The sequence below is a fragment of the Tupaia chinensis genome, unplaced genomic scaffold, assembly GCF_000334495.1.
Source record: "Tupaia chinensis unplaced genomic scaffold, TupChi_1.0 Scaffold145685_1, whole genome shotgun sequence".
Classification (NCBI taxonomy): domain Eukaryota; kingdom Metazoa; phylum Chordata; class Mammalia; order Scandentia; family Tupaiidae; genus Tupaia; species Tupaia belangeri.
In genome coordinates this window covers 5,418,538-5,490,626 of record NW_006205542.1, presented here as the reverse complement: position 1 = coordinate 5,490,626, position 72,089 = coordinate 5,418,538, and the positions used below count along the sequence as shown (strand labels likewise).

The 72,089-nt window shown below is 37.9% G+C and overlaps 1 protein-coding gene and 1 pseudogene across 10 annotated transcripts in view; one reads left to right on the top strand and one right to left on the bottom strand.

Moving 5' to 3' along the window:
- MYO6 (myosin VI) overlaps window positions 1-10,476 on the bottom strand; it is a 109,179-nt gene extending 98,703 nt beyond the window's left edge. For all 10 annotated transcript variants that reach the window (XM_027768235.1, XM_006168327.1, XM_027768242.1 and 7 more), the window contains exons 1-2: window positions 10,334-10,476; window positions 1,743-1,812 (exon numbers count right to left, since the gene is read on the bottom strand). In XM_027768235.1, coding sequence (XP_027624036.1) covers window positions 1,743-1,812; window positions 10,334-10,450 — 187 coding nt within the window. In that variant the 5' untranslated portion in view covers window positions 10,451-10,476. The remainder of the gene's footprint in view (window positions 1-1,742; window positions 1,813-10,333) is intronic.
- A 1,906-nt stretch (window positions 10,477-12,382) lies between these two features.
- On the top strand, window positions 12,383-38,798 carry LOC102476491 (polyadenylate-binding protein-interacting protein 1-like; annotated as a pseudogene).
- The last annotated feature ends 33,291 nt before the right edge of the window (window positions 38,799-72,089 follow it).

Here is a 72,089-nt window from a genome sequence, read left to right as displayed (position 1 = left end):
GATTTCTCTCACTTTCTGTCTCTCTGTCTCTCTCTGTCTGTCTGGCGAGCGCACGTACCCTATAGCAAAAACCTCTCAAAAAAACCACATATTATGTTTATAGGGATACATTTATAAGCCCATGAAAACCATTACTTTTAGTACTGCATAACCTAGCAAGTTTTTTTCTTACAAGTTGTGAGCACTTGCCAAAGAGACAAAAAGACAGAGAGGGAAAGAAAGGAAGAAAGCACTCCACCAATGTGGTATGCTTGTGCTTTAACCCCCTTCTCCATTTCTCCATCCTTGTGGGATTTTGACAAGCATGCCCATGTACAGGGCATGTTTTTCTTTTTTTAAAAAATGATTTATTAATTTATCTATTAATGTTTTGTGATTTTCAGACTGCCGAGTCTGGGACTTGAACCGTGGTCAGGTATGTGGAAGTCCAGTGCCTCAACCACCATGCCACCTGCTGGTCCCATGGTGTGTTTTTCAAGACACTGGGTTTGCGACTTGAACTGCTGTCAGCCATGTAGGAATCAGCATCCTTAACCACCAAGCCACTAGACTGCCTTCTCCCCACCCCCAACAAGGAAAGGATTTTCTCTTATTTTAGATATGGCATAGTCTCATTTCTGTTTTTATTTTGTTCGACTGATGTTTAGAAACGTATTATCTCAACAGACAAACTCTCCAGCAATTTCAGAAAAACAGAACACCTCTTTTTTTTCCTCTTGTCTCTTGCACCTAATATTAACAGCTACCATTTATTGAGTCTTTAGAAGTTAGGCACTATGACAAGCATTTTAAATATATGATCTCTAAGCATGCAACATATTATTACTCCCATTTTACATGTAAGAATCACAAAAGAGAGATAAACACACAGCTTCCTCACCGTCAGACTCAGAACTGAGACTTGCCTGACACCGCGACCCCTGGCTCCCCCATTCTCTACCCCACTATTTCATTCTGCCCCCATTTATATGCAGGGATCACACAGACTTATGAAAGGTGAATAAAACCTAAGAAAATCAATAAGAACAAATTTATTCCTTTCTTTTATCTTTGTCTTTGGAGAGTTTTAAATGTTAGAGATCTTTAACAAAACCTATGGCAATGGGATATAATTCTTCAATACTGTTCCCCTCCCCCCCAAAAAAAACCCTGAAATGTGATGGCTGTTTAATCTTCAGAATATAGAATAAACTATGGCTTGTTCACCAGATAAAGGTTTTCTTCATCAAACATGCTAAAATACTTATAAATCAAAGTAATGTTTTTTAATATAACATGTTGAAATAAATTTTTTAATCAGTAATTACTTACAAAAATTTTTAAATGTTACTTGATTCAAACAGTGATGTTAAATGCCTCCTACTGATTCAATTTTCTAAGTTTCTAAACCACATTGATTACTATAAATATCACCTGACTTTAAATAAGTTCAAAATAACTTAAAACTATTAACAAGAGCCCTTTCATTCAAGCTTCACGGTAAATTATTACCATTCCCCACGTTTACTCAACTGAAATAACACTAAAAAGACCAAATTTAAGAGACTCTTGTACCACAGTGAGAGCATGAGACAGTAATGAATTCAGCACTTGTGAGGCCCTCTATTTACATGGACCATCATGTCAAAAGGCCACATTTTTCTGGAGCAGTACTCTGCACTAGTAATATTGCCACTAATTTATTTTTTGAAAAGACACTTTCCTGTTCTATGCTAAAAACTGTTTTTTAACCTGATACTTACAGTTATCTTCCACATCTTTTTTACTGTCCTCTTCTGCAGGGAAAACTTGGTTTATGAGAGCCAAAAATGTCTAACAAAGAAAACAAAAGCTCATTAAAATTTAGAGTTATAAATAGCAAACCGTAAGTAAAAAAGGAGCTTAACTGGTTGCACATACTATAATAATGGCAACAATATGCTCTTCATTAAAATATAAATCTGACCTATTTAATAGGTCACTAACCCATAAAAGAGGTAATAATAATTCTACTCAAAAATATTATCCACTATTTCTGTAGACATGAAATAAATAATGGAAATCAATAAATAAGCATCCTAGGCTCTAACACCTAGAGTGTAGCATATTAATATTAAATTTATACATATGCCATTTAACAACTTATTTAAGAAATAAAATTTTTATTGTTTATCTATACAGCAATTTTGTTCCTTTTAAAAAGGAAAAATAGTCCATCAAATATACCCACAAGAGAGACTATTATTTAAATAATGCTACTGTTTGAATAAAATGTATTTGACAAAAATTCCTGTACAAAAAAAGTGTCAGAAATATAAATAGTATCCAAAATATTTGGTCTATAAAATTATAAGTATCCATGAAATAAGTCTGCATTTATTTTATCACCTAAACACTGTGGTAGACACTGTAGAACTAAGATAGCATCTTGTAAGAAAGAACAAATCATCTCAAATTACATCTAAAGAGAATTAAATGTTAATGCATGCCATTCTAACAGTTATACATAAATTTATACTTCTGAAACAATTACAATTACCCTTGTGGTTGAAGTTTCCAACTATATCAAATAAAATAGCAAGGAAAAATTATTTAACTATTTTAAAATAATATTTGCACAGATATGCGAGAGTATAAAACAAGGTGAACTGCAGGTGGTATGGTGATTAAGGTGCTGGACTTCCACATGGCCAGCCGTGGTTCAAGTCTTGGACCTGGCAACTTGAAACTCACAGTGGGTGTGTGTAATGTATGTTCCAAGTCCCAAGAGCAGAATGAAAGAGAGAGGGGACTGCAGCAACCCCGGGAGGTGATTTCTCACTTTCTGTCTGTCTCCAGTGAGCACACATGCCCTACAGCAAAAATCTTTCCTAAGAAAAAGAAACGATCAAAAAAATCCAGTGGGGGGGGCAGGTGGTATAGTGGTTAAGGGCGCAGAACTCCCACATGTCCAACCATGGTTCAAGTCCTGGACGTGGCGGCCTCTTCTCGCCCTTTCTCTCTTTTTTTCTCTCCTCCCTCTCTCTCTCTCTCTCTCTCTCTCTCTCTCCCTGTCCCTCTTTGTTCAAATTTAAATAAATAAAGTTAAATAAAATAATTCTTAAAAAAAAAGAAGGGACAAGCATATGGCGTAACGGTTGCATCACTGGACTCCCACTTAGCCAACCATAATGCGAGTCCCGTACCTAGCATCTTAAAAACTCACACTGTGCATGAGTGCATGTGTGCCCAAGATCTAGAGAAGAGAATGGAGGAGAAGGGATTGCAGCATGGTCATCATCCCTTGGGGGGGGGGGGGGATTTCTCGCTTTCTGTCTGTCTCTGTCTCTCTGGCAAGTGCAAGGACCCTATAGCAAAAAATCCTCTTAAAAAAAATAAAAGGAGTACAAGACAAAGCTACCTCTGTAATCTACAGAGTAAAGCCAGGTTGCTGGCACTACCTTAGTTCACAACCATACCCAACTTAAAAAATTGCTATACTCTAAATTAAACTCTGAAAAAAAGTTACTGTGGAAGTTAATTATTTAGAACCCAGTACACATGTTCCTAATATAAAATAGTCTGGAGGATATACCAGGAAAAGTAAACTAAGCCATAGTGTGCATTAAGTATATCAATGGTAATATAAAGCAACTCACAACTTACAACAATGAATTTATAATAAAATGCATTCAAAAGTAACTGCTAATGTCATAGACCTATGGACACACTTTTCACAGCTGCAGCAACAAAGGTAATGGCTCCAAGACTCCAGGGATTGGTTCTAGCCATTGGTTCATAGCTTTGGGAAGTTGGAAGAGGATACGGGTGTGAGGGCAGGACCACAAGAAAAAGCTGCCAGAATGAGAGAGATTATGAGCAGACGGCAAGTCTAGTCTTGAGTCCTGAAAAATGGTTTCTCTCCTTTCTTCTTCATGCCCTAAATTATTACCAATTCCCATCTTTTTCTCCTTTTCTAGAGAAAATTTATTTTACAAGATAACTATTTTCTCTTAAGAGAAGGAGGTTTTAAAAAAAAATAAAAGTTTTTTTTGCACTAGGGCACATGTGCTTATGGATAGACAGAGAGACAGAAACCAAGAAATCACCCAGCCCCCTCAGGGGGATGATGGCCACACTGCAATCCCCTCTCCTCCATTCTGTTCTTAGAACTTGGAGCATGCATGCACACACACCCAGCGTAAGCTTTAAGCTCCCGGGTCTAGGACTCCAACCACGATCAATTATGTGGGAGTCCAGCAACACAACCATCTGCTGGTCCTGAGAAGGAAGTTTTTTCTCATATCAAAAGAAGATCACGCAACACAACACACATTGATCACCCAGCATTAAACACCTACACACATCAAATACACTGTATCAGGTTCCAATGACAAAACAAACAAAATAGCACCTATATTTAAGAACATTACAGTGTAGCAGGGAAGAGGAAACAAATGTGAACAATTATCTCCAACAAAGATTGCAGAGAGCTAAGAATTTCAACCACCCCTGGAAGGAAAAAGTGATGAACAGTCAATTCTATTGTGTAGGAAGACAGATTATTTGGGGAAAAACTCCATAAAGAAGGTGACTTCAATCTGGGAGTCTCAAAAGATAAGTATTTGTTGAGCAAAAGGCTATGGAGAATGGCATGCCAGCCCAAAAGAGTCCTGTGAGCTAAGATAGCACCCAACACCTCCTGGTTCATGGTGAGGACTCAATACTACAGAAGGATGGAAAAGAAACAGAAACAAACACATGAGAATAAATACATGGCATGGGACCAGCAGATGGTGCAATGGCTATATCACTGGACTCCCAGGTAGTCAATTGTGGTTTGAGTCCCAGACTCAGTGACTTAAACCTCAAGCTGGGAATCTGTACATACATGACCAAAATCCCGAGGAGAATGGAGAAGAAGGGACTGTGGAATGGCCATACCCCCTGGCGGGCTGACTTCTTGCTTTCTGTCTCTCTGTGTTTCTGCTGAGCACACACCCTATAACAAAAGTCTCTCTGGGGAAAAAAAAAGAAGAAGAAATACATGGCAGGAGTATGAGGAGGAGACTTGTTATGCTGCACAATGTAAAACCAGCAAAATAGACAAGGAAAGGAAAACGAAGACGCTTTTATGCTACACTTAGAGTTTCAGCTTAAAGGCCAGTCTGGTGCAAAAACAAAACATGAAATCAATTTAGAGGGTCGAGACAACATTTTTTGGTTTTGTTTTGAGAGAGTTTTTGTTTGTTTGTTTGTTTTTGTTTGTGTTTGTTTTTTTAATTATAAGGCACAAGAGCTCCCCAGAGAGACAGAAAGCAAGAAATCAACCCCTGGGGGCGATGACCACATGCAATGTCTTCCCCTCTACTCTCCTCTCAGGATTTTGGGCACACATGCATAAAAACCCAATGAGTTTTAAGCCTGCAGTCCAGAACTCAAACCCCAGTCAGTCACATAGAGTCCAGCAATGTAACCATCATGCCATCTGCTGGTCCCCCAAGATAGTGGGGTTTTTTTGTCGTTGTTTTGTTTTTATGGAGAGGTTTTTGATATAGGGCGCATGCGCTCGCCAGACAGACAGAGAGAGACATAGAGACAGAAAGCGAGAAATCACCCCCCAGAGGGGATGGTCACACCGCAATCACTTCTGCTCCATTCTCCTCTCAGGATCTTGGGCACGCACGCACACGCGCCCGGCGTGAGTTTTAAGCCACCGGGACTCAAACCACAGTCGACTACGTGGGAGTCCAGCGACATAGCCATTATGCTAACTGCTGGTCCCCCCCAAGACAGTGTTTTCAACAGAATAAAAGATATTAGAAAATATCTGTATAGCATGTTCTAAGGATGATTTATTAGACCACCTCTATCTCACCTGAATATTCACTCATCCAAACACACACATCACATACTTGTTAATATGTAAAATCTATTTCTTATAAATTTACACATGCACAACATACATATCTGACACAATGTAAAATTATTTCTTACTATGAGACACAACAAAAACACAAAAAACCAGGTGTACTTGACTAGTCTATTGTTTTATGCACATAATTCTTCAATATTTAAAGGCTGATGATCTCCAGACCATTAATTATTGAAACAAATGATTTCTTCTTTTATAGGACTCTTTTAACTAACTATCTAGCTATAATAACACCTTACGATTTATTAAGATCCTAATCAGAAAGTAGGGAGGAAAAATTAAGATTAAAAGTAAACCTGAAAATTTTTTAATTCTCTAAGAATTTTTCTGTGGAATGAAAAGTGGACTTTAGTTTACAGAATTATCTACAGATATGTAAAATTTACATGACTTCAAGACTTCATTAAGTCTACATGACTTCAAAAAAGAGAAAGAAATCACAGTATCAGTAACATAAAAGAGACATGTTTCTAGGAAACTACAACAATAAAATAGACACAAGGAGATATAGCTGGGAAAAAAGGTGCATAAAATATACTTGCAACTCGAGAACAGCAAATGGCATAGTGGTTATGTTGCTAGACTTCCACCTGGCCAAGGACAGTTCAAGTCCCAGGCATAGAGGCTTGAAACACACCAGACACATGTGCATACATGCCCAAAATTCCGAAAGGAAGATGGAGTAGAAGGAACTGCAGTGTGGCGTACCCCCAGTGCAGGCATAATTTCTCACTCTTGCCTTTTTTCTCTCTCTGTTGCTTTCACAAGCACACATACCCTACAGCAAAAATCTCTCTGAAAAAAATAAATAAATACTTGCAACTCAATGATGTCACAAGTGGATACACTTTGCTTGTCTGCTTGCTTGCAAGGCATTTTTTTAAAAAAGGAATTATCATTTGGGACCAGCAGTTAGCATAATGGCTATGTCGCTGGACTCCCATGTAGTCGACTGCAGTTCGCGTCCCGGACCTGGTGGCTTAAAACTGACGCCGAGCGTGTGTGCGTGCGTGCCAAAATTCTGAGAGAAGAGTGGAGGAGAAGGGATTGCGGTGTGGCCATCCCCCCTGGGGGGTGATTTCTCGCTTTCTGTCTCTCTGTCTTTGGCTGGCTGGCAATCGCATGCACCCTGTAGCGAAAATCTCTCCAAGAAAAAAGAAAAGCATTATTATTTAATTTAATTTATTATTATTATCATTTTTAATTTGACCAGACAGAGAAAGAAAGGGAAAGCGAAAAAGCAAGCTGCCAGGTCCAGGACTAAAACTATGGTTGGTCATGTAGGAATCCAGTGCCTTCAACCACCACTCTGCCTGTCAGCCCCAATGATAAGCATGTTTTAATGTTATATTTTTAACAGTGTACGTGTGTGTGTGTGTACTGAAACTTTACTTTTTAATTTGCATGCACACTCACTGGAGAGAGAGAGAGGAGAGAGAAAGTGAGAAAGCACCCCCTCCAGGGAATGGCCACACAATAATCCTTTCTCCACTGTTCTCACAGGATTTTTGGCTAGCACACACACACATACCTAGTGTGATTTTCAAGCTAACAGGTTCAGAACTTGAACCATTCAGTTGGCTGTGTGAAATCCAGCTGCCTTAAATATCACATCACCTGGCTAGTCCCAAAATTTCTGTTTTACATACTATTTTATAATATATGTTTTTATGCTACTGTTTGAAATGTGTTTCATATTAAGTATCCCTATTGTTTTAAAATTCCATTAGCCTTAAAATTTTTAAAGGAAATGCCCATCTTTATTCGTATTTCAACACTATATAAAATAAAATGCAATCCTATTTATATTGTTATTTTTGTCATGATTTTGGAATCACTAGTTTGGATGGTATTAATTCTAGGAAATAACAGTGAATGTTATGTTCAGTTATGTTAAAGTTCTACAAATACTCTGTTTATCTGTACTCAGTTTAAATGTAGAAATTTATAAATTAAATTTTGCTAATTTTGTTGTTCAAATGCTTTATATATGAACACAAAATTTTTTACTGGGGCCAGCAGGTGGCATAGAGGTTAAAGTGCTGGACTCCCACATGGCTGACCATATTTCAAGTCCTAGACCCAGCGGCCTGAATATCACACTGGTGCATGTGCACACATGCCCAAAATCCCAAGAGGAGAATGGAAAAGGGATTACACTGTAGTTATTCCCCTGGGGTGGGGTCGGTGATTTCTCACTTTTCTTCTCTATCTCCTTTTCTCTCTGGCTAGTGCACATGCCCTATGGCTAAAACCTAAAGAAAAAAGATAGGACTATGGGGCTGGCAGGTGGCATGGTAGTTATGGGCGCTGGATTCCTAAATGATCTACCGCAGTTCAAGTCCCAGACCTGGCAGCTTGCTTTCTCACTTTCTCAGTCTTTCTCTCTCCCTCTCCCTCTCCTTCTCCCTTTCCCTCTCTGGTCAAATTAAAATAAATAAATAAAGTTAAATAAAATAATTCTTAAAAAAAAAAAAGATAGGGTTAAATGAGCAAGCTAAAGTTTCTCATTAAAATACTCAAAAAAAAATTTTTTTTATTTACTTGTCCTATTACTTTCTGAGAAAGGGGCATTACAATCTATTTCTATAATTATTTATTTCAAATTTTCTTTTTTTAATTATTACATTTTTCTTTGTAAATTCAAATTTTACATTGTAAGCTCAGGACTGCGATAACTTTTTAGTTGATTGTTCTTTTTATTATTACTAATTTTAATCCCCAACAAAGCACTGTCTTTTAAAAATTTTTACATGATTCTATACATGCACCTAATACTAATAAGGCTCAGTTCAAAGCACACTGAAATATTTAGAATACCAAAAGGCATATCCCCATAAATCAAGTTTCCTCTATGCCTGAACTCAATTATTTTTGTCACTTGTGACTATAATAGAATATATACAACTGAATATACCTAGGAAATATATGTTTTCCTTTTGTTTTGGCCTTTTGATTTACTATGCTTACAAAATGTGTTAAGCAAAAATCAAAAACTTCAAATAAATAAAGTAACTGAGCTTATATTTTTAAATTCTTTCATTTTTTTAACATGTACTGCATTCTAAGTACAAATAGGTGCCTGCTAATAAGAGGAAAAACTAGAAATACTTTGTCTTTCCTTTCCTGAGGGTATCTTTAATTGGCCTCCTCTAACATGGCACATTATATATTATGCATTTCAGTTCCTGGGTTGTTTACAGTAACAGAATAGTTTTCTCTGTGAAAAGACCTCATGAGAGATCCACCTTGTTTTTCTAAGGTTCCCAGTAGGATGGCAGTCACATGGCATTAGTTAACCATGTATCAGTAGAATATAAATTATTCATGAACATTTGCACAGTCTTAAAGTAAACAGAAATGACATCCACAAATTTAATTTTGTCAGAACTGTTTAACAGGAATATTTATTGAACTGAAAATTGTGAAACTCTCTATAAAAATAGATTCTACCAGTCCCCAGAGGTATTTATAATGAATGCATTTTCTTTACGCATTCCTAACTCCTGGTCACTTTTTCCTCACACTTCTTTTTGGTAATATGGCTTAATCTATGTTTAAACATAAAAGAAAATAAATACCATGTGTACAGAATTAAATTTTTTTTTTATTTTATAAACTTTATTATCACAAAAATAGTACTAGATGGGTAGTTTTAAGGCTTAAGTATTTTTCATTAACAGAAGTATATTTACCCAAATCCCATGTTAATAAGTTTAAAAAAATAAAATTTTAAAAAAAGACTTAGCAAGGGACCAGCAGTTGGTATAATGGCTATGTCACTGGACTCTTATGTAGTCAATCACGGTTCAAGTCCCGGACCTAGTGGCTTAAATTCATGCCAGGTGCACGTGCATGCCCAAGATCCCAAGAGGAGAATGGAGGAGAAGGAATTGTAGCATGGCCATCTCCAAAGGGGAGTAATTTCTCACTTTCTGTCTCTCTGTCTCTCTCTTGTCTTGCTGGCGAGCACACATGCCCAATAGCAAAAACCACCAAAAAAAAAAAAAAAAGACTTAGTAAGATACTACAGCAAAAAGCAAAATTAGGTAATATAACACCATTCATTTTCATATTTGTACTTTGTAACATGTAAGTACATTATAGATATATTAACAGATTTCTAATGTGGCATACAGAATAAAAATGCTGTTATTGCTTATATTTTATCCTATAGCTACTCCTTCTTAACAATGTGATTACAAAAGGCTCACTAAATTTCTGTCTAGTTTTATCATAGGATACCCTTTTCCTTCTAAGGTATATACTCATGATTTAATCAAAGAAGTCAGTAGAAAAATAAGATTTGTTCACCAGAAACTTGTTTTTTCCTATACTGTGCCAGGAATATCTACTTCATTAGTAAGAAAGATACTTCTTTTAAGAAAATAAAATATTTTTGAAAGAAATCACATTTTTAAATCTTTTTGAGAAACGTACCTTGCCTTTTTGGTTCAAGGGTTCAATTGTTAAGCTGTCAGGGCCAATATCCACAATATTGCCCATCTGGAATCCATCTGTAGGATGTGGTGCCCAAACGGGCTTCCCGTCCTCCATTTCTGAAGAGGGCTATCCACTTTCTCCTATTTCAAAGGAACAAATAAAGCAACATGAGTTACTTCAGAAATGGAAGAGAAATAACATCTCTCTTTAAAGTTCACATGTAAATCTCAACTCTTAGAAACATCCCTTCCCCTGCCACAGAACATCCTCCTCCCCACCCCTTGTCCACCTTTTCATAAAGCCAAGCAGAAACTGTTCTGCCCTCATGTAACAATGCCATCTTCTCACCTGTGACTGCAGCAGAGTTCTACAATTAGGCCAAAACAGAAATAGAAATGGTCACGGCTTTTGCCTGTTGTCACAGTGTCACATACGATAGCACTCCCATTTACTAACTGGACTACGATGGTTTGCACAGTAAGTAAGAGTACTCACAGGAACAGATGCCATCATATGGAGTTGTCTAACAGATTAAAAATAAACCATATTCTACCAAAAGGGATAAAAAAAGATGACTTCCTCTGGGAACTTCCCTGACATTCTGAGAGATATCCTCCCTCTAATCATTCTCACAGAACTGCTCCTCATACTATTTTTATGGTTGTTTCCTAATGTTTTACTAAAGTAAAACTATATAGAGTGAAATATATATAAATCTAAGCATACAGGTTAATGAGTTTACACAAATGGATAAACTCATTTAACACACACCACCCCAACTGCTTTACAGCACATTTTCATCACCCCCAGAAAGTTGTCTGTTTTGCTCAATCCCCACCCTCAACAGGCATCCCACTCTGCTATTAGTTTCTTCCAGTTCTTTAACTTCACACAAATGAGAGCAAATGGTCTATATCCTTTTACATCTGGTTTCTTTCATTCATCAAAATGTTTTTGATTTTCAACATTTTCAACCATGTTATTGTGTGCACTAGCTGACTGAATGACTATACCACGATTGTTGAACTGTCAATCTGTTGATGAACATTTGGATTGTTTCCAGTTTTTTGCCTTCTGTGAATTCTGACATACTTTTTCAATTGTTACTACACAAGGTTTTCATACTTTGGATTCTGAAATTTAGCATTCACAATTCTGTCTACTGAGAGCAACCCAAAGGATCTGTGACATGTATAATACTTGCTTTAATGAGCTTGGATGCTATGAGATTAATATGTAATAGTGAATCACCTAACAAGTGATCCCAGATTTCTAGTTTCAGCATTTCAATGGGAATATATTTTTTCACTACTTATCTATATTTAAAGAAGAGCTGAAGGGACCAGCAGTTAGCATAATGGTTATGTCGCTGGACTCCCATGTAGTTGACTGCGGTTCGAGTCCCAGACTCGGTGGCTTAAAAAAAAAGGGATCAGCAGTTAGCATAATGGCTATGTCTCTGGACTCCCACATAGTCAACCGAGGTTCAAGTCCTGGACCCGGTGGCTTAAACTCATGCCAGGCGCATGTGTGTGCATGCCCAAGATCCCAAGAGGAGAATGGAAGAGAAGGGATTGTGGTGTGGTCATCCCCGCTGGGGGGTGATTTCTCGCTTTCTATCTCTCTGTCTCTGTCTGTCTGTCTGGCCAGCGCATGCGCCCTATAGCAAAAACCTCTCAAAAAAAAAAAAAAAAAAAAAAGAGCTGACTCCAGTGCCATAATCTCTCTCTTATGCAGCATTCTCAAGTCTAGGATCTACATAGGGATGCTCTCAGGTGCAGTCTTTCATGAAAGTTAAGGACAGTTAGCATACAGCTCATCAAAGAGCTGCCAACTGTTGGCATGTTTGCAATGTGCTTTCTGGTTAATGTTTTCTATGTAGTGGCTACACTGTAGGTTGATTTCTCCATCCAGCAAATGCTATTAGATTTATATATAATTGCAAATGAACAAATTAGATGAAGATTTTTTTCATAGAAGTGAATCAATAACACTGCTTCAGATTCATAGTACCACACATTTCCCTAAATAACAATACCTAGATCCATGTCTTTAAATATCATTCACAGGTAAGTGATACCCAAATTAATTTCTCCAGCTCAGACTTCTGCTGAGTGCCCAGAAGTTCACTTGCCTGCCAGATACCTCCGCGTGGATATATGTAATAGACACATTATTATTACTATGTTGGTATTACTGTGGTCTACTACCCCAGCCTGCTCCTCCTCATATCAGTAAAGGCAACAACAATACAGTTCAAATCAAACCTGAAGTCATCCTTAGTTCTTCTGGGCCATCCAAAATTCTGACTCCCCCCTAATCTTGTTGACTCCACCACCAATATGAATTTTAAATTTCATTTCTCTGCATCTCCTCTGCCATCCTAGCACAAACCAACATCACCTTTTACCAGGACTTCTGTAATAACTTAGCTGCCTGTTTACTCTTGCCACTCCACACAGATCACCAGCAAGGCCAGTGAAGGGTAAATCTGATCATGTCTTCCCTGTTCCACCGGAGCATAAACTGTTCCTCTCTGTGTTCCTAAGACCTTGCCCTCAAAGGCAACCCAATATTCCCTGGTAAATAATGAGTTGTTCACCTAGTTTGAGAAGAGTAAAAGGAGAAGGTAGACATGAAAGGGCAGAAAGATCTTAAGCCTAGGCTTGAAACAGCTCCACCACTTTCTGAGTGGCTCTTAAGCAAAGCTACTTAGCCTCTGTGATCTTTATCTGCACCCTTATCCATATGGCCGGATAATATCACTTACCTTACAGAATTGCTGTGGGGATTAAGTAACATAAAACTGAGATCACCATTCTAATGGCACCTGATAGACGCTAGTAACACCTCTCCTTGTCCCTCCACCCCCTCCTCCACACTCCTTGTTTGAAGCCACAAGTTTCAAGACAGTGGTCCTCTGGAAGTTCTAAATATAAAGGAAAATTATGGAATAATCATGAGGAACCATTTATGAACAATCATTTGAAGAGAATCCAGGCTGGGGGGAACAAAACCCCCAAAGTCTAGAAAAGAATGTCAAATTCCCTCGAACTATTCAAATTATTTTCCTATTTTAAACCACTTATTGCAGCTTCCCAGTAAGAGAACAAATTTAAAGATATGTAGCCACTGTTGCTCCTTTATCAAATCCTAAATGTAGAGTTAATGAGATTCTTTACAAAAAAAAAAAAAAAAAACACAGAAATCAGCCCACAGGATGGAGAGAAACAAAGAGAAAAGGACAGCAATGTTTTGGAAATTGGAAAGCAAATGGTTGAGAGGCAATTGCAGGAGGGAAAGAAAAAAGTGAAAAAAAAAAGATATAAAAATGAGACAAGTAACAAGATTCAGCATCAAAATACTAGGAAGATCCCCTCAATCTCCCAAAATAGAGGGAGAATCTCTGAATAAGCCAAAGAAAATTCACCAGAACTGAGACTTGATTTTCTACAGTCTAACCAAAACATCCACTGAGTCTTCAGTTTTATAACTCAGAAAGACCACTGTCTAGGGCCAAAAGGTAGCATGGTGGTTAAGGCATTGGATTCCTATAGAGCTGACCATGATTCAAGTCCTGGACCTGGTGGCTTGATAATCACACCAGGCACATATGCATGCATGCCCAAAATCTCAAGAGGAGAATAGAGAAGGGACTGTGGTATAGCCATGGCCCCAGTAGAGGGTGATTTCTGACTTCCCCTCTCTCTGTCTCTCTCCAGCAAGTGCATGAGCCCTATGGGAAAAACCTAAAAAAGAAAAAAACACCAGATTTCAGAACACCAAAAATAAACAAAAAGTAGTATATATTTCAAGAAAGATGAGAGAAAGAAGACAACAAAAAAAGTCATATCCAAAGAATCATGAATCAGAATAGTTTCCTCAACACTCAAAGCAATGAGGCAATAAAGTAATGCTTTTAAAATCCTGAAGGAGGGACCAGCAGTTAGCGTAATGGCTATGTCACTGGACTCCCATGTAGCCAACCTGTGGTTCGAGTCCCAGAACCAGTGGCTTAAATTCACGCTGGGCATGTGTGCGTGCATGCCCAAGATCCCGAGAGGAGAATAGAGGAGAAAGGATTGCGGTGTGGCCATCCCCCTGTGGGGGGGTGATTTCTCGCTTTCTGTCTCTGTCTCTCTCTGTCTTTCTAGTGAGCGCACATGCCCTATAGCAAAAACCTCTCAAACAAACAAAAAAAAAAATCCTGAGGGAAAGTTAGCTCCAGCCTAGAACCATGCTCAGGCAAGCTGCTAGTCCAGACTAGACTAGTGTGACCCAAGAAACAGCCACATTAAGCATCTCGTGAGCAAGATAGACACTATCCTTGGTCCAGCTTACCTGAACTTGTCCTATGGTGACTACGTGGTGATGATACACTTGTGCCTGGGGCCAACTACGGACACTTCTCTCTCTGAATTTAAATATGACTTTCTACCCAGGATGAGTTTTCCACCAGAATAAATTATTTTTAATGTCTTCACCTGATTGATATTACAATCCTAAATATTTATAGTACAAATGTATTAATAAAATATGCTTTATTCATCTCGCTGAAGAAGAAAACATCTTTTACATATGTTACTACTTACTCCCAGAAAAATCTTTCAGAAAACTCATGTAGTCAATAGCTATTAAGCACGTCTGCCTATGAAGAATACTTAAAAAGTCAGAGGGAATTTTTTAAAGCCTCAGTTCCCAGTGTTACTGTACTAAAGCCTTAAACACATTAAAGACTGACTACATATGCACTGGCAGGAATGCTAAGGGGAAAAAAACTAAGAATCATTGGGGTTCAATCTTGAAGTTATTCTAGGAGAAGAAAGGGTATGTTCTACAAAAATAATCCATTATCAGCTGAAAATTATCTCAATTTTAGTATTTAGCTGACAACTTACAGTGTATTTTTTAAGAAATAGGTAACATACTGAACTAATAATCTACACAAGCACTAGGCGGATGTTAGAAGGCAATCTGCAGCCTTCTGGAGGTACTATGCTAACTTTTCTTTCTTTCTTTGTTGAAAGGTAAGAAGCGTATCACCACGAGGCTCCCTTAAGAGCAAACACTGGAGGGACTGGCAGGTGGCATGGTGGTTAAGAGTGCTGGACTCACATATCATCAACTGTGGTTCGAATCCCAGACCTGACAGCTTGCTTTCTCTCTTTCTCTCTCTCTCTCTCTCTCTCTCTCTGTCTCTGTCTCTGTCTCTTTCTATCTCGCTCTGTCCCTCTCTGGTCAAATTAAAACAAAAGAGAGAGCAAACACTGGAGAAGAAAGCAACAAATACATACACATCTATATTCTTTTTTCTCTGCAACAACAGTAATGGTCTCAATAATGTCAACGTACCACAGGCAAAATGAGCTTATTTACACCACAGAATGTGAGCCATTACCCTGCCTTGTAATCACTATCTTTTAAAATTACCCTTTAAAAAGTATAGTGTTGGGACCAGCAGTTAGCATAATGGCTATGTCCTGGACTCCCATGTAGTCGACCACGGTTGGCGTCCCAGACCCGGTGGCTTAAAACTCATGCTGGGCACGTGTGCATGCGTGCCCAAGATCCCGAGAGGAGACTGGAGGAGAAGGGACTGCGGCGTGGTCATCCCCCCTGGGGGGTGATTTCTTACTTTCGGTCTCTCTGTCTCTGTCTGTCTGGCAAGCGCACGCGCCCTATAGCAAAAACCTCTCCAAAAAAAAAAAAAAAGTATAGTGTTGACATATACTACCACCTTGTATTTTATTAGCTAGGGTATTAGAAATTGCTCACCAAATAAAAGTAATTTGGAGTTGGGCAGAAAGAGAAAAAAAACAAAAAGGAAGAAAAAATAATTACAGGGCAGGCATAATTCTCTAATGCCTTATACAGTCATTCATTCTATTACCTATCGTAATAGTGCTCTCTTATTGGGACCAGCAGTTAGCATAATCGCTATGTCACTGGACTCCAATGTAGTCGACCACGATTCGAGTCCCAAACCCAGTGGCTTAAACTTATGCCGAGCACATGTGCATGCGTGCCCAAGATCCCAAGAGAATGGAGGAGAAGGGACTGTGGCGTAGCCATCCCCCCTTGGGGGGGGGGGGATTTCTCACTTTCTGTCTCTCTGTCTCTCTCTCTGTCTGTCTGGCGAATGCACGCGCCTGTGGCAAAAATCTCTCCAAAAAAAAAAAAAATAGTGCTCCCTTATTCACAGTGGGATACATTCAAAGACCTGCAGTGGGTGTCTGTAACTGTGGATCATGATTTGCCTCCTGTATTCTGTATTTTCAGTTTGACAAGTGAGAAGGACAAGTGAGTAACAGGCAGGTAGCTATGCAGCACATATACACTGAACAAAGAGATAATTCGCATCTTGGGTGAGATGGAGCAGGACGGTGTGAAGTCTCATCACACAATTTAAAACAATGATTTCTGGAATTTCCCAGTTAATATTTTTGGACCACAGCTGACTACAAGTAACTGCAACTGTGAGGAGTGAAACAAAGAAGGGTACTACTGTATTTATTCAGCCACCTACCATGTGCCACATACTGCTCAGTGTTGGAATGTGATGGTGAGCAAGGACAGACATGGTTTCTGGCCTCATGAAGCTTTCTATCTAAGAGAAAAACAATCATTTGCAATGGAAGAGTAAACAAAATTTGCAAAAACCATTCTCTTGTGACTCTTAAATTCTAGAGGGGAGTATGAAATCATGGATATATCCAATTTGCCTTTTAAAAAGATTACTCTTTCATCTGGCGAAGCCCTGACCAGGCTGATCACAGGATGTTATGTGCACCTTTGGCACACAAGCTTTAAACTGGCAACTCCTCTCACCTATATCAGTGTTTCCTGAAAGCTATTAGCTTCCCTGGTATCCAGATACTGAGAAAGCTGGGCACCAGGTAACAGTTGACCGTGGCTGGTGTGTTTTGTGTCTATTTAGCACAATCTTTCACAGAGCATCTCAATTCCATAAAAACTTATTTTTACACTAAAATTCTCAAAAAGACTTCAGCAGGGTCCCTTTCAGTTACTACATTACCTCTGTAAAGGCCTTCCTAGAAAACATTTCCACGTTAATCTTGTTCAATTAGTACAAAACACATGTATTCTTTTATTGCTATAATAAAATTTATATATCATATTAAATGATAATAATCATATTAAATGTTAGTATTGAAATTTATTGTGAATGTCTTGGTTTTATCAGCAAAAAAAACAATGTCATTAACAACGGGGAGGGCCAGAGCAACGGCACAACAGTTAACGTACAACTTGAACTATGCTGGATCCATGTGGAAGACAGGTTCAGTTCTCCAGCTGGCCTGTGTAACCAGGTATGCATGTCCATGATCCTGGCTGGAGGGAGGGCTGGCTAGTGGCCACTGGAGAGAGTTGGGTAGTGGGGATTACAACTTGAGATCCCACTGAGGGTGCTTGTCTTTCTCTGTCTCATTCTTCCTCTCTTGAAAGAAAGAAATCTTATTTTTAAAAAATGGAAAAACACTTAGACTTAAGTCTGAACTGAAGACAAAGAAATAAGAAAACATCTCAAAATTAGTAAGATCCAGAAAATAACTGCCTTGATTTAATAATTTTGATATTACTGTTTTTGATGAATATTTACTGAATACATACCATGTGCCAGGCACGGCTTTAGGCTTAAAGACTGATGAGAAAATAGACTCTTTCAGTTTAAGACATGAAAAAAAGAAGTCTACACCAGCTGTGACTCCCCTTCTGAAGGTCTAGCTGGTCACAGCCCTGAACCTGAAGAGTGACCATTTTTTTTTAAAGTGACCTCCAAATATGACCTAAAAAACTCCAATGTATCAATCAATGTTTGAAGCTAAATCTATAATCACTTGATTTACCGAAATAGCAAACACCAAGGGTGACTGCAACTTACCTAGTATAGGTAAAATTAATATACATACTAACAAGAAACTAAAAGCGAAGATGTCATTAGTAAGTTTATTACGTGATTATTAAATATTTTAAAATATAAGATTATTGAAAACTAGTACTATAATGGGACCTCCAGATGGCATAATGGTTATGTTGCTGGACTCCCATGTAGTTAATCGTGGTTTGAATCCCGGACACAGCAATTTAAAACTCACGCCAGACACATGTGCATGTGTGGCCAAGATTCTGAGAGAAGAATGGAAGAGAAGGGATTGCGGTGTGGCCATCCCTCCTGGGGGATGATTCTTGCCTTCTGTCTCTCTGTCTCTCCAGCAAGAGCGAGCACCCTATAGCAAAAAACTCTGAAATTAAAAAAAATATTTTTTAAACCTAGTACTATGATAAAACACACTACAGATACTATATGATTTGAATTCTGAAATTTGGTTACATAATTTTCTTACAGATTTTCAGAGAATAAAGCATAAACAATATATATTGCAGATGTAAACCCCTACATAAATTACTATCACAAAACAAATTTAAATTTAAACATAATAATCTTTACTAAGATAGCCTGGCCAAAGAGTAGATTTTCCTAGGGGAAGTCCTATATTCTTCAAAGGCTAAACATCCCAGTTTACTCAGAGCTCAAAATTTATTTTGCAGATGTCAAATACCACATTATAATTGCAAAATATTAATTTATTCCAGGTGATTTAAATTTTCCATATGTGGGGCCAGCAGGTGGCATAGTTGCTAAGGCACCGGATTCCCACATGGCTCACTGCAATTTGAGTCCTGGATATGGCAGCTTGAAACTCATGCCAGTTAAATATGCGTGTGTGCCCAAAATCCCAAAAGCAGAACAGAGGAGAAGGGATTGTAGCATGGTCATCCCCCTGGGGGTTATTTCTCACTTTCCCTTTGTGTGTCTCTGTCTCTCTCTGGTGAGCATATATGCCCTATGGTAGAAATCTAATAAAAAATAAATTTCCATATGCTGTGACTAATCTTATTCATTATTCATTATATCTGAAATTTAAATAAATTTTGTCGTTTTTATCAGATTTAAAAGTTATTGATTGTTAGAAAAGTTATGACATATTTTGTCTGCTTTCTATGCAAAATTTCATAGCAATTGCATATCATGACTTCTCTGACCATCCGATACTTCTTAAAAGTCTGTTATTCTTTAAAAAAAAAAACAAAAAAACTGAATTAGTAAAAGACTGAACTCTTCACTACATTTTTCTACTGAAAGAGAATGCCAGTTTCCAAAAACGTGGTCAATGAAAAAAATTTCTAGAAACCAAGTTAGTCTTCAGCTCAAAGAAGGATCTTTTTTTATAGAAGGATCCTTGTGTAAAGTCATTCCACTCTGCTCACATTGAAACATTCTGCAGATTAAATCACATGCCTTAGGTCAATAGTATACAGATTTTTCAAAACTAAAAGGTCTGTATGTAAGAAAAACCATAACCTTGATGGAATTTTATCATCAATCAAGGTGATAAGATGACAGAACAAAAGTTTTTTTTTGGGGGGGGAAAGGCACGAAATTGTCTAGGGTTACTTCAAACTCATGGTCTTCCTACCTCAGCATCCCATGTGGCTGGGATTAAGCACCACCATGCTTGAGTCACAGACCTTAGTCTTTTAAATATATGTGACACCTCTGGCATTTTAACTCTCCCCAAGGGTCCCTAAATAAAAGTTGAAGATTTTCACCTACAAGTAGCAGGCTCATTTTAGAAAATGATCCCAAATCCAATCCAATTTCAGGCAACACAGCTATTCTGAGATAGGAACTAGTTAAATAGAAAGCAAAATCCAAATACTAATCAGGAGTAATAAGCCCAAGAAACACACAAATTAAAAAAGGAAGAGTAGTACTCCTGTTCAACTGTAACTTCTATCATTCTTTCATAAATGAGTCTTTCATAAAAAGCTAGGATTCAATAAATGCAATTCATATGACTAAATTTTATCTAACTCAATTTAGGCTCTGTGTATTTGTGTGTGCACATGTGTATCACGTGAGAATAGGAATTGAAGACAAACTGAATTTTCTTCTCGCAGTTGGTATAGAGTTCAATTTCTTTCATCTTTTGGCTGGATCTTCCTTATATTTTCAACATCAGACATCCTTGAGAATGCATTCGTTGGCCTTTTCATTATCCTTATCTCTTGCCTTTAGACATTATCTCATCTATTAGGTCAACGGGAAAGTCATGAGTTATTTTCCTATGCAAAAATGTGTCATGACTTTCCTGACAATCCAACAGTTTCAATGATTATTATTCTTTTAAAGACTTATTTAATTTATTCATTCATTTATTTCAACTTTACCAGGCAGAGACACAGAGAGAGAGAGAAAGTGAGAAAGCAAGTCACTAGGTCTGGGACTTGAACTGTGGTTGGCCATGTGGAAGTGTCCAGCACCTTAACCACCATGCCACCTGTAGACCTCTCAAGGCTATAAGTACTATGCATAGGGCCAATAATGGCATGAATGACATAGGTTGAGTATCCCTTATTCAAAATACTTGAAACCAGAAGTATGGCAATTCTTTTCAGATTCTGGAATATTTGCATAAACATAATGAAAGATCTTGGGGATGGAACTAGCTATGGTTTGTATAATGGTTTGTCCCACAAATACTCATTTTCTGGAAGTTCATTCTCCAGTGTAATGGCTTTGGGAGGTATTGAGAGGGCCAAAAACAAAACAAAAAAAAAGAGGCAGAAACCAAGAAACAAAGACTATTTTGAAGCCCGCAGATGGTATGATGGTGAGAGTACTGAACTCCCACATGGTCGACCATGGTTCAAGTCCTATACCTGGCAGCTTGGTTTCTCACTTCCCTTTCTCTCTCTGTCTCTGTCTAGTCAAACTAAAATGAATAAATAATACTAGCAAATAAAATTAAATAAATAATTTTAAAATTAAGAAAAAGCCCATCTTAATTCCTTGAAATAAAGGTTGAACCCAACACTATACAAATTTATTTGTTAGTAAATAAATTAGCATGAAAAAAAAACAAAGTAAACATTTTCCTTCTTTACAAGTCCATATTTGCTTGTCTTATTAAATCTCCAGGGCTAATACTTTTTAAATATTAATTTTAAAATTTTAAACACTGATGATAAATTAGAAAAATAAGGCTCTAATTCCACTGTGTCAAATTGCTTTTCCCAATCTATCATCCCATACTTGTCTTGCTACAAACATCTTTGTTCTTCCTTGACCAACATGTTCCATGTAACTAAGGGATCAAATAAAATATTCTTATATGGGAGTACTATGATTGCCTGAGTGAAGGCATCCTAGGGGAGGTTAGGCATTTGAGAGGAGAATTTAAACTAGATCTCAAAGATCCAAGGATTTCAACAAGTAGAGAAGTAGTGAGGCATATTCTAAACCAAAAAAAAAAAAAGAATGGCAAAAAACAAAATTCAAAAATGTAAACCCCAAAGCCAAACACTAAATATAAATTACTTTGTATGACTGGAGCGGGTATTGAGAGGAAGAAAAGAGGGGGAGAAAGTTCTATAAAAGACGAAGCTGCAGAGGCAGATTCATGCCAGAGTAAAAGGCCCTAATTCTAATTCCTTATTACACAGGCAATGACTGAATTTGCATATTAAAAAGACACTGTGCTCTGGTGGAAGAGAATGCATGCAAGACTCCAACATGAACAAAGGGGGAAAAAAAAACACCAAAAATAGGGCAACAGCAGAGAGAATGACAGAATGGGACAGATACCAGATTGTAGCAAATAATTAGTGAAAGCATGAACAAACAAAGGATCAATTAAATAAATTTAGAAACTGACTGGATGTTTCAAATAAAAATAAAAGAAAAATTAATATATAGGAGTAATTTAATTCCTTACGTACAGAGATTGTTAATCTGCCATAAATTTTATGAGACATTATCTTGTAAATCCACTAAATAGCAAATTCAGTACTGCGGTCATCTTTTTTTTTTTTTTAAGAATTATTTACTTAATTGTATTAGTTATTATTATTACTGTTATTTCAATTTACTATAGGGCATGTGTTCTCACTAGCAAGAGAAAGAGAACAAACAGAAAGCAAGCCACACAGTCCAGGACTCGAACCACAGTTGGCCATGTGGGAGTCCAGCACCTGGCCTCACTGTAGGGATCTTTTAGTGCTATTTTTCAGCACTTAACTTGTTCTGATTGTTCTCTGTTGGACTGTAAATATCACTCAATTCTGATACAGTCATTGGTTGACATCCAATTTAGCATTTCACATAAATGTATTGGATTAATTAAGGAAATACTATAATAAAATAAGAGTCTCAAAACATGGATAAGTATACAAAATTTAACTAAACCACTGACAACATTTAAGTGGCAGGTGGGTTGTTCTAAGTGGATTTCTATAAACCTCTGCTAAGAAGTCAAGTAAATCATACACTATAATGGGAATTTCTCAGAGTGAATAATCTACCTGGACTTTTGATTTTCCAGAGCAAACTGGAGATAAAACAATTTATGTGTTACTATGTTCTTTTTATATAAAAAGTGTTTTATAAAACCACAACTCATTTGCCAAAGCACTTAAAAAGTTATTCAAATAGTAAACTTTTGGAAAAACAATCTAAAACGTAAAATACAGATTATATGATCTAAAGCTCCATACACCTTCCCAGTTCATAAAGCATGACAATATCTCAAAGGAATGCTACCTATACAGTGTTAAAGGGCTTTAGTTTCCATAAACAGAAGATAAAAATAAGCAAACAGTTTTGCTTCTCTAAGTAGATCTGGCGATTAAATCCTTTCCTCTACCATGCTTTGGGCATTTTTCCTTTACTCCTATCTTAGTTGTGGAAGATTTCCTTTAAAGCTGATTTCCACCTCCACAAAATCTGATCTTGAGTCTTTATATATCAACTTTATTTAAAGTCTCTAGATACTAAGGTCCAGATAAATCTGAAAACTTTTAAGCCACAGTAATTCAAGTACTCAGTTCTATTGTTTTATGATTTCATTCATTCTCTGGACTTAATCACACAGTGATTATTCAACAATTAAAATTCAACTCAGCTACAATGCAGTCTCAAGTCACTGGAATTACCATCCTACAATAGAATCCCTTAGAACTAGGGTACTCTTCATGAAGGATAAATTTCTTTATACTCCATGTTTCCTTTTCTTTTTTTTTTCTTTTTTCAGTTTAGCTGTTCATATTAAAACAGTATTAATAATTATCATCCTCTCACAAATCCCATTCCATATTAACAGTATTTAATAAAGATGCACTTCTGTATTAATTTCTTAAATTAAGGTGACAAAAGAATGCTTTTTTAAAGCCAAATATACTATTTTAAAGAATAATATAAACCTATAGTGCCTTTCCTCACCCCACCTTGTTTGGTTGTTCTCTAGACAAGAGACCCAACTATCATTTTGAGATTTCCCTTGGCTACTCTTCTAAGTAAATATCTGCATCCTTTCATGTTCAAAAAGGACTTTATTCTACTTACAGACTTGAATGATTGAATGATTTAAGACACATAAACACACAGACTCATATAAATACGAAAACACATTAACTGCCTTTCTCTTCTGGATTTTGAGGGCATAATCAAGTACTTTTAGCACCCAGAACTGCATACCTTTTAGGTCCTTAACCATTTGTATTCTTCTAAGTCTCTAACCTGTGATCAGAAAGCTTAAAGGAATTTATCTTCATTCTGGGTGCTCTAAACTTACAATAACATGGCTGAAAGGATCATTTGACTACAGAGTATGTAGCATCACTGTGCTATATATTCTGAGAGCATGTTCAGTCTGGAAGTGCAAATCACACAATGCTTTAAGAATGAATGTCGTGACACGCTTTTTAAATGTCTTCTGTTTTCTGCTCTTTTTGAAAGTTCTATAATTTGATATTATGACTCTATGAGACTACTACACTTACTTTCACCTCTTTTCTCTTCTACCACCATTTCTTTATCCCTGTATTCTATCTTTTTGGGGAAAAAAAAATCTTCCATTAAATAGAATTTTTTTTTATGTTTACAGACATGTTTTTACTTTCTCTCCATTCTCTTTATTTTCTCTTTGTTGTTTTTATTCTATTACTTTTGATCTTCTCTTTCATGGAAATATCTTCCTCAACACCTCTGATTTTCTTTCTTCTCTCTCTCTCTCTCTCTCTCTCTCTCTCTCTCTCTCTCTTTCACTTATGTACTGCCAAAAGGCATGTGCACTCATCAGAGAGACAGAATAAGCCCCCCCCCCCATGGAGCCTGGCCCCTCTATATTCAGAGACAAAAAAAAACCCCCCCCCCCCCATGGAGTCTGGTCACTCTATAATCCCTTTTCAGGCATTTCTTAATCCTGTCAGGATTTGGAGCTTACACACACACACACCCAGTGGTTTTTTGTTTGTTTGTTTGTTTTAATCCACCAAGGCCAGGATTCAAATCACAGATGGCCATGTGGGGATCCAGCTCCCTACACAATGCTTAAGGCTACACTGTGGGGCCTGTCCTTAGAATTCACACTGAGAAGTCTTAAAGAACTCTTCTTACATAAACAGATTAGGTAACCACCTTAGAGAATTTGCTCTAGAACAACCAGATACCATCCAACATTTTTGTAGGGATGTTCCTAACTTTTATGTGCTGGTCTTCCTCAAATATGGTTCATTTTTCCAGAGAACCAGTACTCTGGTCTCTAGCAAGACAAAGATCTGGAGGCCTAACTGTCTCACATAAAACCTTTCAAACAAATCTAACAAATTTTCTACACTGGTCTTTACTCTCTCCTTCTGTAGTAACTGGGACCTACAATCTAAGGCTTTCAAAGATTAGTTTGATTTGATTCCCTTTTGTTAATTTTCCCTTCTATAAGATCTTAGAATATAGATTCTTCTGCCTAAGTCAGATAATATTGCTCTGTTCTGCTTTTCATCTTTCAAAAATTTGCTGAGGGACCAGCAGTTAGCGTAATGGCTATGTCGCTGGACTCCCATGTAGCCAACCACAATTTGAGTCCTAGACCCGGTGGCTTAAACTCACGCCGGGCGCATGTGCGTGCGTGCCCAAGATCCCAAGAGGAGAATGGAGGAGAAGGGATTGTGGTGTGACCACCCCCCTAGGGGGTGATTTCTCGCTTTCTGTCTCTCTGTCTCTCTCTGTCTGGCGAGCGCACATGCCCTATAGCAAAAAGCTCTCAAAAAAAAAAAATTTTGCTGAAATTTCCCATCTGTTCATGCTGCTGAATCTACTAATCTTTTTTCTTATAGATTTATAACTTTTTTTTTTTTAATTTGCTACAGGGCATGTGCACTTGCCAGAAAGAGACAGAGAAGAGAGAGAGGAGGAAAATGAGAAAACATCCCTCAGTGAGGATAGCCACACTGAAATCCCTTGTCCTTCACTCCCCTCTCCAGATTTTGGACACGCATGCCCACATGCCCAGGGTGTTTTCCAAGCCACCAGGTCCAGTACTCAAACCATGCATTCAGCCAGATAGGATCCAGTTTCCTTAACCATTATTAGGGTCCTGAGATTGATCTAACCATTGCTGACGCAGAAAAGACTACAACAATGCAATTACATACTTTTATTTTTTCAGCTAGCTGGGGTCTGAGTTTCTGATTGACGCAGCAGGCTTTCAACAAGGACCCCGAACCTAAGATAAAGGGATCTTTTATAGCTCAGAATCACAATGTAGGAAGTAGTCAGTAATTTTCCACTTGAGAGGAGGGGGTGTGTGAAAGCTAGCTGTCGCTTTATGTTTAGGTTTAGATTAGGACTTTCAGTTGAGGTCAGGTTGACCTGGCCCTGGTGTCATCAGGGCCCATCCGCACTTTGTTTATTTATGTGGTCTCAGACTCCTCGGGTTCTGTCCTTGAGGGTCTAACATGGCCGTGGTTATGTCAATTCGGCCTAACAACCATCACACCACCAGCACACCTGATTTATCATTTTTAAATATTCCTGTACTGTTATTTCAATGACATTTCAGTAGAGAGAGGCAATATAAATGTATGCAGATAATTCTCCAAGTTAATGTCCAATGTCTAACAAGGGAAAAGATCTTCATAAAATAATTCATTGTTTTTTTTTCATTTTTAATTATTTTTATCATTGCTTTGGAAATGTTTAATAAAGCTTATCAATATGACAATTTCACATTTGTCATCTTAATCATTAAGCTCTATACTTTACTAATACAGTTATTTCTCATTTAAGAGTCTTAATCTTTAAAAGTTTGCTAAGAAATGGGGCCGGCAGGTGGCGTGGTGGTTAAGGGGGCTGGACTCCTAAATGGCTAACCACAGTTCAAATTCTGGACCTGGTGGCTTGCTTTCTCACTTTCCCTCTCTCTCTTGCATTCTGTCCTTCTCTGGACAAATTAAAATAAATAAATAAAGTTAAATAAAAGAATTATTTTTTAAACAAGTTTGCTAATAAATGCATTTCAGGTAAATAAAATTGTTCTCATTGACTTTTATTATAATACTGGAAATATGTTCTCTAAAGTGAGAGAAGATTGATTCCAGGGTTCAACCCAACAATTCAAGATCTTTTTGGGTTTTTTTTTAATATTTCTTTCTTTGCTTTATTCATTTATTTTTGTTATAGGGTACATGCACTCACCAGAGTGAGACAGACGGAGGGAGCAAGAGAAAGTGAGAAAGCACTGGGTCCAAGACACAACCCACGCTGTCGGTCACGTGAGATCCAGCCATCTTCATACCACTTGGCAACGCCAGTTCAAGATTTTTAAAGAATTATTTTATTTACTTATTTACTTATTTATTTATTTATTTATTTTAATTTGACCAGAGGGGGACAAAGTAAGAGAGAGAGAAAGAGAGGAGGAGGAAAGTGAGAAAGCAAGCCACCAGGCCCAGGACTTGAACTGCAGTTGGCCATGTGAGAGTCTAGCACACTTGACAACCATGCCATGTACCGGCCCCTCCAATTCAATATGTTTTAAATATAAAATCATTGGGAAAAGAAAGTAAGTTTCATGGAAATGTTAACAGAAATTCTCAAATGCAGTAAGTGAAAAATCAAAATTATGGAAAAATATAAGAACACAACACTATTAAAAGAATTTCTATTGCAAGGCCAGCAGGTGGCATAATGGTTAAGATGTTGGACATCCACATTGTTGACAGCAGTTCGAATCCTGGATCCAGTCAATTAAAACTCATGCCAAGAAGGACCAGCAGTTAGCCTAATGACTATGTTGCTGAACTCCCAAGTAGTCGACCACGGTTTGAGCTCTGAACCCGGTGGCTTAAATTCATGCCAGGCGCATGTGCATGCATGCCCAAGATCTTGAGAGGAGAATGAAGGAGAAGGGATTGTGGCATGGCCATACCCCCGGGAGGGTGATTTCTCACTTTCTGTCTCTCTGTCTCTGTCTTTCTGGCGAGTGCACGTGCCCTATAGCAAAAACCTCTACAAAAACAAAAAAACAAACAAACAAAAAAACTCACACCAGGTGAGCATATGTGCATGCCTAAAATCCTGAGGGGAATGGAGGAGAAGGGATTGTGGAGTGGTCATCCCCTTTAGGGGATGACTTCTTACCTTCTGTCTTCTCTGTCTCTCCAGTGAGTGCATATGCCCTATGGCAGAAATCTCCCCCAAAAAATGTATTTCTATTGCTCATCATTCTCCACTCTGGTGGGGGGTAACTGTTGGGGTGACATGGAAAATGCATACTGCGAAAAAACTATGCATAGATTTCAAAATGTTTTTGCATTACAACAAACTCATACTTTAAATCCACTCTTCCATAAACTTTTTGAAGTCCTCTCATATACTGCATAGCAGCAATCCCACAAAAAAATAAGCATTTGGGCTTTATTTCAATACTCACAAATGCTATATTCTAAATGAAAATTTCTACATCTACATAAAAGCAGATATAGAAATAACCAACTGTAAAGAAGCACCAACACTATGAAAAAGTCAGAGATCAAAAAAACACTGTTTTTGGGACCAGCAGTTAGCATAATGGCTGTCACTGGACTCCCATGTAGTTGACCGCAGTTCGAGTCCCTGACCCGGTGGCTTAAACTCACACAGGACACATGTGCGTGCGTGCCCAAGATCCCGAGAGGAGAAAGGAGGAGAAGGGATTGCATCGTGGCCATCCCCCCGGGGGGTGATTTCTCACTTTCTGTCTCTCTCTCTCTTTCTGGTGAGTACATGTGTCCTATAGCGAAAACCTCTGCTGCAGAAAAGAAAAAAAAAAAAAACACACACACTTGTTATTTTTTGGGAATCTTCATTTCTACGATACAAATTCCCTACCTCACTTCCCTAATTTGGTAGAAAATAATTATACAGTCCAATCTATATTCTTGAGTATAATCTAATGGCTTTTTCATTAACAAGATACACCGACAGCTCCACATCATCATCCAGAGTTAACTCATTAATAGCAATAAAACAAAATCATTTCAAATGCACTGGACTTGAGCCACGAAATAAATCCATCTTAGTCCTCAACTTAAAAGCTCAGAGCCAAGTAACAACAGCACTATAACTGCTATACCAACTTTTCAACAAAATACCAGAATATGACTGTTTTTGAATATGAACAATCAATAACCAGTGTTACTGTGTTCATTTCCAAGTATAAAACAGAAGCAGGGAGGTTAACTGACTCATCCTTAGCCACATAATCAGAGCTTTGGACAAGGCTCCCCTTTGTCTATCAACTGGCTGTCAACTAAACTGCTCCAAAGTCCTCCACTTTCTTTTAAAATTCTGTTTCATCAGGACTCACTGGTACAAATATTTTGCCACAAGAAAAGTCTGCATTTAAATATGTTTTACTTTGCATCCAAGTTTTTGTTCCAAAACATGGAATCAAGTATACATTGCAAAATATAAATTGGTGAAAGGCATTTCCACATAGTTAGTACAACTCAAACGCAAACTCTTAAAATGCTCATCCCAAATGCTTCTGTTTCACAAATATTCAAAAGGATTTTTATAAAAGACCTGGTTACAAATCATAATTTCACTCTTAAATCACCTAGAAAAACAAAGTCTCCTTGATCAAATCCATGTTTACTAATGAAATACTCACGAGCAAAGGAATGTAGCAGAATCTTTGTTTTATTCCTTGAGTCCCAATTTTTTTACTACTTAAGACAGCACATCTTTGTATATTTTTAGCATATTCTAATTTTAATCATTTCAAATACTTAATCTCTTTTCACAGCCTTATAATATATGGAAATCATTCTAATTTTATCCCAACATCAACAGGACCACATAACCATTATACGTCTTAAGTTCAAAATTCTTCAAAACTTAACATTTCACCTATAAAAATCTGCAATTGAGCAAATTCAACAGGACTCCAAAATATTCTGGTTGCATCAATTATTCCTTTTCTTTTTTTATTTACATTTAATCACTGAACATCTTTACAGTGTGCGGCATGGTTTTTCCCAGCATGGACATAGTGCATATTAGGCAGCATCACTTATTCTTTACAATTAAAAGTCTTGCTATTATGCTGCTATATAGGAAAAATAAACTAGTAATTAAAATATCATAACAACTGTACAATTTTAATTCATAATTTACTTGCAACCCAAAGAAAATGCCAGAGACTTCTACAGCAATAATAACTTTTATACCAATTTTATACACCTATAAAAACTGATGTGCTTGGGCCCAGCAGGTGGTGTGTTGGTAACGGGATCTAGCTGCTTCTGTGCAGCACTTTGCTGTGTTATCAGGTTGACCCCAAGTGTATTCTTAATTACCACACTATAGTTTCCCCAAGAGAATTCACTTTAGCAGAATTTTCAGCTCTCATGTCTTACATACTGTAATGACTTTCTTTTTCAATGTAAAAGCTTGCTACTCTTTGCTTCGAAATATTAACTTGTTGGGGAAAAAAAATCAGACATTAACCAACACAACTTCTACATCACACTGGACTCATTCCAGCAATACACAGATTATCCTAATGTACATCTCTCTCTCTCGTTTTCCTGATCTTCACATAGAGGTGATGCTCAATAGAATATCCATTGAATAAATGACAAGCTGAATAAATGAAAATTTACAATCATCAAATGAAAAACATTATACACATACAAATGTATATTTGGAAAATAAAAGTGTGCAGCAAATGCTAAAACATAATTACAAGTGACTCTTTATATCATGATAGTTGGCCCTTGTTAGGTTAACAGATCAAACAAAGGGCTATAGTTTTACCTATAACTGAGTTTCAAAATAGAGCAAGATCCCTTGACCTGTATAAGAATGATACTTTATTCCTCTGTTCCACTCTTCTCTTTCTATGACTTATGACTTTTTTAAAAAGAATTATTTATTTTTATTTATGGCTTTTGTGTCTTCTTTTTTTTAATTTGTCACAGGACACATGTACTCATGAGAGAGAGAAAAAAAAAGAGAGGGGGGAAGGGGGGAAGAGAGGGAGAGAGGGAGAGAGACAGAGAGAGAAAGTGAGAAAGCATACCACCAGGTCCAGGACTCAAACTATGGTTGGCCATCTGGGAGTCCAGCACCTTAGCCACCATGTCACCTGCTAGCCTCTCTTTCTTTGACTCTATAGTATAAACTTACATTTCATTTTGCTCCTTACTGCAACATTCTATGCTCTGTTCATTTTTCCCAGCCTGATTCTCTCACATACTTTTAAAAAAATATCTATTTACTTATTGAATTCCATTTATTATCATTATTATTATTATTATTACTAATTTGACCAGAGAGAGACAGAGAGAGAGAGAGAATGGGAAAGTGAGAAAGCAAGCTGCCAGATCCAGGACTCAAACCGTGGTCAGCCACGTGGAAATACAACACCTTTAACCACCACACCACCTGCCAGCTCTTCTCTCACATACTTCTAATTCTGGCATTTAATCATGCCTCCATTCTCTGGGCCTAACTCTGGTTATTTCAAATTTCCCTCTCTCCCAAACCTCCAGTAACTCACAAAAGCCTCTCTCATTCAGGATGTTATGCACTCATACGAAAGGTCCTCCCACCACGAGACCCTAAAGGGAAACTGATAAAAGAGAACTATCCTCAAACTTCTTCCTCTCCTCTCCACAATCTTAAGGCAGAAATCTAACTTTTTTCTAAGATGTATTAGTCTATCTTTTGCTCTCATCAAACTCCTCCCTAAACCCATGTTTTTGCTCACTCCCTCTTAAAGTAAGGTCAAGTAATTGTGTTTCAAATCGAGATTGGATGATAAAAATCTCCAACTCTTTCTATTATGCTGGCAAACAGAATGATTATAGATACATGGATCCTAAATGTCAGTAGAGAAGTCCTGCCTTTACTGACAAAATAATCCATTTTATTGACCTTTTAGACACAGCCTAAGGCCTTGTTTAATTTTGGCATAGGTTGGGTTTACTAAGGAAAGCAGGATATATAAAAGGGCAATAACAAGTGAGGTATCAAAAGACATTCTAGAGGTATAAACAACCACTCTGTAAAACATTTCATTATTGAAATAAAGAACCCCCCCGCCCCCCACCCCCCCACACACACACACACCCAGCTGTTTTCAAAATAAAAGGAAGGGACAAAGGAGGAATGCTGAAAGCCTCACTTAACAAGCCCTGCTTCAATGTCCTAATTTCCCACGTTGGGTTACAGGTTCAGTGAACCCAACTATGTGATCCATGGTGTATTTCACATTCAAAATCAAAACAAGACTTTATGCCTGCAGCCTATTTCCCAAAGTACAGAGAAAACTAAAACTTTCAGAGAAAACTAGAGGCACTTTGAAGAAGTGGTAATTAAAAAGCTACCTGGCGATATCAAAGACTGTACCTTTTTCTTTTGTAAACAGCATAATCTGCGACAAGTAAATTTCAGAGGGGTCCACCAAGATAGTCAAAATCCTTGGTCAGAAAAACAGAATCTGTTTTTGGCTTAGAAGATAGCAAGCACAAAAACAAATAAAAATGGGGCAAAGAAATAGAGACAGATGGAAAACAGGTTTAAAAGGGAAAAGGCAAAAAGAGAAAGGAACTTGAATCTAGGGATGAGATATCCGGCAAGGTGGAACGTGTAACAACTGAACACCAAACAGGCTCAGAAAATGTTAAGTCACTTAGCACAGTATCCTACTACACAGCAGGCAAAGGGGACATTAGAGGAGATTTGTAATAATCACCATATTAAATGGCTAAAGCGTAAGTCCTTTTTTCTCTCAATTTTAAAATTTATTTATTTTCTTTATTTAAAATTTTTGTTCAGATTGTACTTTTTTTTTTTTTTTTTTGCCAAAGAGCATTTATGAGAGAAAGAGAGAAACCACCCCCTAAAAGGGCCTGGTCTATAATCCTTCTTCCTCCATTTCTTTATTCTATCAGGATTTTGGACATGCACACACATGTAACCAGAGTGCATCACAGGGCCAACCCTAAATCTTTCTCTATTTTTCTTTTTAACTAGCTACAGAGAAAGAATTTTTTTTAATAAAAATAAACACAAAATTTAGTGGAAGCAGAAATTTCAGAGGGGTCCACCAAGATAGTCAAAATCCTTGGTCAGAAAAACAGAATCTGTTTTTGGCTTAGAAGATAGCAAGCACAAAAACAAATAAAAATGGGGCAAAGAAATAGAGACAGATGGAAAACAGGTTTAAAAGGGAAAAGGCAAAAAGAGAAAGGAACTTGAATCTAGGGATGAGATATCCGGCAAGGTGGAACGTGTAACAACTGAACACCAAACAGGCTCAGAAAATGTTAAGTCACTTAGCACAGTATCCTACTACACAGCAGGCAAAGGGGACATTAGAGGAGATTTGTAATAATCACCATATTAAATGGCTAAAGCGTAAGTCCTTTTTTCTCTCAATTTTAAAATTTATTTATTTTCTTTATTTAAAATTTTTGTTCAGATTGTACTTTTTTTTTTTTTTTTTTTTGCCAAAGAGCATTTATGAGAGAAAGAGAGAAACCACCCCCTAAAAGGGCCTGGTCTATAATCCTTCTTCCTCCATTTCTTTATTCTATCAGGATTTTGGACATGCACACACATGTAACCAGAGTGCATCACAGGGCCAACCCTAAATCTTTCTCTATTTTTCTTTTTAACTAGCTACAGAGAAAGAATTTTTTTTAATAAAAATAAACACAAAATTTTGTGGAAGCAGCAGCAATTGTATATTATCATGAATATGAGGATAAAAGAAGAGACAGACACTAAAATAAATCCACAGTATAAAGTTGGAGGGTTTTTTTAGGCCAGAGGGTACATGCAGACACCAGAGAGAAGGAAAGTGAGAAAGTACCCCCTCAATGGGGCCTTGTCACACCACAATCCCCTTTCTTCCATTCTTCCTTTCCTTCTGTATCCTGAGTATGTGTGCACACACATGTCCAACATGTTTTTCAAGCTGTTGGGGGATGGAATTTGAACCATGATCAGCCAAGTCGTATCTGTTTTCCTCCACACAGTACTTAATTAACCACTATACTATGGGACTATGCCCATAAAGCTATTTTAAAGTGTTATAATTTAAGGTAATTAAGGACTAGTCATTGTATTTCAATCCATCACTAACTTGGAACAAAATGCCTGCTACAAATTTGCATTCAAAATACAAAGGAAAATGTGTGTATCAAAAGCCCATTAAGCCAAAGGGCTAGGAAACCTATTCCAAAGTGATCTCTATTATCCTGCCTGCACTTGACAAGACTCTCCTCACTGAAACATTTGGAGTAAGGTTACTCAGAAAAATTAGTTTCACTCTGAACTCCAGCGCTGGTCCTCCTCTGTCCTTATGCAGTCCAGGTAACACCCTACTCCCCTCATCCCTTTGTCTTATCTTGAATAGAATAGTTTCTCCAAGTGACACTAAAGGAAACACACGCAATCTTGAAAACTGGAAAGCTGAGTTTCTCCAGGAGAAATCAACGTGTCACCTCCATATTGGAGATGGAGGCACTCAAATGGTATCCCTCTCAGAATTAAATGGATCCAATTCTCCAAGGGGATCCTCTGCACTTAGCATGAATTCTGTCCACCAAGCACACTGAAGAGCCACCATTCCATGCACATATTTGGCACTTCTGCTGCCAGAGAGGCCTCACCTCTATTCTTCACTCACTGTTGCTACCTGCTGCTTCAAAAATCAAGAGCATCTCACCTCCATCACAAATCTTCTCAAGATTAGGTATTGCCTCCTATCTACCTGCCTTTAATTTTATAAGCAGTAGTTTCCCTCTGCTTACTCTGTTTTATATTTTCTTATATTTTAATCTCTCCTTAGAACTAAAGAACAAGGCCAGGCTAATCATATAGTTCCTAGTAGTTAGCATTGCACTGGGAACTGGATACCATATGATAGCCAAAGTTCAAATCCTGGACCCTGTGGCTTGGAAAAACACACTACCCAGTATGTGTGTGCACATGAAGTGCCCAAGATCTCAAAGGGGAGGAGAAATGGAGGAAACGGATTGCAGTGTGACCACTTCCCACTGGGAGGTACTTTCTCTTCCTCTCTCCCTCTCTCCCTTTAGAGAGCACACACACACACACACACACACACACACACAGCCAATTAAAAAAATAGTAAAAGCAATATTCAGCTTATCTATAGTCAGCACCTAACACAGTATATCATATACAGTGAACTACTAAATATTTGTTGGTTAACAGAAGCTTAGTGAATGCCCTCTTCAAATCTAATAATTAAACACAGCTATGTTCAACTAGAACATGAAAAATGCAGTCTCAGATGCTAAGATCCAAGTGTCCACGGATGCGCATGTGCATTATTATTTCTGCAAAATTTCAAATCCAGCATATACATACCTTACTCTAACTCTAAAGAACTAAAAGATCTAAAAGATCCTACTAGACTTAAGCAGTATTTTTATAACACAAATTTCAAGTGTCTTATTTTAACAACGCTCTTATCCGTTACCCAAAAATTTTAATGAACATAACATAGTTGTAAAGTATGGGCCCAGCAGGTGGCATGGTGGTTGAGGCACTGGACTCCCACATGGCTGAACATGGTTCAAATCCCAGACCTAGTGGATGGCTTTCTTACTCTCGCTCTCCCTCTCCCTCAGCCCCTCGTCAAACGAAAGAATAATAATGAATAAATAAAATTAAATAAATTATTATTTTAAAAGTAAGTAAAACTGACATTACAATAAAGTATCAAAAAAGGCATCTTTGTGACCAGCAATTGGCACAATGGCTATGTCGCTGAACTCCCATGTAGTTGACCGTGGTTCAAGTCCCAAACCCAGTGGCTTAAACTCATGCCGGGTACATGTGGGTGCATGCCCAAGAGATCCCAATAGGAGAATGGATGAGAATGTATTACAGAGTGGCCATCCCCCCTGGGGAATGATTTCTCACTTTCTGTCTCTCTGTCTCTCTCTTTCTGGCAAGTGCATGCACCCTAAAGCAAAAACCTCTCCAAATAAAAAGAAAAAAGGCATCTTCATCAACTGAAACATTTTAAATATACTATCATCAAAATGAGTATTTTAAAAGCTTTTTTTAGAGAGTTTATTTTGCTATAGGGCATGTGTGCTCACCAGAAAGACAGGCAGAGATAGAGAGACAAAAAGCGAGAAGTCACTCCCCAGGGTGATGACCATGCCATAATCCCTTGTCTTCCATTCTCCTCCCAGGATTTTGGTCATACACACACACACCCACCATGAGTTTTAAGCCTCCGAGTTCAGGACTCGAATCACGGTCAGCCATCTTGGAATCCAACAACATAACCATTATGCCATCTGCTGGTCCCCTGATTTAGTTCAGTTTTAAAGCATCTTTTTTCTCTCTCTCTATAGCAAACAGGAAAAAATGAAGGCAGAAATTTAATTTTTTAAAGCTATTCCTTTTATTTATATTCTCTAAACCAATAAACAAGATAAAATATCATAAAGCAATCAATCAGAACTTAAATTTACTCGAGGTCTAAAGAAATCATGAAATACAGAAGAAAATATGCTAAACTGTATAATATTTATAAGGACCATTATAGTGAAATGAAATAAAAAGTGAAGAAATGGAAATAGAAAAAATGGAGATAGGAAAAATGGATTTTGTGTAGCAAAATGGATTTTATGTCAAACTTAGCTGTATATTTTATAGTCATTTCATTTTTTTTTTGGAAAGTTTTTTTGCTATAGGGCACACGTGCTCACCAGAGAGACAGAGAGATAGAAAGTGAGAAATCACCCCCCAGGGGGATGGCAAGGCTGTAATTCCTTCTCTTCCATTTTCCTCTCGAGATTTTGGGCACACACATGCACGCGCCTGGAGTGCATATAAGCTACCAGGTCCAGGACTCAAACTGTGGTGAAGTATGTGGGAGTCCAGCAACATAACCATTACGCCTTCTGCTGGTCCCTATAATCACTTCATTTTAATACCATGTAGCTACTTGTTTCAGTTTGCTTATCATATAGTAAATGCCCTTACTAACCAAAAACCACTGATACACATACAAAAATACATAAATTTAACAATGCAAAAGCTATCCTCTCAAGTGTATTTGAATTCAAGTTGATTCATTATATGCCTACTTTCCAAGTCACTTTTAATTTATTCTTATTTCTCCATTCCTCTAAATCAGAACATAATAGGGTATATTGCTTCCATATTTTTATCAAACAAACTGTGTTTTATCAGGTTTGAGAATGTTTCCCAAGTTCCTAGCCTTCAAATCATCTGATTCTGGAAACTAATAAGCAAAGAATATATTTTTTTCTCTGTAAGTCAAGTGAAAACTAAACTAAAATGAATTAGGGGGAGGAGTCAAGTGTTTCTTTACATAAAATCACAACATGAACTTTTCTTTAACCTTTTAGACACAAAGTCTACGTTTCAAATAACCAGCCATTCTTGTATAAAGAATTATGCCACAAAACTGTATTTTTCTATCTTTATCATAAATTATAATATTCCCCTTAAGAAACACAGCAAATATATATTATCTCACATAATTAAACAGTAAGACACATTTTTTACCCATCCCAGTGATAAAAATGAAAAACCTCTAATACCAAGTTGTTCTGTTAATGAAAATATAAACCAGTAAACCCTCTGAACCACCAGTTCTCAGTATTCACTAAGGATACCTGTTGTAGCCCTAAGAGGGAAAAACTGCAAACAATCTGAAGAGCTATCAGTGAAGAAAATGGTATAATGAACTGTGCTATATCTGGACTACAGAAAGTACTAAGGTGGATCCTTTAACCTCTCAATGTGGACATCTAAAATCCATTGTTACATGAAAAAAGATGAAGTTGCCAAAACATTCTGCAGAGTAACAGATCTTTCACAATAAAAAGCCTATAGTGACTTCTTTTCTTGAGAACCACCAAGTAGGTCGGCTCGGCTGGGACCAAACGAGGCCCCTGAGAGCTCCATCTAGTTCACAGGATAAAATCTCACAGCAGAACTCTGAGCCTGCAACAGCTAAATCCCAGGTGGCTGTAGCTCCTGTATTAATGTCTAAGCTGTCAGCGAACGCCCCTGAATTTTACCCATTAGAATAATACAGAATCCTATGAGGATGGTTGTGAAGATTATCCCACCTTATCAGAATATGTTCAGGCCTTTTATAATCATCTTACAGAGCAGCCTGGCAGTTTTGAAACAGAAACTGAACAGTTTGCAGAGACCCTAAATGGTTGGGTCACAACAGGTGATGCTTTGCAAGAGCTTGAGGAACTCATCTTTCACCAGGCCACGTCTTCCCAAATTTCTCTTACATGGGAGCCTGCCTATGTAATTACCTATCCCATCATCTGACAATTAGCCCACAGAGTAGCAACTTCCACCAATTGCTACTTCAAAGATGTCGGACTGAATATGAAGTTAAAGATCAAGCTGCAAAAGGGGATGAAGTGACCAAGAAACGATTTTATGCATTGGTACTCCTTCTGAGAGAACTTTATCTTAACCTGGTGATTAAATGGACAGGTTACAAGGGCCAATATTTCTCAGGTTGGTCTTCAAGAGTTGCTGAATGCCCTCTTTTCTAATCCAGTGTATGACAACTTAATTTGTGCAGTAAAATTATTGTGAAATTGAGAGTCACTTTTGGAAGACACTTGGGAGCAAAAAAGAAAGACTGATACGGAAGAAATTATTCAGAGAATTGAAAATGTTGTCTTAGGTGCAAACTGTAGCAGAGATGTAAAACAGATGCTCTTAACGCTTGGAGAATTTAGACAAGTAACTGAGGTAGAGCCCATGCAGCTTCACCCTAAAGAGAAGCAACACCTGAAAATGATCCTAACTACTTTATGAATGAAACAACATTTTATACATCTGATGATATTCAATTCACTGGAGCTGATCCAGATTACCAAGAGAAATATCAAGAATTACTTGAAAGAATAGACTTTTTTCCAGATTATGGAGAAAATAGAACAGATTTATCAGAGGCTAGTGATCCATACTTGGGTGATATTGATGATGAGATGGATCCAGAGATAGAAGCAGCTTATGAAGTTTTGTTTGGAATCAGAGCATAAGTAAAAACAGTAAAATTAAATTTTAGTATATCAAATTTTATAAAACAGTTTAGGTATGGTGATTTAACAGAACACAGAAAAGCAAGAAAATGTGTCACACTTATACCAAATTAAGGATGTTGAGTTTTGTTACTAATGTATGCAACTTCAATTTTAACACTATCTGACAAAATAAACTTTATTCACTATTAAAAAATAAAAAGCCTATAGTAAACTACACATTTCTACAAGCCTAAAGATGTAAATAATGGTAAACACATAGAAGTAAACACACCAAAATAACAGTGCTTAATTGCTGGACAGAAAAAAGCAACTACATGGTGGCTTAGGGGACTACCAAGAGCTGTATTATTTTGACTGTTGTTGGCAAAGAATGCAATCACTTATTAATTAATTTAAAGTGAACACAATGTAAAACAAAAAGACACTACTCAAAAATATCTGTGGACTTGGGACCAGCAGTTAGCGTAATGGCTATGTCGCTGGACTCCCATGTAGTTGACCACGGTTCGAGTCCCAGACCCGGTAGCTTAAAACTCACACCGGGCGCGTGTGCGTGCATGCCCAAGATCCCAAGAGGAGAATGAAGGAGAATGGAGAAGAAGGGATTGCGGTGTGGCCATCCCCCCTGGGGGGTGATTTCTCACTTTCTGTCTCTCTGTCTCTGTCTGTCTGGCGAATGCAGTGCCTTATAGCAAAACCTCTCCAAAAAAAAGAAAAAAAAAATCTGTGGGCTTTAAAACAGAATATGAACAATTAAGAAAAAGTGGGGCAAGCAGGTGGCATGGTGGTTGAGGTTGCTGGATTCTTACATGGCCGATCACAGTTCAGGTCCCAGATCTGGTGGCTTCCTTTTTTGCTTTCCCTTTCTCTCTCTCTGTTTCTCTCTGCTCATACTGAAAAGTAATGCTAACAAAAATAAATAAATAAATAAATAATACCTTTTTTTTTAAGAATTGTCCAAAAAGCCATGTTTTTCTTTTCTCAGTGGCAAGAAAAATAAAAGTGATTAAATACTACAATTTTAAAATAATTTTGTTGGGACTAAGAAGTGGTATGGTAGTTAAGGCACTGGGCACTCTCACATGGCTGATCATGGTTCAAGTACCAGACCTGGTGGTTTGCTTTCTCACTTTTTCTCTCTCTCTGAAGTTAAAATAAATGAATGAATAAATAAAATTAAGAAAAGAGTAAATTTGCAACGATGCTCCACAAGAAGCTAGAGATAATTACAAAAATAAAAACTTTGAAGAAGAATATAATATTTATATAATTTGGCAATAAAAAGAATTTAATAAATTTATTTTTTAAAACAAAGATTACATAAAACATTAATATTTATTATTTCTAAGTGGTGGCATAATAATTTTTATTTTCCCTTTATACATTTTATATCTTCCAAAAGATAGGTACTTTTTTTAAAAAAATGATGTATTTACTTTTATTCATTTATTCATTTTATTTTGATTTGACCAGAGAGACACACAGAGAAAGAGAACGAAAGTGAGAAAGCAAGTCACCAGGTCCAGGATTCGAACCATAGTCAGCCATGTGGGAGTGTCCAGCACCTTAACCACCATGCCACCTGCTGGTTCCTAGGTACTGTTTTTTTAATGAAGAAAAAGTATTATCTTTAAAATTACTTTCATCCAAAATTATAAAAAATTCTATAAAAACTCAAGTTGGTGCTATGAGTACAAATGTTGTTTTTTTGTTTTTTTGTTTTTTTTTTTTTTGAGATGATTTTGCTATAGGGCGCATGCGCTCGCCAGAAAGACAGAGACAGAGAGACAGAAAGCGAGAAATCATCCCCCAGGGGGTATGGCCACGCCACAATCACTTCTCCTCCATTCTCCTCTTGGGATCTTGGGCACGTACACACACATGCCTGGCGTGAGTTTAAGCCACCGGGTCCGGGACTCGAACCGTGGTCGACTACATGAGAGTCCAATGACATAGCCATTATGCTAACTGCTGGTCCCAGTACAAGTGTATTTTAAGGGTAACAATCTTCCTTACACCATCACACTTGTCCAAATCTGAGGCTAGAAAATATACTACACAAAACCTAAGGATACAGGTTTGTTTGTTTTTTTAATGAGAATGTACACCAATTACTAATTTAATGCACACCAATTACAATTTAGCTTTCTACTTTTTCAAAATGATTGATTGTTCTTATTGCTGTATAAAGCAACAGACCCCATGTTTTTATTCATTTGTTTGTTTTTATTTTTTGAGAGGGCATGTGTGCTCCCCAGAGAGAGAGACAGAGAGAATGTAATGGGGAATGGTCATACCACAATCTGTTCTCCATTTCTCCCTCCTTTCAGGATTTTGGGCATACATGTACTTGAGCCCAGGGCGTTTTTCAAGTGACCAGGCCTGGAACTCCAACAGTGCAGTCAGCCATGTGGGATCCAACTCATGTAAATGCCAGACCACCGGCTGGCTCCAGAGCTTAAGTCTGTCTTCCACATGTAGAAAAGATATCTCTAGCACATGTCCTGTCCCATATCCCGACAGATTATTTAAAAAAGGGATCTTTTCTTAAGATATATTTAATTTTACTTATCATCATCATTATTATTATTTTAATTTGCTATAGAGCATGTATGCTAGACAGAGAGAGAATATGACAAAGCAAGCTGCCAGGTTAGGACTCAAACCATGGTTGTCCATGTGGGAACCCAGAGCCTTCATCACCATACCACTTGCTGGCCCAAGAAACAGGTTCTTAAGAAAAAAAAGTGTAGCTATAGTTGTTCCAACTTCCCTTAAAAGCCCTTCCTAAAAATATTATTTAAGCAACATTTTAAGTGCCCTGGCTCATTAAAATGAGCTTAGCTTTGACTAGCCCAATCTTATCACCTCTGAGAGATTCTGTGTTGATGGAATGGTCTAGAATTTACATTTGGAGAAAATAACTTTTACAAGAGGTTGACAATATATTGACAGTTCAAATTCATGATGGCATTATTTGCTGTCCTAGACATTTATATTTATTTAATTGCCAGAGGGTACACGCACTTGACAGAACAAAAGAGAAAAGGCCACCTCCCCCTGCCATCTGGAGTTCTCACACCTAGTCCCTTCACCTCCAATTTTCCATCCTATTAGGATATGTGCCAGTGTTTCTAAGGTCATGATTAGAACAATATGGCCAGCCATGTGTTATCTGGCTCCCTTAATCACTAAGCCACAGGGCCAGCCCTAAACAGACCTTATTAAGCATCTACTATAACAAGTCAAAGTACTATGCCCTGAAGACAAAAGAACAAGATCAGAGTATTTACAACTTACTAAAAAAAAGACAAGTATGCTGTAATATACAGCAATATTGAATGTGCTGACACAAGTATTTGGATATAGGGTAAAAGGTGGGGAGCAGTGAAGGATAAGAATCAGGTCAAAGGAGTAACATTTTGAACTGAGTATTAAAAAGTATAGTAGAATTACAGTCCAGCAGGTGGTATGGAGGTTAAGGTGCTGGATCCCACATGGCTGGCTGCAATGCATGAGTACTGGACCTATAAAATAATGCCAGGCACATGTGTGCATGCCCAAAATCCCTAGAGGAGACTGGAGAAGGGATGACGGTGTGACCATCTCCCCCACCTCTCTCTGTGTCTGTATCCCTCTCTGGTGAATGCACACACCCTAATGCAGAAACTAAGGAAAAAAATTAATAGGATAAAATCTTATAAAAATTACATGCCACACATACTATGAAAACACTAGTGTATGCTACATCAGGATTCAAACTACCTATTACTGTATTACTAGTTATTCTTACTAGGAATACATTAGTTAATTCTTTTAAAGAGACATTTTCTATTCCTTTATAAAGCAGCACTTTGACTTTCTGATAGAGGACATATTTCCTCAAACAAATGCATTAACTAAACTGACTAATAAAAATTATTAACCAATAACCAAATAGCATTAAACAAATAACTCCCTAAACTCAAGCCCTCAACAGTGTAACTGGAAAAGGAGAGGATCCTATTACAGGTCACGTACACCTCCTGACCCGTATTTGGCAAGCTGCTCTCAGACGGCCAACAGATAAGCGGGCACAGCTCTCAGGGCAGAAGACTGATCTTTGGTAAACCAGGCATCCATCCCAAGTGCTGCTACCCCACACACTGCCCTCAGATGAGCCACAGTGGCTTGGAACCTGAGAAGGTATATTTCCAATCTGGACAGTTGCCAATGCATCTCATTCAACACATCCAGGGACAAGCGCCAGCCCAGCCCCCATGCTGGGAGCCAAAGCAAGAGTACCTTCTTTAAATGTTCTCCATGCAGTGGTGACCTGCATGCTCTCTTCTTCACCAGCTAACAGCCACAAGGAATCGCTCAGCCCAGTTACTATGCAGACAAACAATACCAAAGGTAACAGGGCAATCCTCCCAGTCTTGGGAGGATCGTTATTTACTGAAAACAAGTTATTGGTCTATTGGGACATAACTGTTACAAAAACAGCACCTTCTTTATAATGTATACATGGGATCTCAAAGGCTAATTTTGTATACCTAAAATAAAGTAAGCCCCCATCTGAATTGCCTAAGCTTTTGAGCAACACTTCACAAAAGTTGGGGAAGTGATTAAAAACTAAAGAGAAGACAAACCAGCAGATGGCATAATGCTTATGTTACTGGACTCCCACATAGTTGACCACGGTTTAAGTCCCAGACCCAGTGGCCTGAAACTCACACCAGGCACATGTGCGTGCGTGCCCAAAATCCCAAGAGAAGAATGGAGAAGGAACTGAGGTGTGGCCATCCCCCCTCACTCTCTCTGTGAATGCACATACCCTATAGCAAAAAACTCTCTAAGGGGAAAAAAAAAAAAAAAAAACCTAAGGAGAAGAGGGTTGGTCCCATGGTGTGCTGCTTAAGTACTATACAGAGAAAGTCTATCCTACATTGCAGAGCAGGGTTTGAGTCCAGACCCCAGTTTCTTGAAAAACACACTGGGCCTGTGCCTAGGATCCCGACAGGTTGGAGAACTACAAGAAAAAAGATTTCAGCATGACCAGGCCCCACATGCATGCACACTCTGGCATTACCAAAACAAATAAACAAACAAACAAACAAAAACTTCATTTCTTTTATATTCCTAATTAAGCAAAATCTCTAAGAAACATAGCATAAAATTTTAACTATTACTTAAGTCATTTTTAACAAGGTAAGAATGGGGCCACCAGGTGGCATGGTGATGATTAAAGGCACTGGACTCTCAGATGGCTGACCACAGTTCAAGTCCCAGACCTGGGGGCTTGCTTTCTCACTCCCCACCCCTCTCTCTCTCAAATATGTCCCAAATTAAAAGAAACAAAGAGAAAGAAAGAAAGTCAAACGAAATAATTCTTTTAAAAAAAAAGGTAAAGACAACTTTTACATGAAAAGTAAAAATACCCATGTTGTGTCAACACTTTGTGACATTTAAAGACCTAATTAGTCATGGGTTAGCTAAGTGGCATGGCAATTAAGGCGACTGGGTTCCACATAGGCAACTGTAATTTCAAGTCCTGGATCCAGCAGCCTGAAAAATACACCGGCTCGTGGGCTTGACTGCCCAAAATCCCAAGAGGAGAATGGAGGATAGGGATTCAAGCATGGTCATGAAGGTCTCCAAATGGCCAACCACACTTCAAGTCCTGGACCTTAAGACTTGCGTTCTCATCTTCCCTCTCTCCTTCTCTGTTTCTGGTTAAATTAAAAATAATAATAAATTAAACAGAGTGTTATTTTTAAAAGGAAAGGAAAAGAATATAATTTAATGGTAGAAAAACACATGAATGGAGGAAAAGAACATAGCAAAAATAAAAGAGTGGGGAGCCAGTGGTGTGATGGTTAAGGCAGCTGGAGTCTACATAGCTGAAGGCAAGATCTGAGTTCTGGACCAGGCGGCTTGAGGAACGCAGCAGGTGCATATATCGGTGTGCCCAAAATCCTAAGACAAGAACAGAAGAGAATGCAGCATGGCCTCCCCACTGAAGCATACTTTCTCACTTTACAGAAATAAGTAAAAAGAAGATAAGCATATTAAACTACTGGATTATCAATTATTTAAATTCATATAGGATTATAATTAATATAAATTTAGTAATACCATTCAATATAAAACTATTGAACTGTCATGCTTTTAAATTACATTACCCTTGGAAAAATATTTATTTTTATATTTTATTATGTAAAAAAATAATAAATTTAATGGGCTAGCTGGTAGTACAATGGTAACCAACACTCTGTGACACTAGATCCGCCTGGGAAGGTCAGTGTCCCCAAAACCTTCCTGTGCACACCGGACGCACACGCGCCTGGGATCTGGGCTGGCAGAGGCTGAGGTAAACTGTGATGTGAGGACCCTGCTAGGGGTGCCTGTCTCTCTCAATAGCTATCTCATGGAAGAAATCGATCTTTAAAATAGTTCTCTAACCTATTATATCATCATAACAACATGTTTACTGTGGATTATAGATGGACAGGCATCTATGTAGTTCATTAAGCAGTTATAAGTGGGCTACAAAAAGGTGTCACAACATCATCACAAGGATAATGACTCTTCTTTATACAGCAGCAACAGAGAACTCAAGAATCATAAATTAAAGATCTAGAAATGAAAGTTCCCAAAATTACTTCATAAATATGAAAAAAGGCATGTAATTTTTAAAGGCCTTTCCCCCCAAAAAATCATTATTTGTATGGAGCAGAAATAATAAAGGTTCTCCTTTATTTTTAAATTATTTATTTAATTTTATTTATTCATTCGTTTATTTTAATTTGACTGGGAGGCAGGGAAGGAGAGAGAGCGAGAAAGTGGGAAAGCAAGCCACCAGGTCTGGGACTTGAACCATGGTCAGCCATGTGGAAGTATCCAGCGCCTTAACCACCACACCACCTGCTGTTACCAGAAATAACAAAGATTTTTATTCTCCTCATTTTGGTCATGTGGATTTTCTACAATCACCTAAGCAATGATGTTACTTTATACTGTGAGGGGGGCAAGGTCAGATGTTTAAAGAGGACTATTAGTCCACAAAAGCATTCTACAACCCACCCTTTTGTTTTACCATCACCTCACATGGTTCTCCCTCCTCTTTTCTTCTACCACGTTCTCATAGTACCCGTAAAACTTCTCCTTTAAAATACAGCCATATAAGTAGCTGTTTAATGTCTGTCTCCTCATTGGAACACAAGTTTAACAATGTTGGAATTATACCTGTATTGCTCACAAACTCCCTTCTGGAATGGGGCATAGTGCCTCGACATAGTAAGCAAATTACTTTAATTGAATAAACAAACTGGCCTAAGAACCCTCAAAATGCAGTTAAGTCTTGCTCTGTTTTCAACTAAAACATACTGATATATGATCACTATCTCCTGTATTCAAAAACATGTCTAATGATCTCATTAATATTTTAATTTAATCAATTCCAGTTCCTAAAATTATCTCCAACTATTTGCTCTCATCTGAACTGCTATTTTTCCCACAATGGTTCAGTACAGAGTTCAATATTAAGCAAACGTTTCAATTCCTTTTTTTCTTTAGGACAGGGTTTCACTGTTTCACGATCCTCTATCTCAGCCTCTGGAGTTGCTTAGACCACAGGTTCTTTCAGACAAGGTTGCCCTGGCCAGCCTTGTATGTGCACTTCCGCTCAGCCTCCCTGAGTCGCTGGGATGAGAAGTATATACCACCATGTCTGGCCTTCAGGTTGGATCAGGAATCAAACCTGGGCTCCTCATGTGGTCCCAGCCTGCACAGCACAGTCTTCAGTAAATACCTTACACCACAACTAGGCCGTAATGATTTTGTACTACTAATTATAAATGGAGAAACATTCGATAAAAATGGGGAAATTCAACTGTGTTTACAATACCCCTCACAAGTGTACAGCCTGCCTTATCAGAATACAAAACTTCCAGCTGCTAAGACTGTTTCATTCACCACTATCACTAGCATAGTACTTGCACCAACTATCAATATGCTATTTCACTTCTTATTGATTCTGTGTCATAATTAAAAGACTTTCTGTTTTTTTAAATAATTATTTTATTTTACTTATATTTTTTTTGAGAGGTTTTTGCTATAGGGTGCATGCACTCACCAGAAAGACAGAAAGCAAGAAATCACTCTCCAGGGGGGATGGCCATGCCACAATCCCTTCTCCTCCATTCTCCTCTCAGGATCTTGGGCATGCACGCACACACACCCGGCGTGAGTTTTTTAAGCCACCGGGTCTGGGACTCTAACTGCAGCAGACTACATGGGAGACCAGCGACAAAGCCACTATGCTAACTGCTGGTCCCAGGAATTATTTTATTTGAGGCCAGCAGGTGGTGTGGTAGAGATGCTGGACTCCCACGTGGTCAACCACAGTTCAAGTCCTGAACTTGATGACTCGCTTTCTCACTCTCTCTTTGGCTCTGCCTGCCTCTCTCTGGTCAAAATGGAAGAATAATGATAATAAGTAAAATTAAAAATAAATAAATTTTTTAAAAATAATTATTTTATTTAGCTTCATCCATTTATTTATTTATTTTTATTTGACCAGAGAGGGATAGAGTGAGAGTGATGAGACCAGGAATGAGGGGTGGTGGGGAGTAGTGTGAAAGCATGTTGACAGGTCCAAGACTCGAACCACAGTTGGTCATGTGAGAGTCCAGCATCCCCAACCACCAAGCCACCTGCTGGCTCCTACTTTGTCTGCTTTAAAGTTAATAGCAAAAACATACACAGATAAACTCCTACCTCATGGGATCAATTTAAATATTTTCTGAAAAGCTAAGTAAATACATTAAAAAATCCAATTATTTGAAACTGAAAAATAAGCTTTCGTAATTAGCATATTTATTAAAATTACAATATCACAAACACACTTCACATACTATCTCAACACTTCAGCACCTCAATAAAAGATCAAATATTAGCCCCTGCTTGTAAAACTTTATAAAGACTGAATGCCTACCTGATAGAAAATAGTACAACAGGTAGATATTCCTCAACACCCTGTTTCATTAACTGAAAAACACATCTGTAATTTCATCCATCCACACCTGAACGTGCCCCAAAACTCTTTTGGAGATGATTTCTCCACATGAACTCTTGGTCCTATCTGTTCCCAACCTTTCCACAATCTGGGTGTTGCATACCATCTAAACTGCTTTGGTCATTTCCTCCTTAGTACTTCTCTTTATCAGTAAGGTTAGTAAAACAAGGATTCCTAAAATATTTCCTCAATATTAAAACCTAAGAAGGCATTCAGGAGAGATTTCGCTCATTGGAGTATGAAGAAAGTTATCTAAATTAGGCTGTTGAGACTTTTAAAACGTCAGCTTTAAGTATGTGACTGGTAAGATAGAAATGTGCGTGTGTGCCGGTGTGAATGCGCAAGTACATCAAATGACCCAGAGGTGAGGATCTAAAGACAGAGCAATCTCGGTTAGACATGAAGAATTCTCAAGAATAGTCGGAGACAGAAAGAGGTCAGAGAAACTTCATCTCAGGAGTACTTTAAGATAAGGATAAAACAGTACATGACCTGTTTGGACTGGTTTAGTTATGGTCTGCCAGGAAACAGAACTAGGCTCATCAGAATTAGCTTCTATTTTCAAATTTTAATCAAGTGTATCATTTTTTAAAGAATTATTTAACTTTATTTATTATTATCTTTTAAACTGCTATAGAGCATGTGTGCTTACCAGAGAGAGAGAGATAGAGAGAGTGAAAGTGAGAAAATAAGCTCCAGGTCTGGGACTTGAACCTCAGTAGGCCATGAGAGTCCAGTTCCTTAACACCACATACTTGCTGGCCCTCGAGTGTATAATTTTAATAACTGTAATAGCTCCCCCCCCCCATAAAAAAGCACAGTTTTTATTTATACTGAGTCCTAACCACTTCATAGGAAGAGTGGAAGAGGTTCCTTTTACAGTCCAGGAGTCTCCATATGTCGGTTTGTTGTTACGAAACACACAGGCAAGTGGCATCATGGATTTGGTAAACTAATGACGATGTTTAGTCTCTCTCTGCTAGAGCAACAAGATGAGCGTCAAACTCTGTCTCCTTAAGAATCCTGAATGTAGGATTTTCGACTGTAACTATTCCAAGTTGTGTTTCCGAAGGCCTGAATCAATGGACAGTCAACAGGCATGTAATTGCAGTTTCCACTGTCCAAATATCCAATCAAATTTCTTCTTTACTTTTGTTCAAGGAAGCTGGTTGACTCAGTTTGTTTAATTCCTACTGCAGTGCTTTACACCCACAGTAGTCTGTAGGATCACACCTATACACCTGAGGGCCTTGCTCTTCATCTGTATCCATTTAAATTTACAACAACCAAGAGGCCTCATTTCAGCATTCTGGGCGTAGACCTGAGAGATATCAGCGATTCTTTTACACAGCATGTCCACAGGAATCTCATTGCTATTCTTGTATTTCCAATGAGCTGCCTCATAGCCTGTCCTCTGTACCTGGGATCAGCTGTCATTCCCGTAATCACACAGTCAATACATCCACTTATCTGAATCAGTGAGTCACTGTGCTGGGTAATAATTTGTCATAAACTTTTTTCTATATGACAATTACTACACAGTCTTTCCCTCTGACAACTACTCATGGAAGGCCAACCTGGTTAATAGCCTTGAAAGCATATTCTACTTGGCAGAGCCGGCCATCAGATGAAAAAACGGCAATGTGGTGGTCAGAACCAGCTGGAACCGCAGGACATCTTGGTGCATCCACTATTCAAGTACAATCTCGGAGTCCCGTAACTCCCACACTGGGTGTACAAGCCCTTCCCAGAAGTTGCCTTAAATAACTCTTTTCAGTCTCTACCATTGAATGTGTTCTCTATTTTAACTTCCACAGACACCAGACATTTTAATGATCAGTGTACAAAAAAGGAATTTTTTAATGAGAGCAAGTGAGCAAACAGGAGAGAAGAGGAGGGAAACGGAGGAGGAGAGAGGGAAAGAAAGAGGTATTTTTTGTTTTAGAGAGATTTTTGCAATAAGGCATGTGCACTCACCAGAGAGACAGAGACAGAGAGAGAGATAGAAAGCAAGCAATCACTACCCCAGGGAAGATGACCACACCACAATCCCTTCTCTTCCATTCTCCTCTCGGTATTTTGGGCACGCATGCACACACGCTTGGTGTGAGTTTTAAGCCACCAGGTCCAGGACTCAAACCACAGTTGACTACATGAGCATTCCTGACAGCATCTTGACATGCTACAATCTTCCCAGCCTCCCAGTTAGCCAGGACAACAGATGCATGCTCCATGCTCAGCATGTTTAGGTTGGCCCAGGAACTGAATCTGTGCCTCCCAGGTAGCCTCAGCCACGGTGTTGTATCTCCTCCTCCCACTTACACCACCCAGGCTGTGCCCAAATATCTAACAACTTTTATTAGTTTATTTATTTATTCCATGAGAGAAAGTGAAAGAGACAGAGATTTAAGCACCCCGAATAGTCTTCGCATGGTGATTTGTCCCCACCTCACCCCCGTCTTAGCCAGCCTAGATTAGGAGCATAAGCATGCCCAGCAGAGTGCCAGGATGTGAACCCAGGACCTCCCCATGTAGGTCTCAATATGTTGATGTTGTACTACCTTCTGGTCCCAAACAACTGAAGTTTTAAAAGATTCTGGTACTCGATACTTTGCAGAAATTTCATTTTACTCATACAGATTTAATTTAAAGAAAATAAGAGAGAGAAACAATTGAAAAGCAGATTGCAATTACCTGAGGACCTTTGAAAAAGTACAGGTATCTACATCTGGGATTTAAGGGATACAGCTGTAGCACAAGCATCATGACTCCAGAAATATTATTTGACTTCTGATAGTAGCAAATGTAGATTCTATTATTTTCATGTTGATACAATAATTATTTGCAAAGTCACCTCAAATTCTCATTTATATTGCTGAGAAGTAAGGTAAATTTTTCAGACTGTCTTATACTATTTGGGGGAATTTTCATGTTCAGATACTATGTTTGATTTTGTTCCCTTAAATTTTATTTACAGAGAAATATTTATCATGTAGTATCCAAATAAAGAGATATTACAGCTTTAATGAATACAGATAAATAAACCTTGAGTCAAAACATACATTCATTATTCCCTTTTTGTATATTAATCTACTGCTTGGGTGATATACACACTTTAGCAGAGGTCAGTAAAGAGGTCTTTTGCAGAGTAACCTTATAAATAAAACTTCTGAGCCAGCCCTGTAGCCTAGCGGTTAAAGGAACTAGATACCACATGGCCAAGTGTTGTTTGAATCTTGGCCACTGTAGCTTGAAAAACACGCAGGGCATGTATGTATGTATTCTTGGTATCATAAGAGTGGAAAAATGGACATGGGATTGTAGTGTGAACACCACCCACTGAAGGGTGCATTCTCTCTCCCCCTCTCCCTCTCTCTCTCCCCCTCTCTCTGGCAAGCACAAGCACCCTCTGCAATTGAAAAAACACAAGCAAGCAAACAAAAAAACTTGTATAAGGAAAAGAACTGCTAACATGCGGCTTATGAGTTTACATTTCTATTTAGTCTTTGCAGAAAGTCATCTATACTATCCTTGTCAATAATAAAATGTTTATGTTGTTACTCATCAGATTCAGCCAAACTGCCAATATGACATCAAACAATCAAGTAAGGTAAATCAACTAAAAGATATATAGCTTTCAATCACACAAACAATAGTTGTTGGAAAAGGTCTATGAAGAGGGGAGGTACTTTAGAAGTTTAAACACTAACCTGAATATAGAACAACAGATACTTTACTAATAATACTAAGAAACAATTTGAGAAAATTACTTCTGGTTATGTTTTCAAACAGGTACCTCTTTATGGAATAATATCTTTATGTATCTTTATGGAGATCTCTTTACAGCAAAATAATTCATATATCTTATGACAATAATTTGCTTCTAACCTTTGCTCATTCCCAGACTCACTATTCCTAAAGGAATAAAATAAGTCATCACATCTGGTGTAACTCTCTTTTCTAAAATTAAAAAAAAAAAATTCTTGCATTTAAATTCAGAGCCAAAATAGTCAAAACATCCCAACATTCTAAAACCATGAGTAAAAAAATATACATTCTGCCACAGATATGGCCTTTAAAACAGTGACACTAGGGACCAGCAGATGGTGTAATGGTTACATCACTGGACTCCTACATAGTAGCCCGCGGTTTGAGTCTCAGACTCAGAGACTTAAAACTCTCACCAGGTGCATGTGAGCGTGTACCCAAAATACTGAGGGGAGAATGGAAGAAAAGGGACTGCAGCGTGGCCATCCTCCCTGGCAGAAGGGGGGGGGGGGTGATTTCTCACTTTCTGTCTGTCTCTCTTTGTCTCTCTGCTAAGCACACATGCCCTATAGCAAAAAATCTCTATATTTTTTTAAAAGTGACAGTAAAGTGTTTTGGGAGACAAATAATGAACTCTAATAAATTATTTTTTTAAATGCAAAACATTTCCATCAGTTTGTTTATGAATGCAATGTACAAATCATGTTATTTAAGAAAATAATTATATACCATTCCTATTAGTTCCTATTTTACATCAGTACAAATTAACTGTTTTTACTTATTTCATTCTTTGTATTTTCTATTCAAAACTGGAAAACTTCCGTGTCTTACTTGATGACAATCATATAACACTTAAGGATAAACTACGGAAGATGACTCAATAAAAACACTGCAGCCAAAAAAAAGTCTGCAGCTGATGTTGTTTCATGAGGGGAACAAAAACAAACCAAAAACGACCTGGCTCCTGTGGGTAAGAGGGGGCAAGAGCTTTTTACTTACTTCAATTTTTCAAATTATTCTGATGTTGTAAGTGACATATAGAAGGCAAAATTAATAGCAAGCTTAGAGAATATAGATGTGCCAAGAACCTAATCCAATACATGGAAGACTTAAAAATGTGCATGGAAAATGGAATTAAAAATGTTTACTTTGATGCAAAAAATGTTTGAAACTTACGCATAGTTTTTCCGTAATACACATTTTCCATGATCTTTCTAAAGTCCCCTCATATATGAATACATATATTTAAAATACCTTAATATATACCAAGTTTTCCAGAAAAACAATACTACATAAATTAAAAGATGATTGTCCTTAACTTGGAACCTTGTTGAAAGGTGCTCATCATTCAAAAAAAAAAAAAAATTATTGTTACAAAGCAATGCGAATCATGGTATCTGAGCTGCCAATATACCAATGTATTGTCATTTGCAGCTGCTACATTCAGGATTATTCTACATATGGGTGTCAGCATCTGATTTACTCTGCCTTAAGAGTATACATAATATCTGAGCTTTCACATACCAAAATATCTAATTCAATATCTTTAATATAATTACAATTAATTGATATATATAATGTAATAACTAATTGACTTCCTTTTATGTTAGGGTATTTTTTCATGTGTAAATGTATGCATATTTTATATATAATATGCATGTGTAGCTTATACTATCCACTGATTTCACTTCAATATATTAAAGGAACTATTTATTACAAAATAATTGCTGTGAAAAAAGAGCATCAGGTCTGATAGAACAGAGAACTAGTAGTATAACACCAAAACAAAACAGGACCACAGTCCTGGCCCAACAGCTTGGAAAACACATGGGCACGTGTGCGTGTGTGCCCCAAATTCTCACAGAATGGAGAAATAGAAGGGGAGGGAGAGCATGACCTTGCCATTGGGAAGTGCTTTCTCCCTCTCCTTCTCTGTCTCTCTCTGGCAAGGGTGCATGACTCTGGGCAATGGAGGGAAAAAAACTTTAAAAAAAAAAAAAGAGGGAGAGAAAACAGGACCATGGCCAGAAACCTAACATTTTAAAGAATGAGGAAGAACAAAGAAAATGTAGACAGACAATAACTAGGGAGGGAGTACTATACCAAAGGAGAAAGAAGTCTCCACATTGAAGGGCTGTCAGCATCATCAAATGGTCCAGAAGAGGCTGAACTGAAAATAAATCTACGCATTTGGAAATGGGAAGGGCACAGGTAATCATAGAATGGCTTCAATACAATAATCGAGGCTGAAATGATATTGTAACGAGTAAGAAAGTAAAGAGGGCCAGCTCGGTACAGCAGTAACACACTTAAAAGTATGAGAGCTGCCTCAAGGAAAATACTTCTGTGAATATTTAAAGCTGTGATCTACAGGAACTGCCTTTTTTCTTTACCTCAACAAATAGCATTTTTACTGGAAAGAACTAATAAATTGTGGTTATTCAAACTTGGGGATTTGAGAGACTAGAGGTTTTTGTTTGGTTTTGTTTGTTTTTTGGTGTTGCTGTTTTAGGAATTATTTTATTTAACTTTATTTATTTATTTTAATTTGGTCAGAAAGGGACAGAGTGAGAGAGAGAAAGCAAACAGCCAGATCCGGGACTCAAATCATGGTTGGCCATGTGGGAGTCCAGAGCTCTTAACCACCACGCAACCTGCTGGCCAGTTTGTTGTTTTTTGGTTAAGTGAAACCTGTCACTTCAAGGAAAGTAAATGACAATATTTGTTGACAATGATATAATTCAAACTTTCAAATGAAAAGTTAAAATGTAGAACTCACACCTTCTAATACGTAAAGATGTTTCTGGTGAATTCAGAATGTTTGTTTAATATTATATGTATTTGGAAGGTTGGTGTTAACTCAGTGAAATAATATGTTCTAAATGACTATACATCATGTGTGGTTAAAGAGCTATTCAAAGTGCAATAGAATATAATGTAACAGTATGAAGAGTTCACTGATAGTGTTAAAGATTCAACTTTGCAACTTCCAGAAATAATTACTTGTTGAATTGTGGTGAAAGATCAAAGAATACATATAATTATTTGGAAAGGTTAAATAAATACTTCTTCCTTTCTCAATAACATATATGTATGAGGCCAGATTTTCTTAATACAGAGTGCTTTAACCAAAACACTAGCTAATTGCATACAATAAACAAATATGACAACACTACTATCTTCCACTAAGTTACACATCAAAGAGACTTGTAAATTGTAGCATAGTGCCACCTCTAATCTTCGTTTTGCAAAATAGTTACTTTTCATAAAATAGGTTATTTCTGTTAACATATGCATTTAATATTGACATTTTAATAGAGTAAATCATTGTTAATTTATAAGTTTTAATTTCTAATACAATACATATGTAACCAAAATCACATAAACAAAATATTTATGGAATCCTCAGTAATTTTTAAGAGTGTACAAGGGTTGTGAGATCAGAGATTCCCTCATCTATACAAAACCTCTAGCTAGGCATATCGCACCACAGTAATTCACAATGTAGTGAGAGCAACAGTGAAGGATACAGATTCATAACCTGAGGTAGATATAACACAAGTATAATTCCAAGCAGTAAATTTGGAAAGTCTACTTTGAAAGGTTTAATTCAAGCAGGTCCTGCAAGATGGGTAAGAATGACTAAAGCAAAGTGCATTTCAGAAAAAGGTTATGTTTGGGCGCTGGCAGGTGGCATAGTGGCTAAGGGCACTGGACTCCCACAGTGCTGACCACGGTTCAAGTCCAGTACCTGGTGGCTTACTTTCTCCTTTCCCTCTTTCTCTTTCTCTCCTTCTCTATTAAGCTGTCCCTCTCAGTCAAATTTAAATAAATAAATAATAAATAAATATTTTTTTAAAAAAAGAAAAAGCGTGTGCTTGAGCAAGAGTAAAGAAATAGGAAAACGGGGAATAGGTCAATGGAGCTAGAACATGGCAGAGGTATGATGAGTGTTGTAACGGGAAATAGATTTCAAAAGGTTGCAATTCTCACAATAAGAGTCTGGATTCTAAAACATTAATAAAAGCCTATTGGGGACTTCTACTGAGCAAGAGACTATTACAATCAATTCTACTTTGAAATACAACCCTAATGCAATGCACAAGACAAATGGTACTCTCAGGAAAAGGGCCAGACATGGGTCATTGGGAAAGTCACGATGTATTTGCCTATGTTTTTCTATGCAAAAATGCATCATGACTTTCTGATGACTCGGTAGGAAAATGTATCTGGGAGGAAAAGTAATGAGGCCTGCACTTGGTCACAGGGTATAGAAAGTAAAGGACAACATTCCAGAGGCAGAACAGAGTCTGGCAACTGACAGCATTTATTAAGCGAGGAGGGAAAACGGTAAAGGAGGACTATGAGCAAACACCCTCTAGTAGCACTGTCATGCCATAGAGAAGCCAAAGATGCAAGTTTCTGAAAGGAGAATGATGTGGTGGAAGTAAGAGAAATTTTAACGTGTCTTTGGAAGATCATTTGGAAATGCTGGTCAAGATAACACACAAAGAAATTTTAGAAAAATCTATGTTAATATGAAAGTTGAAACTAAGGGTCTGATGTAATTACCAAAAAATAGGAACAAGAGTAGAGCAGAGTACCAGGTACAGGATTTTAATGAAAGCATCAACAGACGGAGGTAACAGCAAATCAAAATCGGGAAAGTCAGAATCCTGAGAAGAATACAGGACCACAGGAACTAGGAGAAGAAAGCTCAGAGGATTGATGGTTAAATAGCTAAAGAGGCTGGGAAAAAAAAATGATGTAATTGAGGCCACTGGATCTGTTAATTAGGACGTTACAGAGTAATCAGTGTTGAATGTTTAGAGACAGAACACAGATTACAATGAATCTACCATTAAGACTTCATTAGCATGATGTTAAAATACAGGAAATAAGTATTTTACTCAGGGATGGCTACAGGAAAATATGTTTCCTAAACAATAGCTTGTCAGCTTTTCAACTGGAACAATGTTCAAATAAATTATCTCTCTAAAATGTACTTGTTAGTATCAGAGAATTTATTTCACAGTCACAACAACAGTGATGTGTAGCACTTGAACAGTAGGACAAAAGCATTTATCTAATGAATTTTACAACACAAAAAGAATTTAAAATTGTGCTCTATATTGAACCTCAATGTTATTTAAGAAAAATAACTAAGATTCAATTTTTGTTAGTAGTAATATGAGACACAATATGAGATCAAATCTCATTCTGTCATATTTATATCAAATGGGTAGACCTATTTTATGCAAAATAATTTGTGAAAAATCCATCCTTTATTACTTTAATCTAGAAAGCAATCATTTGTTTTATGAAAAGAGTCATCCTTAAAAAAAATCACCAATGGAATCCTTTAAATAGTAATCTTTCCAAAGATTTTTAAAAATTTTAATTCAACCTATCAGTTAATTTAGACAAATCTATGCAGGAGCATTTGTTTAAAGTACACACATCAAGTATGTACTAAAACTTGGTAGTTGCAAAACGTTTTTTTTTTTTCTTTTTTCCAAGAGGTTTTTGCTATAGGCATGCGCTTGCCAGAAAGAGAGAGACAGAGAGAAAGCGAGAAATCACCCTCCCCTCCCCCCGCACAGGCATGGCCACGCGACAATCCCTTCTCCATTCTCCTCTCAAGATCTTGGGCATGCACGCACCCACGCCTGGCGTGAGTTTAAGCCACCAGGTCCGGGACTTGAACCGTGGTCGACTACATGGGAGTCCATTACACCAACTGCTGGTCTCCAAAGCGGTTTAAAAGACAAGAGCCATAAGGAATAGTTCAGGGTTTGGCATGTTCAGAAGGTCTTCCCTCTCTAACCTGCTGGTAGGGGCAGCCAGGGTCCAGTGTAGAGGAGGAATGTGAGGGGAAGGATGGACTCAGAGGGAAACTGGCTATCACAGAGGAGCTGTCTGCCTGGGCCTTGAAAATGGGCAACAGTGGCACAAGTATCATGATTTTACTATCCCTTGTATAGATACCTAACAGATTCATCCCTAAAAACTTTCAAAGCTCTCAGTATTTAAAAGAACAGAGGGACCAGAGATCGCAGAGCAGTTACATTGCTGGACTCCCACATGGCCAACTGCGGAATGAGTCCCAGACATGATGGCTTGAAAATCATGCCGGTCGAGTGTGTGTGCCTACCCAAGATCTGGAGAGCAGATTGGAGGAAAAGGGATTGAAGTATGGCTATCCCCCCTGAGGGGTGGTTACTAACTTCCCTCTCACTGTCTCTGTCTCTGTCTCTCTTTCTTTCCTGCAAGCGCATGCACCGTAAGGCAAAAACCTCTCAAAAAAACAAACACACGCACACAGAAAGGGGGAACTTCGGTATCTTTCAACTCTGCCCCATTTCTATTACTTTAGCTCCCTCAGCTGTAAAATGGAATAATAATAGCCCAATAGGATCAATGTGAGAATTAAATGAGAAGATGACTCCAAAGGGGTGGCATATCATTGACACGCAAAGACTGTTTTGTAAGTCATCTCACTCCAAGATGAATCAGCTCAATCCATGCTTATAATATACTGCCATCCCCTCAATCCATCTGACATAAACCTTTCAGTGTTCAGTCATGTTCAGTTGTCTGTATGTCTTAAAAATTCTACTCTATGTCAATGTAATATACCTAAAAATTGACCCTAGAGAACAGGCCCAAAGTCCATGACATGCTGGACCAGAAGCATCTTTAGTAAATGGCAAACCACTCTCTGATATACTATCATCAACATATGCACCCATCAGACCATCTCCATATTTGCTAATGACTCAATCAAACTGCCAAATTTAAATGGGTTAGAATTTCTAATTTATGTTGCCTTCTTTTTTAAAACAAACAAACAAAAAACTTACCAGTAGAATATATCCCTATAAAGTATAAAATTCTGATTGAAATGAGTATTTTCTTTCTGGTTTCCTAAAATACCTGCTTTGACTTCTGGTCATACAGTTAAACTCATTCCATTTCCATCCTCCTTTCCATTCCCCTTCCACCTGATCATTTTTTTTTCTTCTTTCTTTTTTCCCCAAGACAGGGTCTCACTGAACTGGGACTCTCAATGGACGGAACTGCACTGGGTCTCCAAGTGGACAGAACTGTCACAGGTACACACAGGGCCAAAGATCTTTCTTAAATGCATGTAATCCTCCTCAATTAGCCACATGCATGTAATGACTGGTTTTACACTTTACATTCATCTATGTTCTCCATCCTCTCAAGTAGCCGACACAAACTATGATTTTTGTCTGGCATCTCAAACATTAGCTTAACAAATACATAAATCACCTTGCTCTTCTAATCTTCAAGATCAACAATGATGAATAGGAAAAGCAAAGAAAGTAATATATTCCTCTTCACAACACACACATGTTCTTTGTTCTTCCCAGATACTAAGACCAAAAGGGTAACAGACAGCAAATCATGCCCACAAACCAACACACAGATGGCTCATCTAATTTTAGAAAAAAAATAACAAGGAAGAGGATAAAAATTTTCTCTGGAATAACTCAATCCTCAAATCAGGGAAATTCAAAAAATATAAGATGGAAAAACCAACAGCCTCAATTCTCTCCTGTGGGATACTAATTCTATTCAGTGTCAAATCAAAATAAACAGCACGTTTTTAGAAGGTCCCATAAAAGTTAGAAATCTCCCTTCTTTTCAAAAATATAAAAAGCCCACTTATATAAAAAAATATTTAATGTATGGCTTCCAACCACACGTGCTAGTCAGCTGATTCTTTTAAAATTTTATTTAATTATTGTTATTACTATTAATTTGGTATATGGCACTTGTGCTCAATAGAGAAAGACAGAGAGTAAGAAAGCCATCAGGTCCAGGTCTCAAACCACAGGCAACGATATGGGAGTCCAATGCCTTAACCACCACGCCACCTGGTGGCCCCAACTATTCAGCTAATTCTAAACCTGGTCTCATATACTCTATGGATTACTACTCAGTCATAAAAAACAAGACCCTGGCTTTTGACAAAAAGTGGATGAATATAGACGATTTACTGCTGAGTGAAGCAAGCCAGGCTATAAAGGAGAGACATTGTATGTCCCCCACTTAATACCGAGTGTCCACACTCTATGGCCAAATCTGAATGACTAAAAGTTTTAGAAACTTAGTAAATGGTTGTGAATATCACCTTTACTCCTAAAGAAACAAACTAAAAAAATATGTGGGGGTCTTCAAAATGTTCAAGGGAAATGTGTATTATAAAAAACTAGACATGAATTTAAAAAATGTTTACACCAAAATAAACTTGTACTTCAATTCCATTTTTCCACAAACTTTTTGAACTTTCTTTGTATTTATCTAAAAAAAAAAATCCTCAATTATAACATTTACTTTCAGAAGTAGCCTTTAAATTATCATGGCAAGGTGTTAATGTTAACTTGATTAGTTTGCTCAATCCCAGGCAATGTGGCTCTTCCTACTTTGGAAGGTATGAACACAATCCACTCTACTTGTTTCTTTTTTTCTTCTTTTTTGGAGAGGTTTTTAATATAGGGTGCATGCGCTTGCCAGAAAGACAGAGAGAGACAGAGAGACAGAAAGCAAGAAATCACCCTCCATGGGGGATGGCCATGCCACAATCCTTTCTCCTCCATTCTCTTCTTGGGATCTTGGGCACGCACGCACACGCACCCAGTATGAGATTAAGCCACTGGGTTCAGGACTCGAACAGCGTTCGTCTACATGGGAGTACAGCAATGTAGCCATTACACCGATCTGAATGAGATCTTATATCTCTTTTTCCCAGGAAGTCTCAAGACAAGAAAGGAAATATAAGCCATAAACTAATTGTTTTGGGAAGAGTACAGCTTATGTCTTCAAATTCTCTCATATCATCTCATTAAGGAAAGAAATGGTTTTTTTTGTTTTGTTTTGTTTTTGAGAGATTTTTGCTACAGGGCGTGTAAGCTAGACAGAGAAACAGAAAGCCAGAAATCACCACCCTAGAAGGGATGGCCATGCTGCAATCCTTTCTCCTCCATTCTCCTCTCGGGCTCTTGGGCACGTACGCACACACACCCAGTGTGAATGTAAGCCACCAGGTCCAGAACTCAAACTGTGGTCGACTACATAGGAGTTCAGCGACATAGCCATTACGCTAGCTGCTGGTCCCATCTTTTTTTGTTTTGTTTTGTTTTGTTTAAGAAGTTTTTGCTATAGGGCATGTGTGCTCGCCAGAAAGACACAGAGAGACAGAAAGACAGAAAGCAAGAAATCACGCCCCCCACAGGGGATGGCCATGCCACAATCCTTTCTCCTCCATTCTCCTCTTGGGATCTTGGGCACGCACGTACACGCCCAGTGTGAGTCTAAGCCACTGGGTCAGAGACTTAAACCACAGTCGACTACATGGAAGTTCAGCAACATATCCATTATGCCAACTGCTGATCCCGAGAAATGCTTTTCTTTAGAAATCCTTCGGAATCTATACAAAATAAAGAGCATAAAATTGTCACCAAAATTAAGATTAACGAGGTAAAACTGGCATTAGTAGAAGACGATTGAATAACAACAAATTCTAAATCTTACACATAAACTGAATGTGTCTCAGAAGGACTGGAGGAAGAAAAATGATTTCTCAATTGTTTTACTTCTATGTATTTTTAAGAGACAGATTTTCGTGATAGGCCACATGCGCTCACTGAGACAGGCAGAGAGACAGAAAGCGAGAAACAATCCCCCAGGGGATGGCAATGCCACAATCCCTTTTCCACCATTCTCCTCTTGGAACCCTGGGCATGCACACACGTGCCTGGTGTGAGTTTTAAGCCACTGGGTCTCCATGGGAGTCCAGCAATGTAACCATTACACCATCTGCTGGCCCTTGTTTTACTTCTATTTACATCAACACTTTGTTATAGTGTTATTCTACTAAAATGTCTGGGAAAATAGAAATATACATTCTAGAAGGCAAAGGCTCTTTCTTGGCAACATTTTTTTGATTTAGCAAGTAAAAGTTTTGTTTTGTTTTGTTTTTTGGAGAGGTTTTTGCTATAGAGTGCATGTGCTCACCAGAAAGACAGAGATTAACAGAAATTGAGAAATTACTCCCCCAGGAGGCTGGTCATGCCACAATTCCTTCTCCTCCATTCTCCTCTCAGGATCTTAGGCATGCACATACATGCACCCTGTGTGAGTTTAAGCCACTGGGTCTGGAACTCAAACCACAGTCAACTACATAGGAGTCCAGAGACATAACCATTATACCAACTGCTGGTCCCCAATTAAAAGATTTTTTAATGAAAAACTTTTATTTCACTAAAGGAGACTAGATAATGAAGAAAATTTCAGAAAAACCTCATCAAAGTACGAAAATATATTAATAAAAGTACTTTATGTTAACAGACCTAGATTATCTTCCTCACTGGGTTATACGGATCATAAGAAGCTCCCATAATATTTGTTCAGCAGAATGAGAAAATGGGCAAACTCTTTTCTAAAAACATGTATAAGACATGTAGTCTCAAGAATTTTGCAGATGAAGCACAATGCTGAAAGTTATTTAAACTAGGAAAGGGAGTGCTCCAAGGAAATGCTACAAATTCCAAAAGTTTCCAATTAACTTCCTAGTTATTCTCTATCTGCTCCAGCCACCACATCCTCAATCCTTTCTCTGCTCTGCTCCTGCCCTCGGAGATGAACCTCCAGAGATTGTCTCCTGAGCCCCTCAGCTGGGCTCCAGCAATGGAAGTCCCTAGCCCATAGGGGAAGACAGAGGGAAGAGAGGTCAGGGAACTTCCCCTCCTCCTCTGCCTGCCTCAAAGCCACTGCTCCCATGGGCCTTCCTCCTCAATGCCAGCTCTCTGCTCTGGTAATCTCTGGACAATTAAGGGCTTCTTCTTGTTGTTAGTCCCTGGGTGCTTTGCTACCCTTGTTTGTTCCCTAAACTCCACAACAGTCTCTTTACTTGAACCACATAGATGAAATTCTTAACTGCTGGAGACTATCCCTGATAATGACTAACCAACCAAGTCTGGTTACTGAACAGCACAAAGTAAAAAAAAAAAAAAAAGAAAAATCCCATTAAAAAGTTTTAACAAGTAAGCTCTATACAAGCATGTATTTGTATAATAGTTAAAATATTAAATTTAACTCCCCAAAAGAAGCTGGTTAGCATGATGAAATAGCACAATTTAATTTAGGTGTGAAATGTAACACTGCACTGTCCTCTCATATAAATGTTATAAGACCTAAGTAAGCCTTAAAAAAAAAAAAAAAAAGAGATTCTTGTAACCGATATTTCACTTCCTCCTACTATACACTGCCTGGCTGATTCAGCAATTTGTTGTTTTTACTGTTGAAGCCCTTCCTAAACATAGGATGAAGAGAAGCTTTAAACTGGAGGTTCTCGAATTTTGGTGTACTTGTAAATCAACAGGGAAACTTGTTAAATGCTAATGCCCAACCCACACCTGCACCTTCCTGGTACATGTTTTTGCTAGTTTCTCATGTATTTCTGATGCACATCTGAACTTCAGAACTACTTAAAAGTGGTCAACTTCAGGATTCCAACCAAATCCCTACTACACTGCTTTCTTTCTTTTAGACAAAAGTTCTACATTAAACATGTCCATAAAAAAAACCAACACAGTAACGACAATAATATACACTAATTAGGTGCCAAGCAGTGTGATAAGTGCTTTAAAAGTGTTGACAAGAAGTACACCAGGTAGCTAATAATATGGTCTGAATCTTAGAGATGATAAAATCAAAACCCCAAGAAATAAAGTATTGGGTTGTCAGAAAAGTCATGACACATTTTTGCATAGAAAAACAGAAAAAAGTACATCATGACTTGTCCAACAACCCAATAATTTGACCAAGTTAATGAGTGTCAAAACCAGTGTCAAGTCTGCCTACCCTTTTACCCACAAGTTGGACACGTAATGCAACACTGGAGTCCCAGGTATGTCTCAGAGGATTAAGTCCAAGGACCAGGCAGTTAGGCAAGTAATATTCTCACATTCCCTCCTCCATATCCCCACCACTCATCCAACAAGCTTTCTCACCACCCACCACTCCCTCACCAAAACCTTCCACCTATGTGATCTGCCGCAAGTCAGACGTCTGTGTACAGACACAAACACTCGTTCCACATGAGAGCCTACCACAAGCTAACTATGATGAAGAGGATCTAAATTCTGGGGCCTCTAGGTGTTGGCCGTGAGCTCAAGCAAATTTAGTATCTCTGTGCCTCAATGCTAATCATAAAATGAGTGTCATAATGCCAACCTCAATGAGGTAATGTGCATATAGTATTTATTTGGCATAGTATCTGACACAGCAAAAGCTCAATAAACAATAGTTGCTATTACAATTATACTTTGCCATCTTTTTTTTAAAAGAATTATTTTATTTAGGGGGGCCAGTAGCTGGTGTGGTGGTTAAGATTCTAGATTCCCACATGGCTAACCATAGTTTGAGTCCTGGACCTGGTGGTTAGCATTCTCACTTTCCCTCTCTCTTGCTCTCTCTGGTGATCACACATGATAGCAAATTTTAAAATAACAATAATAATTAATAAAATTAATAATTTTTAAATCTATGTTTTTAAAATAATTATTTATTTAAATTTTATGAATTATTATTATTTTTTTATTTGACCAGAGAGATACAGAGACAGAGAGAAAGTGAGAAAGCAAGCCACCTTGTCCAGGACTTGAACCATGGTTGGCCTTGTGGGAGTCCAGCGTCTCAGTCACCATACCACCTGCCAGCCCCAAAACTATGTGTTTTTTTAAAAACACTGAGTAGAAAATATTAGGAGACATTTTCAGCAATGCATTTTAATTTAAGTTTTCTCTCAAGAAATATAAATAATCAAATTAGAAACCAGCAATTAAATCCTAAAAGTATTTAACAAAAAAGAATTATTTTATTTAGCTTTATTTTATTTTTTATTATTATTATTTTTTAATTTGACCAGAGGGAGGCAGACAGAAAGAGGAAAAGTGAAAAAGCAAGCTGCCAGGTTCAGGATTCAAACCACAGTCAGTCATGTGGAAGTCCAACTCCCATAACCACCACGCCACCTGTTGGCCCCACCAACTTCTCTCTTAGCACACCAACATACCAGTCCTTTATCCCATTTATTTTCTCCCAGCCTTGTTTCTGAGACTAAGATGAACGTGGAACAATCTCATATTTCAGGAGCAGCCTCATAGCAATGCTAAAACCCAGTGGACAGTCTCCAGCAGAGCGAAGACCAAGAGTAGACTACTTCAGGGCAAGTAAGTCTTTTGGCAGTCCTCAGACTGCACTACTTTGACAACTGTCTATTTCCCAACTTTAGGATCAACCCTTGTGATTACATACAAGGAAGAAGAGTCTGTAATTACCTTATTTCAAAACAACAATAAAATGTTACTCGGTACAGGGATTTGAGCCTTAATTTTAATCACTGTGTCCTCAGAACTTAGAACAGTACCTTGTTCATGACAGACTTACAAATATTCTTTAAATGAATGAAGACACAATGGAAGTAAGGCAGAAAACACCTTAGCTCTTTAATGAGTCTACAAATACAGGCGTAATCACTAGATCAATACCAATGCTCCACGTAATAAAAGTTATTTTCAAAAGTCCCCCAGAACATTTTTCTCTTTCTTTTTTAACTAAGAGTTGACTTTCATTAAACCTCTCCAACTAGAAAAAGTTAACTACCAACTTCAGCCCCTTGGTCTATTAAAAATATTAAAGTAGTCCATAATGATGCATCATGTTCATCTTCTACCTTTCAGTAGAGAAAAAAGTAAAAATCTGTAACAATTTATCAATCATCACTTTAGTGACCTTGGCTTTTCAAAATTTTCTGAACTATGTGAATTAAAGCCACCGGATGAAATAAATGACTACTAAGAGACTAATCTTAACTAACATGTAGGAGACAGAAAACTAATGTGGGAGAGGAAAAGCCTACTACTTTGGGAATACAGAAATATAGAGTTATTGTCAACAATGCTTCTAAGTCCCCAAATGAGCTTGAACAAGTAACTTAATTTTAAGTAACTTTAAAAAAAATTTTAGAGGTTTTTGCTATAGGGTGCGTGTGCTCACCAGAAAGACACAGAGAGACGGAGAGACAGAAAGCAAGAAATCACCCCCCAAGAAAGATGGCCTCGCTGCAATCCCTTCTCCTCCATTCTCCTCTCAGGATCTTCGGCATGCACACACACGTGCTCAGCGTGAGTTTAAGCCACCAGGTCCAGGACTCGAACCGTGGTCATCCACATGGGAGTCCAGTGACATAGCCATCACGCTAACTGCTGGTCCCAGTAACTTTAAAATTTTTGATTCTCATTTTTTCTTCTGTAGAATAAAAATTTATTATATCTAGGTCAAGCCATTTTTAAAAAATATTTTTAAAGAATGATTTAATTTAATTTGATTTATTTATTTTAATTTTGCTGTAGAACACATGTGCCCACCAGAGACAGACAGACAGAGAGAAGGAAATGAGAAAGCAAGCCACCAGGTCCAGGACTCAAACTGCAGTCAGCCATGTGGGAGTCCTGTGCCTTAACCACCACGCCACCTGCCTGCCCCCTCATCAAGCCCTTTTAAGACTAAAGGCAGGGGGACCAGCAGTTAGCATAATGGCTATGTCGCTGGATTCCCATGTAGTCAATCGCGGTTCAAGTCTTGGACCCGGTGGCTTAAATTCACGCTGGGCACGTGTGTGTGCATGCCCAAGATTGCGGCGTGGCCATCCCCCCGGGGGTGGGGAGAGGATTTCTCACTTTCTGTCTCTCTGTCTCTCTCTGGCTTTCTGGTGAGCGCATGCGCCGTATAGCAAAACCTCTTCAAAAAAAAAAAAGACTAAAGGCAGGACCAGCAGGTGGTGTGGTGGTTATACCTGCTGGCCCCAAATAACATAATTCTTAAAAAAAAAAAAAAGAAAAAAAATATATATATAAATACACATACACTAAAGGCATTTTTAAATGATTTCCAGAACAGTACAATGCTGTACATATGCAAGGTACTAACTTTTAACTTTCAAACATCTTCAAGTTTTAAATGGATGGTCTGTATTTGTCTTTTTATATTTCTACCAATCCTATTTCCTAGGTCCAAAGAACTGCCAGGAGACTGGCAGGTGGCTTGGTGGTTAAGAGCACTGGACTCCCACATGACCAACTGTGGTTTGAGTCAAGGAGCTAGCCGTTTGCTTTCTTATTCTCCCACCCCCCTTTCTGTCCCTCTCTGGTCAAATTAAAATAAATAAATAAATAAATAAATAGGGACCAGCAGGTGGCATAATGGTTATGTCACTGGACTCCCATGTGGTTGACCATGGTTCGAGTCTCAGACCAGGTGGCTTGAACTCACGCCAGCTGCATGTGCGTGTATGCCCAAGATCCCGAGAGGAGAACGGAGAAGTGATTCCAATCATGGCCATCCCCCCTGGGGGTGGTTTCTCGTTTTCTTTGTCTCTCTCTTTCTGGTGAGTGCACATGCCCTATAGCAAAAACCTCTCCTAAATAAATAAAGTTAAATAAAATAATTCTTTAAAAAAAGAAAATCTGTCCACATGGGAAAGAACCAGGTCACCTACTGTCACATCTCAAATACAGTGGGCCCTCAGTATCTGCTGGAAAAGATGGTTTTCCACACACATAATAATGAATTCTGCCACATAACAAAATCCTACCTTGCAAAAGGTGAGTCAGCAGGTTACTTTCAAATAACAAGTGACATAACATACACAAGAGATCCCTGTGTTTTTGTCAGGAGCTTCCCCTGTACATATTACTCAGTGTGAACGTGAACACACACCATAGGAATGTGCTTCAGTGTTTGGGTTTCACCTGAGACACGCTTTCTGCATAGAAAGTTATTTCCTCTCTCTTTAATACTAGCAAGACTTCTCAAGTTGCCAGATTTGTCCCTTGGATTTTACCTCCTATGCTTCAGTTCTCACAAAGAAAATTTGGGGGGCCCTATGGTCATTTCTTAAATCAGGCCATTCTTTTACTAATCAGTAAGAAAAAAGGTTTAGGGACCAGGAGGTGGTTAAAGGTGATGGACTCCCGTATGACCAGCCATGTTTCGAGTCACTTTCCCTTTTTCTCTCTCTCTCTCTATCCTTCTCTGGTCAAATTAAAATAAACAAATAAATAAAGTTAAGTAACTCTTTTTAAAAAAGAGAGAGAGAAAGGTTTATTCTTGAAAGCCATAAAAATAGATCTTTATATGGGTCAGCCCATAGCTCTGTGGTTAAGGCAGCAAAATCCCAAACTGCCAATGTACAGTTGAGTCCCCTACCCAGCAGTGCAGGAAACACACCAGGAGCATGTGCTCACATGCAGAAATCCCAAGATGGAGAAATGGAGGAGTTACAGCTGCATGACCATGGGGAGGGTGCTTTCTTGTTCTTGTTCTCCTCCTCCCTCTCCCTCTGTGTTTTTCTCTGGCAAGGGCATCTGCCCTCTGGCCAAAAAAAAAAAAAGGGAGTTAGGGGAAGCCTATGGCGTGTGGTTTAAGGCAAATGGATTTGACATGGCCAACTACGTGGTTCAAACCTCAGACCCTGTGGCTTGAGAACCACACTGGGCACATGTGCATGTATACCAAAAATATCGAAAGGATGGAGAAAAAGAGGAGAAAGGATTGCTGCACAACCATCCATTATGGGGGGGGTGTTTTCTCACTTTCCCTTTCCCTCTTTCTCTGGCTAGTACACATGTACTCTGGCGAAATTAAAAAAGAGAAAAAAAGAAAAAGATCCTTATATTCTAAGTGTATTACTAATCCACTAAAATTTGTCATATAAAAGCATTAGCTCTCTTTTTTAAAGAATTATTTTTATTTAACATTATTATTAGTTTCCAGTTTGAACAGAGAGAGAGAGAGAAAGAGAAGGAAAGTGAGAAAGTAAGCCACCAGGTCCAGGACTTAAACCGTCAGCCATGTGGGAGTCCAGCACCCTTAACTACCACACCACCTGCTGGCCTTGCATTAACTGTTTTAAATGCAAAAGATCATGCTTCCTCTGAACACATGTCTCAAAACAGAATTCAAGCACACTTAACTCGTTAATTCTCGATTAACTACACCAAAAAAAAAAAAAAGAAAAAAAGAGAAAAGAAAAGGAAAAAAAGGGAAAGGCATGTATGATGGATCATCCATTAATAACTCGCATTAAACCTTTAGGTCGTGGTTTTATACTTACAGCTGAATACTGGTGTCCTTGAAATGCAGAACTTCTAATAGTTCAAGCCAAACAATGAAATCACCTGTAAAAGTAGCCACCGAACTCTGCCTTCCTACCTTTTTTCTGCTCATTCACCTAACATTCTGCTGCTGAAATGCATGACTCCTCGTTTGTTAAAAATGATGTACTTTATGTGTTCATTTCTGCTTTTTATATCTAGTAGAGCTTGAGGGCTATTTGTGAAATAAGCAGAAACCATAAAAAAGCTTTTTTATATATAATAGTAGAGTAACAACTTAATCATAATCTGAAAACAAGTTTTTTCCCCAAGATTACAGACTTAACTATGCAACATGAAACAGTTAGCTACTGCATTTTAGGGCAACAATCTATTTCATCTGAAGGAAATTTTTAAGTTCTGTTCTAACATTATACTACTCATTTTAGTTATAATGAAAGTCACTTGTTAGATTGTACCCTAATTCTTATTCCTACAAACCTATCAAAAGAAAAGCCACAATATGTTTAAGGTTCTGGAACTCCACCAGACATGATAAAGCATGGTATCACTGTTCAACTTGAGAAGGAAGACAGAAACAAAGAATTCTAAATTAGTTCCATAATCACATTCATCTCTGAGTGCCTCTTCAAACATCAAGTTACTTTGTTTAACACATCCCAGTTCTGTCATTTTACTGAACAGTCCCCTGAGGAAACCAAAGTCAAGGCAACCAGTTCTGGTGGACAGGGATTTCACAACCAAAGGGATCAGAAGAGTTGGGTGCAAATAATCCAGTCCTTGCTCCTCTGGAGCTTTGTGACCATATGCAAGTATTTAATTCTCTGAGCCTAAATTTCCTCAGCTGTAAAAGGACAAGACCACCAACCTGGAAAGTACTGTGTATACATCTAGCTCCTTGGTTTGTGTTCAGATCATGGCAGCTGCATAGTAAATGGGCGACGAGTTCACACCACTAATGGGCCAGTTCTCAAATTATGATGAAGTATCTCAATATGTGGATCACAGTCTAACCATATGAGATTTATTAAGATTGTACTTGAGGGGATCAGCAGATGGCGTAATGGTTATGTCACTGGACTCCCATGTAAATCGACTGTGATTCAAGTCCCAGACCTGGCAACTGAAAACTCATGCCAGGAACCGTGTATGTGTGCCCAAAGTCCAAGAAGAGACTAGAGAAGAAGGAATTGAGGCACGGTCATTCCCCTGGAGGGTGATTTCTTATTTTCTGTCTCTCTGTCTCTGTGTATCTCTCCAGGGAGTACATGTGCCCTATAGCAAAAGTCTCTCTTAAAGATAAAGAAAAAGAAAAGAAAAAAGAAAAGAAAAGAAAAGAAAAGAAAAGAAAAGAAAAGAAAAGGAAAGAAAAAAGATTGTACTTGAGGCCAGCAGGTGGCATCATGACCGAGGTGCACTGGGTACCACACACCTGACCACAGTTTGAGTCCCAGATCTGGCAGCTTGCTTTCTCACTTTCTCTCTCTCTCTTTTTCTCTCTCTCTCGTGAGTGCACAAGTTCTACAGCAAAATTTTAAAAATAATAACAAATCAAAAATTCTAAAAGACTGTACTTAATACTTTTTTCGATCTTTTATTTTTAGATCGTTTAATGTAGCAAAATGAAAAATCCAGGTCAGAAAAGTATAAAAGTCTTTACATAGCAAAGATAGAGCCCCATGGACAGGAAGTTAAAATTGCTTAATTTTAAAAATATATATTTGCTTATATTTATTCAAACCTCAGAGGGTTTAAAGCTTTAAAACTTTCTAAAGAAAGCTGCATTTCAGAGCCCAGATACAGCCCTTTGTCTAAACAATAGGCTACATGATACACCACAGAGACCAGGCAAAGTCACAACAGGATGAGAGAAGAGCCTCAGCCTCTCTCAGATTTCCTGGCCACTGTTATTTTAAAACTTGATCACATAAACATAAACAGGGAAAAAAAAACCCTTTTCAGATAAGTCCCATGGGTTATGACTTTTAATAGCTTAAGTTAGTTTACATTAAATATTGAAATTGCTCATCACAGTTTTCTTGCTTGTGTTTCTAGGCATTAATGAAGAATATATGTTACATATTATTTCACATAAATTATATAGTTTTTAATCACAAAGTGGTTCACATTTCTGTTACTACTTTTTACAATTAGTTTTCTTAAATAAAAATGTAACTCCAAAAGCTGACATAACAGTAAGAATAGTGTGTCACACAAAATACAAGCAGTGGGCAAATCTACAAGAGACTAAAACGCCTTCTGTTTACCACTGTGCATGTAATTCCTGCGCAACTGAAAATACTCAAACTGAACTGGATATTTAAAAGTCAATGAGCCATTTTGAAAGGCTGCATTGTTTCAAGGTCTAACTATAGCTCGCTCTGCAACATTTGTGGCAGTTTCTATCAATAAAATTAATGATAAAAAACACAACATTGTTTCACTGAACATTTTACAACTGGAAAACCACAACCCAAGACATTTATGAAGTTCAGTTAATTTGTACAGAAATGCTGTTTTGCTGCCAACCTTTGTACCGTGACCCTTACCAGTCCAAGTTTAAGATTCACATTTTATGGTGTAAAGACAGCTTCAGCTAAACCTTAAAAATATTAGTTTTTAAAACTCTCAAATATTGACTATACTTACATATGTTGCATCTACACAAGAGCATAACAGCAAATAAAACTTTTATTTAGGGGAACCAGCAGTTAGCATAGTGGCTATGTCGCTGGACTCCCACATAGTCGACCGCGGTTCGTGTGCCGGACCCAGTGGCTTAAAACTCACACCGGGCGCATGTGCATGCGTGCCCAAGATCCCGAGAGGAGAATGGAGGAGAAGGGATTGCGGCGTGACCATCCCTCCTGGGGGGCGATTTCTCGCTTTCTGTCTCTATGTCTCTGTCTGGCGAGCGCATGCACCCTACAGTGAAAATCTCTCAAAAAAAAAAAAAAAAAAACTTATTTAGTACATATTTGAGTTGTGGCTGTATTCTGAGTTCCCCACTAATATCTACAAATGAGGATTTAAGCATCCCTTCACTCCGCATTTTATGCCAGGTAAATGAAATAAAGAGGGGTGGGCAGGAGGTGTGGTGGTTAAGGGTGCTGGACTCCCACATGGCCGACCACGGTTTGAGTTCCAGACCTGGCGAATTGCTTTCTCACTTTTTCTCTCGCTCACTCGCTCTCTCTATCCCTCTCTGGTCAAATTTAAATAAATAAAAGTAATTTTTAAAAGAAAAGAAAAAAAGAGGTGTTTTTTT